Source organism: Artemia sp. Qi Xiang Cuo, chromosome 11 (assembly GCF_049724085.1).
Source record: "Artemia sp. Qi Xiang Cuo chromosome 11, ASM4972408v1, whole genome shotgun sequence".
Taxonomy (NCBI): domain Eukaryota; kingdom Metazoa; phylum Arthropoda; class Branchiopoda; order Anostraca; family Artemiidae; genus Artemia; species Artemia sp. Qi Xiang Cuo.
In genome coordinates, this window is record NC_142804.1 from 19,495,254 (window position 1) to 19,567,342 (window position 72,089).

The 72,089-nt window shown below is 34.8% G+C and overlaps 1 non-coding gene and 1 pseudogene across 1 annotated transcript; both read right to left on the reverse strand.

Annotated features, from left to right (window-relative positions):
* Positions 1–21,040: 21,040 nt before the first annotated feature.
* LOC148946733 (E3 ubiquitin-protein ligase MIB2-like) lies at positions 21,041–58,267 on the reverse strand (annotated as a pseudogene).
* Positions 58,268–67,586: 9,319 nt separating this feature from the next.
* TRNAM-CAU (transfer RNA methionine (anticodon CAU)) lies at positions 67,587–67,658 on the reverse strand. The gene has a single exon. It is a non-coding gene; the product is annotated as a tRNA-Met (tRNA).
* Positions 67,659–72,089: the final 4,431 nt, after the last annotated feature.

Below are 72,089 nucleotides of genomic sequence, written 5' to 3' on the forward strand. Positions count from 1 at the left end.
ATGATGGTATCAAAGAGCAATCAAAGATATTGACACCCCCCACCAAATGCAATAGGCAACGACCGCGTAACCTTCCCTTTGACTTGGTTCATCTCTGATTGGCCAACGGATTTCGATGTCTAGTGGCAATTACGTCCTTGACTAAGTTTTCCAATGCTTTGCGCAAGTGGCAAAGTGAGCCAGTTGATCTCCCGTTGCGTTACGTTACGTCGATAGCAAATCCAGCCTTAATTCATTTATTTTAAACAAAATTGTAGAGAGGGAGGTGTTACACTTTCTCCTTTTCGCACTGCTGCACCCCCCAAATTAGGGCTCTGGAACCGTGCTTTCTAGCAAACTTGTTTTTTAACTGTGAAAGAAACATCTTGAGCCTTTCCTATTCTACTTTTAACATCTTCACTGCTCCCACTGTCTTTACTAATAATACTACCAAGGTAAGTGAAGCTGTCCATCTGATCAGTCTTTTCATTGCCCAACGTCACCTTTTCATCTTTATTCCTAGCCTTAGCGTTTTTAGTCTTCTTCACATTAATTTTTAAACCTATTTTAGTACCCTAAACTCACAAAACCTCTAACATTTCAACATTTTGCTCAAACTTTCATCTAGGATGCTGAAATCATCAGCATAATCTAAGTCCAGGAAATTCTATCTAAGTCCAGGATCCATAAAAAGGGGTATAGAACACAACCCTTCTTAACTCCTGTTTTAATGTGAAACCAGCTGCTAAACCTCATTTCGGTGGTTTCCAAGGCTGAAAATAGCAGCAGCTGAGATTAACCGATACTCTGCAGTTCCACAATTGAATTACAAAGGAAACGACGTAGTTTTTCAACGATAATATACGAGAACCTCCAGCAAATCTCAAATTTTGATCATTATCGTGAGTTTCACCTGTTGTGAATTGCTTCTTGATATCTCCACGACCTGCTTGGGATGAGTCGACCTGCTTGGGATAAGTCATGTTTGTATAATTACAAAAGGTTTCTGTATACAGCAATTTCCTTTAAAATGAGCCATTACACAGCTCTTTATTATGACCACGAACTGTTTGATTTAATACTTCAGTTACTATGGTTCAAAGTTCGTTCCTTAACGTAATTTTAATGTGATTGTGGAAAAATAAGCACGTTTAAATATTGCATTCACTTATTACTTCATATATGGCTACTACCTAAGATTATGAAGTCATTCATCAAGATTGGCAAAAAAAAAATGCAGTTTTTAGTGGAAAAATTGATTCTATAACAGATTTTTCAATACAAATGGCACTATATCTAGTAATATCCTTTAAAATGAGCCCTTGAACAATTCTCTACGATGCTCCAATGCCAAGCTATCTGTGGAAAAGAGAAAAAAATTCTGTTTAAGCATAATGCTTTAGTAGCTGCCACTTTCCTTGATTTTCAAACCGATATAAATCCCTTGCTTTTAAAGCCAAAGGACAGAAAGTTCTTGTATAGGGGTTTCGGACATGGTGGTTCTAATGGTGAGGTTTTTGTTTTGATCCGACTCTATCTATACGAGTTATGGGTTATTATATGTCTTAACATTGGACGAGGTCGTCTCTTACTAGGTTGTTAGCTACCGCTGCAACCCGAATTTTCTCAGTCTTGTAACTTTTAATGGCTAATACTATACTTGTTGAAACTTAAATATTTAAAATCATCATAAAAATCCGCTTCTTTTGATAAATCGTTTGGTATCAAAATTCGGTTTTTTAGAGTTTCCTTAACTATTGAGACGAGTCGCCTTACTATACAGTTCGTTACCACGAACTGTTTGATTGCTTCAAAAATCAAATATCTTTGAAAAGACTGCAGTATGAAAAAACATCAGACGTGCAGTTTTTTGTAAAATCTATTTTAGGAATTAAAAAGGCACTAGAACTTTTAATTTCCGAAAAAAACAAAATAAACATGCATCTGCGATCTTTCTTTTGGCAAAAAAAAATACAAAATCCCACATTTTTGCAGATAGGAGCTTGAAACCTCTACAGTATGGTTTTCTGATACGCTAAATCTGATGTGATTTTCATTAAGATTCTATGAATTTTTGGGGGTATTTTCCCCTTTTTTCGAAAATAAGGCAAATTTTACCAGGCTTGTAACTTTTGATGGGTAATATGAAACTTATATATTTAAAATCAGCATAAAAATCCGATTCCTTTAATGTATCTATTGACATTAAAATTCCGTTTTTTTTAGAGTTTCGGTTACTATTGAGACGAGTCGCTCTAACTATACAGTTCTTACCACGAACTGTTTGAAACATAAGCTATTTTCAAATTGTGTCCATCAAAGCCTGCTTGGTGTGGTGGATAGTGGGTTGGAAATCTGTTCCGAGAGTCGCAGGCTCAATTTCTATCGGAGGCAATTTTTACATGTTTGGGTTTTTAAAGTCTAAACAGAACTTCTATTAATAACTTTTAGATGATATCTTCTTGCCTGACACAGTTTATGATAAACTATATTGATCCCTTATGTAAGAACATAAACTACAATTGCTCCTTCCAACATTAATATATGAATTTTCTAAAAAGTACGCCTCAGTATATTCACAGTGCAGTCTAATATTTTCCATTGCATTTGTTAACTGTTTAACAGTTGCCAATCCATAACTTGGCAGATTTTCATTTAAATATACAACGTTTGTTTTGGATATTCGCTAGAGCATTTCTAGCCGACTTCTCAACAACAACATCAGCTCTTTCGAAGAGAATTTTAGTCAGCAATTTGGAATATTTTATGTAATCCAGATAGTACATTCATAAAATGTTTCTCAGTTTATCCAGTATGCATGTTTTCCATTTTATTGGACTTCTGGATGTACTTTTTAACTGTATCTTCATTTTTTTTCATATAGAGCCTCACACGTATCTTCACTTTTTTCATGTAGCTTTCGTCACCCCAGCATTTAATCATGTTCCTGGTTTTATATTCGTTTCGATAATCATCGTCATTGTAATGATTTTGGTTGGCTATCTCAAGTTTTGCTTTTCGATACCCTTGGTCTTTTAAATACCTCTGTTTTCAGTCCAATTCAATTCAATTTATTCAAATAAAAATGAAGCATAACACCAATAATAATAAGGATCCTGGAAGCGAACTTGTTGAGGACCATAACAACAAAAAATTGAAAATGAAGAAGAGAGAAAAAAAATAAGGAGAAAACAAGAGTAAATTAAAACAAATTGATTAAAAATTTAGAGATTTATAATATCAAAGTTTAGTAACATTGTTATACAGCGTGCGAAAACTCCCCCCAGGGGATCGCTGGGCGGAACTAGAGACACACTTGGAGACAACGAAGGAGCGGTTGGATGAACGGAGACAGAGACCTTCAGAATTATTACTATTAAAATAAGATAATAATTGGGGAGGAAGATTTTTATGGTAAGCGGAGTATGCAAGGGATGGATTTAATTTTTTGGTGATTTGTTCAAAAGAGATAATACCAAAATCAGAGTACAAGTCCTGGGTGGGATATAGTTGGGGCAGCCGAAAAACTGTTTTGATGGCACAGTTTTGGGCAGATTTTAATTTATTGGTAACTGAAGGATAAGTGTTGCCCCAAACAGATCCGCAGTATGAGATATATGGGTAAATAAAAGAGTAATAAAGGGTGACAAGGATATCAGGAGGAAGAAAATTATTCACACGATTAATCATACTTACCTGTCGCAAGATTATGGCTCTGATGTAGGAAACATGTGTTGCAAATGAAAGGGAGGAGTCTATGTGGACACCAAGAAACTTGGCAACTTCGACTTGCGGGAGGAGATTGGTGGAATATTTTAGGCCAAGTGCTTGCTGAGCTTCAATTTTTTGGAAGGGGTTCGAAATAATACAACCTGACTTTTCTTGCTGTTAATGGTCATGCAGTTAACGAGACACCACTCCTATACTCTATTCAGAAGGATTTGGGTAGAGGTGGCGACGGATGGTAAATTAGGGCCGGTGATGAAAAAGTTGCTATCATCAGCAAAAATTACTGGGTTCACTGATGGACCTAGGTCCGTAACCAAATCATTAATATAAAGCAGAAAAATTACTGGATCAAGAACAGAGCCCTGCGGGACGCCCCTCCGGACAGGTAGGGGATGCGAAGTCATGCCGTCCAGACTCACACTCTGTACTCTACCAGAGAGAAAAGAGCCGAACCATGGGAAAGGAATTCCACGACAAGGATTTAAAAAAAAGTGCTACGAACAATCTCATGTCCAGTGTGCGAACCCTTGGTAAGAAATTAAAACCAAATGGAAAAGGTTTAAAAGGTATAGAAACGATGCATCACTCATCAATCTTCACTCAGGTTAGAAACGAAAGACAACATCCCTTTTGTCAAAGACAAGAAGGGAAAAGCCGACACGTAGTGTAAACAGAAGAAGGAGCCCCAAGAAGAAAATCGCTAGATCAAAACTGGATTTCTTCTCTTAAGATGTCCTACCTACCGCATAAGGATTCTCAACCTTCAATCACCGCCTCATTGAATCTATTCAATGCTAAAAATATTGATATTAGTGTCAAGCATGGATACTGTGAACAGTTTTATTCTCAACAATAACTCTCTGATAATATCCACTTTCAAATTTATTCCCATGAAGACTACTTCATAGACATGTCTTCAACATTTATAGATTTACAAATGAAAGTTCAGAAATCCTATAATCCAATGCCAATTCGGGCCGATGGAATATCCTATGAAAATTGTATATTACATAATCTATTTCGTCAAATTAGTGTCTACATCAATGGCACGCTGGTGAGCACAAGCAACAATCTCTCAAATTATACTAGCTATATGCAATTCATGTTGATGACACCCAAGTCATACAGAGAATTGAGAGGCGCCTCCAATGGATATGAATATATTACTAATACTGATAGTACATATGCACTTAAAAATGCTACAACTAGTGAATTACATCTAGTTGGAAAAATATATCATGAAATATTTAATATACCCCAATGGCTGCCACCCAATGTTAAGGTGGATATAAAATTAACTCTTACACCATCCAATTTCATAACGAGAAAAGAACTTGCTGTCAATCCTGATGTAAGTCTCTCCCTCACCTCGGCAATACTTCATGTACGCAAACAACAGGTTATGAGCTCTGTTGCTTTGGCAGTGGAAAAACTGAGAGCCAATGGAAATAATATTAAACTACTTGTTCCTCATACAATCACCAATCAACGTCATATTGCTATGGGCTCACGCACCTTCACCGATTCATCCTTTATCAATGGTGAAATTCCGTCAAAACTCGCTTTGGCATTTGTAAAAAGCGCCAGTGCAATAGGATCGTGCACTGAATGCCCACATAAATTCGAGAAGTTTGGACTTTCATCTCTTGTGTGCAAAGTAAACGGCATCCCACTCTACAATCTATTGATAAATCCTATAGAACATTGTATGAGTTGACCATGCAAACCCTAAATTATGACTCTTAACTATTTGAAAATGGTATAACCGAAGATATGTTTGCCAAAACACATGGTATCATTGTTCTGGATTTGTCTGGCACACAGGATATGAGTATAGTACGTACGGGGAGTGTGAGTTTGGAGTGTACATTTGCCGACCCATTAGCAGAGACTAGGTACAGACTTACAATAAACCAATATGAAATCTATTAAGAAGTCATTCCCGAAGGCAGTATTCTGCTAGACTTGACGCCAAGAACACCAGTCAAATAATAAATGAATTTAATATGGACCCCTAAATGTCCTAGCAAAAATCTTTTCGTCTACCCTCGGACTACCTTGGAAAAATTCAAAGTGTCAACAATACCTTAATTATTGTTAATAGCAGTCCGTCGACTGTGCTGACGGGTCATTGGCTGTGCATCTTTCAAACAATGAAGACGATTGAATTTTTTTATCCTCTTGGTCTACCCTGTACATTCTACACACCCCACATCAGCAACTATATTGAGAGCAGTGGGAAAACTATTATTCAAAATCGGAAGAGGGTGCAGGATCTAACGACTAAAAGCTGTGGCTTCCATGCACTACTATATTTTGTGTTCCGATGTCGCGGCTATATTAGTAGCATTTTTAAGTGCATATGTACTATCAGTATTAGTAATATATTAATATCCATTGGAGGTGCCTCTCATTTCCCTGTATGACTTGGGTGTCATCAGCATGAATTGCATATAGCTAGTATAATTTGAGAGATTGTTGCTTGTGCTCACCAGTGTGCCAATGATGTAGACACTAATTTGACGAAATAGATTATGTAATATACAATTTTCATAGGATATTCCATCGGCCTGAACTGGCATTTTATTATCGGATATTTCTGAACATTCATTTGTAAATCTATAAATGATGAAGACATGTCCATAAAGTAGTCTTCATTGGAATAAATTTGAAAGTGAATATTATCAGAGAGGGGTTGTTGAGGATAAAATTGTTCATAGTATCCATGCTTGACACTCACATCAACATTTTCAGCATTGAATAGATTCAATGAGGCGGTGATTGAAGGTTGAGAATCCTTATGTAGTAGGAAGGAAATCTTAAGAGAAGAAATCCAGTTTTGATCTAATAATTTTCTTCCTGGGGCTCCTTCTTCTGTTTACAGCACGTGTCGGCTTTTCCCTTCTTTTCTTTGACAAGAGGGATGTTGTCTTTCGTTTCCGACCTGAGTGGAGATTGATGAGTGATGCAGCGTTTCTCGACCTTTTTAAGCCTTTACCATTTTGTTTTAATTTCTTGCCAAGGGTTCGCGCACTGGACCTAAGATTTTCCGAAGCACTTTTTTTAAAATCTTTGTCGTGGAATTCCTTTCCCATGGTTCGGCTCTTTTGTCTCTGGTAGAGTACAGAGTGTGAGTCTGGATGGCATGACTTCGCATCCCCTACCTGTCCGGAGGGGTGTCCCGCAGGGCTCTGTTCTTGATCCAGTAATTTTTCTGCTTTATATTAATGATTTGGTTACGGACCTGGGTCCATCAGTGAACCCAGTAATTTTTGCTGATGATAGTAACTTTTTCATCACCGGCCCTAATTTACCATCCGTCGCCACCTCTACCCAAATCCTTCTGAATAGAGTATAGGAATGGTGTCTCGTTAACTGCATGACCATTAACAGCAAGAAAAGTCAGGTTGTATTATTTCGAACCCCTTCCAAAAAATTGAAGCTCAGCAAGCACTTGGCCTCAAATATTCCACCATTCTCCTCCCGCAGGTCGAAGTTGCCAAGTTTCTTGGTGTCCACATAGACTCCTCCCTTTCATTTGCAACACATGTTTCCTACATCAGAGCTATAATCTTGCGACAGGTAAGTATGATTAATCTTATTAATAATTTTCTTCCTCCTGATATCCCTTGTAACCCATTATTTCTCTTTTATTTATCCATATATCTCATACTACGGATCTGTCTGGGGCAACATTTATTCTTCAGTTACGAACAAATTAAAATCTGCCCAAAACTGTGCCATCAAAACAGTTTTTCGGCTGCCCCGACTATATCCCATCCAGGACTTGTACTCTGATTTTGGTATTATCTCTTTTGAACAAATCACCAAAAAATTAAATCCATCCCTTGCATACTCCGCTTACCATAAAAATCTTCCTCCCCAATTATTATCTTATTTTAATAGTAATAATTCTGAAGGTCTCTGTCTCCGTTCATCCAGCCATTCCTGCATTGTCCCCAAGTGTGTCTCTAGTTCCGCCCAGTGATCCCCTGGGGGGAGTTTTCGCACGCTGTATAACAATGTTACTAAACTTTTATATTATAAATCTCTAAATTTTTAATCAATTTGTTTTAATTTACTCTTGTTTTCTCCTTATTTTTTTTTCTCTCTTCTTCATTTTCAATTTTTCGTTGTTATGGTCCTCAACAAGTTCGCTTCTAGGATCCTTATTATTATTGGTGTTATGCTTCATTGTTATTTGAATAAATTGAATTGAATTGGACTGAAAACAGAGGTATTTAAAAGACCAAGGGTATCGAAAAGCAAAACTTGAGATAGCCAACCAAAATCATCACAATGACGATGATTATCGAAACGAATATAAAACCAGGAAAATGATTAAATGCTGGGGTGACGAAAGCTACATGAAAAAAGTGAAGATACGTGTGAGGCTCTATATGAAAAAAAATGAAGATACAGTTAAAAAGTACATCCAGAAGTCCAATAAAATGGAAAACATGCATATTGGATAAACTGAGAAACATTTTACGAATGTACTATCTGGATTACATAAAATATTCCAAATTGCTGACTAAAATTCTCTTCGAAAGAGCTGGTGTTGTTGTTGAGAAGTCGGCTAGAAATGCTCTAGCGAATATCCAAAACAAACGTTGTATATTTAAATGAAAATCTGCCAAGTTTTTGACTGGCAACTGTTAAACAGTTTACAAATGCAATGGAAAATATTAGACAGCACTGTGAATATACAGTGGCGTACTTCTTTGAAAATTCATATATTAATTTTGGAATGAGCAATTGCAGTTTATGTTCTTACATAAGGGATCAATATAGTTTATCATAAACTGTGTCAGGCAAGAAGATATCATCTAAAAGTTATTAATAGAAGTTCTGTTTAGACTTTAAAAACCCAAACATGTAAAAATTGCCTCCTATAGCAATTGAGCCTGCGAACTTGCAAGAGTGTACATGCACAATGGAAATGTATAGAACATTTTTTTTGGTTTCCGATGTCAACTCTCTCACAGCTAAAACGAAACTGATCGTCCTCGCTCGATAAATTCAGTGAGGGGAAAGGGAAGAGGAGTAACTCTGTGACGTTACCTCTTTTAAATTGCGTGAGTGCCCTCTACATTGAATGCATTGCCAATACTTTCAAAAGAATATCTACGATATAATTCTGCTTTGTTTCATTTAATATATCAATAAATTGACTATAAGCATTTGAATCAAATTTTAAAAGTTTCATACAATAGTCCAATGGGGGAGAATCAGTCCTCATTATATTGTAAAGTGTTCCCTGATGAGAGAATATCCTGCGTTGTAGAGATAATTCGAGAAAATCGTCATCCAAAATCAAATGTTTTTCCATAAACACTAGATTTGATCTAATTCTCTCTTTCTCAAATTTATTCATTTTTCAATCCTTTCACTCTGACTGCTGACGTTAGACTGACCCTGATTCGTTAGCCCTAACCTAACCTAACCAGAAAGGGAACATTTTTGAAAGAAGAGGTCATTGACTCCGGTACCCGTTAGACTCAAAAATCCAGAAAACATCCATCAAAGTGAGAAAGTTCCTGTTTGTCCATTCTTACTGACAAAAACCATAAAACAGACATAAATTACTGTTGACATTCGTGAAAAACATCAAATAAATTGACCGACACACATAATCGTCCAAGAAACAACCATAAATGTGAGAAAATTCTTGTTTTTTCATTCTTACTGACAAAAACCATAAACCACGTGGTACGTACGGGAGTATAAGATAGGTATCTACTAATTATCTTCGCCACTTGTTTTACTTTTTTTAGAATAACAACTTCACTCTTTTCAACATTCAGCCTTAATTTTTTCATCTGCAAATATTCTTCTCTAAGACTCGAAAGCGTCTGCAGATCTTGCGGCGTACTAGCCACCAAAGCAGTAACATCTGCAAATAATAGTAGTGATAGTTTATGGGTCCCTAGACTAACTTTCGGAGTCCATCTATTCTCTAGAAAATCAACAACATAATTTATAAAAATATTAAACAATTTAGGTGAAAGAGTGCTGCCTTGTTTTACTCTCAGCTTAATATTAAAAAGCATAGAAAACCTGATACCAACTAACACGATTCCACTCACACAAATATACATACTCACTATCAACCTCACAAACAAATGAGGGAGGCCAATTCTAAACAGGGCATCCTTCAATAGCTCTCTGTCGACACTGTCGAACGCATTATGAAGGTCCGGAAATTCCACATGAAGACAAGTTTTTCCCTTTCCATACTTATCAATCAATGCCTTTAAAGTAAATACTGCATCTACCGTCCCATACCATGTCCTAAAACCTTCTTGTTCTTCATGTATGATTTTATTTTTGTTTAACCATTTAGAAAGCCTGGTATCTAATATTTTCTCCATTACCTTACTTAAAGCAGGGACAAAAGCTATTAAACGATAATTCATGTGCACCTTAGGGTTTCCTCTCTTAAAAAGCGGCATAAGCAATGATCTTTTCCACTCATTTGGCCATTGTCCTGAAGTTAACACCTTATTACAAAGAAAAACAATTATCGGCATAAAAATTGAAAGAAAATTCTTAAATAACTTTATTGGTACACCATCAACACCCGCAGCCGAACCTCCTTTTAAATTCTTGAATACAAACTTAATCTCATCATTACTCACTTCCCCTACTAAATCATAATCATGTTCCTTCATAGGATAAACAACCGTCTCTGTGGTATGTGCTACCTCTTGTATTTCTGCACAATAACCTTCCAAGCTTTCCAGGTAATCAGGTCATGAATTGGCGTCTGGAGCCGCCTGTGTTTTTCCTTTTTCATTTCCAATATCATTCCTTATATAGCCCCAAAACTTCTTAAAATCTTTATTTCTAAAATCATCTGCAATATCCAGTTTCTTCTTAATCTCAAATTCTTTTTTCCTTTTAATTAACCTTTTATAATCTCTTCTTTAATCTTTATATTCGGCTAATCTTAAACTTTGATTTTCATATCTATAACATTTTTTTAAATGACTCAATAAATATCTCAGCTGTTATTTCTTTATATTAAATTCCAAATCTCAATATAACTAATTTTTTTTTTTTTTCAGATTAAACGATACTTCACAACAATAAACTATTTAATTGAACTCCATAATTATACCATGTATATCTTTTCCATCTTCTTCTAACACTTTCAACTTATTTGTTACACGCAACTTCATAAGCTCCCTTTTAAATGTTTCAAAATCATTATCGGTTAAATCATATATAATTCGTTTTCCTAAGCCCTCTAATCTAAGCTCCCCATTACATAAATTTCTAACTCGAGGGACATCATCCTGAAGCTTCCCAGTCTTCAGCTCAAGCTTAATAGCTCTATGATCGGATCCAACTAAATCTAGTACATCAATATCAATCGATTCAGGTACAAATTTCGTATTAATATAAGGTTTTTATAGAACGCGTTGTCGTAGAAACTTCAAAAAATGCTCATTCGATTAGAAATTGAGATGGCTATTGCCCTTTTTAATAGTCGAAAGTAATTGGAAGGCAACTAACACCCCTTCCACGCCCATCATTCCCCCAAACACATCCAATCAAAATTTTGAGATAGCCATTTTGTTCCACGCAGTTTAAAGTTCAGACAATTATACTTTCGAGCAGGACACTCTCCCCACAGTCTTCAAGCCAAGGGTTATAAGTTATGCCCTTGGGGCATATAAGTTCTTATTGAAATCTTCGCCGTAGAAATTTGAAAAAGAGCTCATTCGATTGGAAATTCAAAGGCCTAGTGCCCTTTTTAATAGTAGAAAGTGATTTGAGGGCAACTAACACCCCTCTCTCGTCCACTTTTTCCTCAAACACATCCAATCAAAATTTTTATATAGCCATTTTGTTCAGCGTTGTTGATTTCCAGATAGAAATTATATTTTCGAGGGGTACACTCCCCCACAGTCCTCATGGCAAGGGTTATAAGTTATGCCCTGGGGGCATTTAAGACGCGTTGTCGTAGAAACTTCAAAAAGGGCTCATTTGATTGGAAATTAAAATGGCTAGTGCCCTTTTTAATTGTCGAAAGTAATTAGAATGTAAATAACACTCCTCCCACGCCCACCATTTCCCCAAACACATCCAAGCTAAATTTCAAGATAGCCATTTTGTTCCACGCAGTTTAAAGTTCAGGAAATTATAGCTTTGAGCAGGACACTCCCCCTACAGTCTTCAGGGCAAGGGTTACAAGTTATGCCCTGGGTGCATATAAGGTTTTTATTGAAATCTTTGTTGTAGAAATTTGAAGGGCTCATTCGATTGGAAATTCAAAGGACTAATGCCCTTTTTAATAGTCGAAAGTGATTTCAGGGCAACTAACCCCCCTCTCACGCCTACCTTTTCCCCAAACACATCCAATTAAAATTTTTAGATAGCCATTTTATTCAGTGTAGTTGAAAGTTTTGGAAATTAGGTCTTTAAGGAGGACAACCCATCCTCCCACAACCCTCAGGGCAAGGGCTGTAAATTATGCCCTGGGAGTATGTAAGGTTTTTATAGAAAGCGATGTTGTAAAAACATCAAAAAGGGCTCATTAAATTGAAGATTGTAAGGGCTAGTACCCAGTTAAGAGTCGAATGTTATTGAAGGCCATGCAACCCCCCTCTCACGCCCACCATTTCAACAAACACATCCTATCAAAATTTTGAGATATCCATTTTGTTCAACGTAGTCGAAAGTTCTGGAAATTAGGTCTTTTAGGATGATAACCCCCTCAGAGCCCTTAGTGCAAGGGTTGTAAGGCTCATTTTCTAGGAAATTGAAATTGCCCCTTTTAATAGTCGAAAGTGATTTGACCCCCCTCTCACGCCCGCATTTTCCCTAAGCACATCCAATCAATATTTTTAGATTCCCATTTTTTTCAGCATAGTTGAAAGTTTTGGAACTTAGATCTTTAATGATGACAACCCCTCCCCCCCCAGAGTCCTCAGGGCAAGGGTTGTAAGTTATGCCTTGGGGGCATCTAATGTTTTTATTGAAAGCGTTGTCGTAGAAACTTCAAAAGGGCTCATTCAATTGGAAATTGAAAGGGCTAGTGCCTTTTTTAATATTTCAAAGTGATTGGAGAGTGACTAACGCCCCTCTCACGCCCACCATTATCCGAGACACATCCAATCAAAATTTTTAGATATCTATTCTGTTCAACGTAGTTGAAAGTTCTTGAAATTGCACAGCCCTCAGTGCAAGGGTTGTACGTTAAGCCCTGGGGTATACAAAGTTTATATAGAAAGTTGTTGTAGAAATTTCAAAAAGGGCTCATTTGATTGGAACTTGAAATTGCCCTTTTCAATAAAAGTTTAGAGATAGTCATTTTGTTCAACGTAGTTGAAAGTTCTGGAAATTATGTATTTAAGGATGACAAACCCCCCAGAGCCCCAAGGGCAAAGGTTTTTAGTTATGCCCTGGGGGCATATAAGGTTTTTATAGATAGAGTTGTCATAAAACTTCAAAAAGGGCTCATTCAATTGGAAATTTAGAGGGCTAGTGCTCTTTCTAATAGTCGAAAGGTATTGGAGGGTAAATCATCCCCCTCTCACTCCCACCATTCCTCCAAAGGCATCCAATCAAATTTTAGATAGCCATTTTGTTCAACTTAGTAGAAAGTCCTGGAAATTGGGTCTTTGAGAATGACACCCCCCGCAGCCCTCAGGGTAAGGGTTGTAAGTTACTCCCTGGGGGCATACAAGATTTTTATTGAACGTGTTGTCGTAGAAACTTCATAAGGGCTCATTTGATTGGAAAATGAAAGGGCTAGTTCTATTTTTAATAGTTGAAAGTGATTGGAGAGCGACTACCGCCCTTTGAGCAGGGCGCTCACCATTTCCCCAAACACATCCAATCAAAATTTTGAGATAGATATTTTGTTTAACTTAGTTGAAAGTTCTGGAAATTCGGGGTAAGGGTTGAAATTTATTCCCTGGGGGCATATAAGTTGTTTATAGAAAGCGTTGTCGTTTCAAAAAGGGCTCATTCGATTGGAAATCGAAAGGCCTAGTGCCGTTTTTAATAGTCAAAAGTGATTGGAAGGCTTGACATTTTTATAGATCGATGTGGGTATAATGCATTATTTTTTTTGTTGTTGTTGTTTAGACCAGGGCACTTCGTATCGAGGGAGTTGTCGTGGGAACTTCGAAATGGGCTCATTCCATTGAAAATAGAAAGGGATGATGCTCTTTTTAATAGTAGAAAGTGGTTGGAGGGCAATTAATCCCCCTTCCACTCCCAGCCACCTATTTTCACATTATGTTTAAAACTAAATGTTGCCTTAAGATTAAATCAAAATACACTGTGTTAATGCTAATTCCCAATAAGGCATCTCAGTAGTATCCCAAGAACAACTGAGGGTATTATGTTCAGACTTTCGGGGCTATTTCTGCTCTTAAAATTCAACCAAATCAAAATAGCGTAAGTGTATCCAAGTTATCAAAGAAAGTAAAGAGATTTTTTTGCGAATGGTATCAAGTTTTCCATTTCAGGTCAACTAGAGGAGGTATGAAACTAAATTAAACACTACTATTTGTGTCTAGATTTTTAAAAGGGTGTATGTTATTAAAAATTGCTGAAAGTTTTTCACCAGCATTCAAATAGCCGGTCAAACTATAAAGTCTTAAAAAAAAAATTAAATCATTATTTTCTTTTTTCCTGAATGGACTGTGTCAATATAAAACGAACAGAAATTAATTTAAAAAAAACTTTTTTCACAAAAAAAATTTTCAAGGAAAAGTAAAGAACTCCATTAAACTAAAAATGACCAAAACTAGAATCAAATAATCTACCAAGCGTAAACTACCACAAATCAGCATTAATAAATAAATGGAACCCAAAACGAACAGAAATTACAATAAATAACCGAGTCAAACTCAAAACGAACAGAAATTAACATAATTTGGGCTTGAAACCCCTATACCTTCCCAAGGCCAGAACAAAATTTGCACTTTACTGAAAAAAATACAAATGAATGTGCATTATCAGTTTGCAATACCGGATGCTTTTAATAATTATTTCACCAATATTACAAACGCTAACTCCTCTTCCCCCTCCCAGTCAGTATACGCTAACAAAAATCTCAGATTCATGTTTTTCCCTCCAAATGAAAGAGATGAAGTACTTCAAGTTATCAAGTCTCTCTCTAATAGTAGTACACCTGACTGCTTTGGCTTAAGTAATAAGCTTCTTAGGACCACATCTTTCTATGTTTGTGAACGCATTGTGCACATAACACACCTGTCTTTGACCAGTGGAACCTTCCTATAAAAATTAAATAAGTAATTGTTGTCCCGATTCATAAAATAGGCGATCCGTTTGAGACAAGTAAGTCTCGTCCTGTCTCACTTCTCCCAGTTACATCCAAAGTGTTCGAGAGAATTATCTTCCGACGTCTTTCTCCCTTTTTATTTGGGATTCATCCTTCAAATTCGTTGGTTTCTTCTCATCAATATGGCTTTCGTTCCAAATTTTCAACTGCTCATGCACTAATCGACGCCACACAGTTTATACGTTCCCAACTTGACCTTAAAAATACTGTATTGGGCTTATTTCTGGATTTTTCTATGGTCTTTGACAACGTTGACCACATTGTTTTATTAAGTAGACTCAAGAACATAAGGATTCGTGGAATTCCTTTCCCATGGTTCGGCTCTTTTCTCTCTGGTAGAGTACAGAGTGTGAGTCTGGGCGGCATGACTTCGCATCCCCTACCTGTCCGGAGGGGCGTCCCGCAGGGCTCTGTTCTTGATCCAGTACTTTTTCTGCTTTATATTAATGATTTGGTTACGGACCTGGGTCCATCAGTGAACCCAGTAATTTTTGCTGATGCTAGCATCTTTTTCATCACCGGCCCTAATTTACCATCCGTCGCCACCTCTACCCAAATCCTTCTGAATAGAGTATAGGAGTGGTGTATCGTTAACTGCATGACCATTAACAGCAAGAAAAGTCAGGTTGTATTATTTCGAACCCCTTCCAAAAAGTTGAAGCTCAGCAAGCACTTGGCCTAAAATATTCCACCAATCTCCTCCCGCAAGTCGAAGTTGCCAAGTTTCTTGGTGTCCACATAGACTCTTTCCTTTCATTTGCAACACATGTTTCCTACATCGGAGCCATAATCTTGCGACAGGTAAGTATGATTAATCGTGTGAATAATTTTCTTCCTCCTGATATCCTTGTCACCCTTTATTACTCTTTTATTTACCCATATATCTCATACTGCAGATCTGTTTGGGGCAGCACTTATCCTTCAATTACCAATAAATTAAAATATGCCTAAAACTGTGCCATCAAAACAGTTTTTCGGCTGCCCCAACTATATCCCACCCAGGACTTGTACTCTGATTTTGGTATTATCTCTTTTGAACAAATCACCAAAAAATTAAATCCATCCCTTGCATACTCCGCTTACCATAAAAATCTTCCTCCCCAATTATTATCTTATTTTAATTGTAATAATTCTGAAGGCCTTTGTCTCCGTTCATCCAGCCGTTCCTGTCTTGTCCCCAAGTGTGTCTCTAGCTCCGCCCAGCGATCCCCTGGGGGGAGTTTTCGCACGCTGTATAACAATGTTACTAAACTTTGATATTATAAATCTCTAAATTTTTAATCAATTTGTTTTAATTTACTCTTGTTTTCTCCTTATTTTTTTCTCTCTTCTTCATTTTCAATTTTTTGTTGTTATGGTCCTCAACAAGTTCGCTTCCAGGATCCTTATTATTATTGGTGTTATGTTTCATTTTTATTTGAATAAATTGAATTGAATTGGACTGAAAACAGAGGTATTTAAAAGACCAAGGGTATCGAAAAGCAAAACTTGAGATAGCCAACCAAAATCATCACAATGACGATGATTATCGAAACGAATATAAAACCAGGAAAATGATTAAATGCTGGGGTGACGAAAGCTACATGAAAAAAGTGAAGATACGTGTGAGGCTCTATATGAAAAAAAATGAAGATACAGTTAAAAAGTACATCCAGAAGTCCAATAAAATGGAAAACATGCATACTGGATAAACTGAGAAACATTTTACGAATGTACTATCAGGATTACATAAAATATTCCAAATTGCTGACTAAAATTCTCTTCGAAAGAGCTGGTGTTGTTGTTGAAAAGTCGGCTAGAAATGCTCTAGCGAATATCCAAAAGAAACGTTGTATATTTAAATGAAAATCTGCCAAGTTATTGACTGGCAAAGTTAAACAGTTTACAAATGCAATGGAAAATATTAGACAGCACTGTGAATATACGGAGGCGTACTTCTTAGAAAATTCATATATTAATGTTGGAAGGGGCAATTGCAGTTTATGTTCTTACATAAGGGATCAATATAGTTTATCATAAACTGTGTCAGGCAAGAAGATATCATCTAAAAGTTATTAATAGAAGTTCTGTTTAGACTTTAAAAACCCAAACATATAAAAATTGCCTCCTATAGCAATTGAGCCTGCGAACTTGCAAGAGTGTACATGCACAATGGACATGTATAGAACATTTATTTTTTGGTTTCCGATGTCAACTCTCTCACAGCTAAAACGAAACTGATCTTTCTCGCTCCATAAATTCAGTGAGGGGAATGGGGAGAGGAGTAACTCTGTGACGTTACCTCTTTCGAATGGCGGGGGAGTCATCTATATTGAATCCATTGGCAATGCTTTCAAAAGTATATCCACGATATGATTCTGCTTTGTTCCAATTAATATATCAATAAATTGACTATAAGCACTTGAGTTACATTTTAAAAGTTTCATACAATAGTCCAATGGGGGAGAATCACTCCTCATTATATTGTAAAGTGTTCCCTGATGAAAGAATATCCTGCGTTGAAGTGTTAACTTTAGCAAATCGGCATCCAAAAATCAATTGTTTTTCCATTTACACTAGATATGATCGAAGCCTCTCTTTCTCAAATTTGTTCGTTTTTCAATCCATTCACTCCGATTGTTAGCTCTAGGCCGGTCACTATTCGTTATCTCTAACCTAGCATTACCTGAAAGGCACCGTTTTCGAAAGAAGAGGTCATTGACTCCGGTACCCGTTAGACTCAATAATCCAGAAAACATCCATCAAAGTGAGAAAATTCCTGTTTGTCCATTCTCACTGACAAAAACCATAAAACAGACATAAATTACTGTTGACATCCGAGAAAAACAACAAATAAATTGACCGACACACATAATCGTCCAAGAAACAACCATAAATGTGAGAAAATTCCTGTTTTTTCAAGTGAGAAAAATTCAGTTTTTTCATTCTCACTGACAAAAACCATAAACCACGTGGTACGTACGGGAGTATAAGATAGGTATCTACTATAATTATAGATTTAAATTTAATAATAAGGAACTGAAAGTAAGTAAAAGAATAAAATATTTAGGATTTGTTTTATCGGAAAATGGAAGTTTAAGGAGTCATGTTGATGAACTAATTAATAGAGGTAAAGTGGCATGTCTGCAATTTTTAGAAATTCGACGATAATGGGAATTAAAAACCTAAAAATGCATAAAAGAATATTTAATACAAAATTTTTACCAGTAATAGAATATGGAGCAGAGATTTGGGGCGGAGAAGCGCCACAGAAGTTGGAGTCCCTCCAGCTCCATTATTATAAAAGACAGTTTGGATTACCTCAGACAACTCATTCACAGATTCTGAAAGGTAATATGAGCCTCTTTTCGTTGAAACTACGTAGGTCTATTCTCATGCTTAGATGTTGGTTGAAGCTCATTAGGTGTAATGAAGAGGTAGACTAGTAAGAGCTGTTTATTATCAGATGTTGAGTTAGGGTTCGAAAATGTCGTGGCCATCCCAAAATAGGTCATTATTAGAAAGAGTGGGAATGCCTTACTTATGGAATGACGGTCTTGGTTCCCGGGATCTACCAACAAATTTAGTAAGCCAGGTACGATTTATCTTAAAGGGTCAAAAAATTCAGTATTGGCAGGGGCTGGTTTTAAATTCTGCTACAGTCAATCATTATAATCAGGTTAAACCTAGCTTTGGAGAGGAAATTTATTTTGAATTCAATTTACCGGCTATGATTTTATGTCGATGGATTCAGCTTAGGGCGAATTGCCTTCCAATCCAGAGCAGACAAATGGTGTTCGACAGGGGGATAGTACATCCTGATGGTCGGTATGAGTGTCCTCTTTGCAGGGATGAGACGAAGATTTGGACCATTTTCTCTGAAAGTGCCCGGGGCTCTCTGATTTAAGGGAAAATTACTTACATGGGATTGTTTTGCTGCTTCCTAAAATTTTACAAAGTAGTAATCCAACCACAAGATTTCGTATTGGTGCGTACATAGAGAAGGGATTAGAAAGAAGGAAAAGTTTTCACAATTAATTATTATTAATTATATGGAATTACACTTATTTTCTCGATAATTTACCATGAGGTATTTTTCGCTATGTACGATGTTAATGTGTGTTTCGTAATTTGTTCTGTTGTGATTTCTTTATTTTTCATAAATTTTTGTGTGTATATGGCTCTTGAGCTTTTGAAATACACGATCTATCTATGCCCCCGGGTCCTCTTTGCAGGGATGAGACGAAGATTTGGACCATTTTCTCTGAAAGTGCCCGGTGCTCTCTAATTTAAGGGAAAATTACTTACATGGGATTGTTTTGCTGCTTCCTAAAATTTTACAAAGTAGTAATCCAACCACAAGATTTCGTAGTGGTGCGTACATAGAGAAGGGATTAGAAAGAAGGAAAAGTTTTCACAATTAATTATTATTAATTATATGGAATTACACTTATTTTCTCGATAATTTACCATGAGGTATTTTTCGCTATGTATGATGTTAATGTGTGTTTCGTAATTTGTTCTGTTGTGATTTCTTTATTTTTCATAAATTTTTGTGTGTATATGGCTCTTGAGCTTTTGAAATACACGATCTATCTATGCCCCCGGGGCATAACTTACAACCCTTGCCCTGAGGGCTGTGAGGGGGTTGTCACCCTCATAGACCTAATTTACAGAACTTAAAACTACGTTGAATAAAATGGCTATCTCAAAATTTTGATTAGATGTGTTTGGGAAAAAGCTGGGCGGGAGAGGGGGGTTAGTTGCCCTCCAATCACTTTTGACTATTAAAGAAAGCTCCAGCTCTTTGAATTTCCAATCGAATGAGCCTTTTTTGAAGGCTCTACGACAACGCCTTCGATAAAAAAAAACCTTATATGCCCTCAGGGCATAACTTAGAACCCTTGCCCTGAAGGCTGTGGGGGAGTGTCCTCGCCAAAAACATAATTTCTATCTGGAAATCAACTACGCTGAACTAAATGGCTATCTCAAAATTTTGATTGGATGTGTTTCAGACAACAGTGGGCCTGAAAGGGGTGTTAGTTGCCTTACATTCCCTTTTGAATACTAAAAAGGGAACAAGCCACTCCAATTTCCAATTGAATGAGCCCTTTTTGAAGTTTCTACGACAACTCCTTCGATACGAAGTGCCCGGGTATGGAAACAAAAAATAAATAAACAAATAATACGTTATGCCAACATCGTTCATTACTTAATTGAAATTATAACCCTTGCGCTGAAGACTGTGGGGGGAGTGTCCTGCTCAAAGGTATAATTTCGTGAACTTTAAACTGCGTGGAACAAAATGGCTATCTTAAAATGTTGATTTTATATGTTTGGGGAAATGGTGGGCGTGGAAAGGGTGTTAGGTGCCTTCAAATCACTTTCGACTATTAAAAGGGCACTAGCCATTTCAATTTCCAATCGAATGAACCCTTTTTCAAGTTGCTACGACAACGCGTTCTATAAAAACCTTATACGCCCCCAGGGTATATGGCTGTGGGAGAGTGTCCTCCGCAGAAACATAATTTCTATTTGGAAATCAACAACGCTGAACAAAATGCCTATCTCAAAATTTTGATTGAATGTGTTTGGGGAAAAGGTGGTGAGAGAGGGGGATTAGTTGCCCTCAAATAGCTTTCGACTATTAAAAAGGGCACTAGACCTTTGAATTTCCAATCGAATGAGCCTTTTTTGAAGTTTCCACGACAAAGATTTTAATAAAAACTTATATGCTCCCAGGGCATAACTTATAACCCTTATCCTGAAAACTGTAGGGGGAGTGTCCTGCTCAAATGAATAATTTCCTGAACTTTAATCTGTTTCAAACAGAATGGCTATCTCAAAATTTTGATTGGATGTGTTTGGGGAAATGGTGGGCGTGGAAGGGGTGTTAGTTGCCTTCCAATTACTTTCGACTATTAAAAAAAAGCCTTTCAAGAAATGAGATAAATGAGACTGGCACCTTACCGCGGGTAAGCCAATTTTACCGAGATACAGAATTCGAATTTCTTCACCTGCCATAGCCTAGTAGAGGCTTGTCCGTTTAAGAATCGGTTTCCGGCACATATGACACGTTTCAAGGGTTTGTGCACAGCTTTCACAAGTTCCATGGCCGCAAGAAAATACGACATTTTTTTCTGTTTTCTAAACAAATTGGACACCTAGTGGCCTCTTCCATCTCAGCAACACGTTTTTCCAGGTACTGTAAAAGTTCCACAGCCCGAGAGCTACTTCCAACATTAAATGAAATGCCATCTTTTTTTAATTTATGCCGAATAACCTCTTTACACGTCAAAAATTTTTTCATCCTAATTGCACAATCTAAGCAAGCTATTACGTCCACATGGAATAAGCTGTACTTGATCACGAATTTCACAACAAACTATACATTCTGAGGGTTCTTCCACTGCCTCTTCCAAGTTCAAACCAGACATCAATTTCGCAGCAGCATCAGGAGCATAGGATGTTGATGGCTTGCATTTTTTAGCCTCTAATAAGGGAGATTGCTTTTTCGTCATGAATGACCAAAGAATGATTTTGACTTCGTTTTCAAGAACAAAATCCAGAGGCAACTTCTTGGCTTTGTTTGGTTTTGATGAATCGGCTCCTTTCTCAATTAGATAGCAAGCAATTGCAAGGCCAATAGCATCTAATCGACCTTGCTCAGCTAAATCTTATTTTATCCAATAGATCAAAGGAGATTCTTCTTCTGAAACGGCACCAGTCGTCGTGGCATGTTTCTTTAGAACATAGTGCAATGGGGTGTTGCCTTCTTCATCTTGAACGTTTAGATTGGCCCCATAGGACACCAACAGTTGAACTATAGATGGATGCAACCGAGACACTGCCAGATAAAGAGGAGTCTGACCTTTAGTATTCGTAATGTTAGGATCGGCTAAACCCCGGACTAGAAGAAGTTCGGCAACTGGACGGTGATTATTCAGTGTTGCCAAGTGCAATGGCCCAAATCCATCGTCTTTAAACACATCAACCAATTGACGGGATTTTAAAATAATTTTATCAGCTGCGAAATGGTTCCCCTCAAAGAAGCGTGATGGAGGCTATTAAAGCCACGAGCATTTTTCATAAAGAGATCAATACCAGGACATGCCAATAATAACTCAACTAATTCATCGTTCTTTCGACAGATGGCGTCATGTAAGGGGTGTCGCCAAAAAAATCCTGCATATTTAGACTACAATTAAACTTGATCAGAAATTTGACGCATGCTAAGTGTTGTTTATTAACTGCTATATGAAGCGGCGTACATTTCCCTTTGTTGATTGCGTCAGTTTTGGCACCTTTCATCAAAAGCATTTCCGTTAGCACCTCCTTATTTCGAAAAACTTTATAATGCAAAGCTGTATCTCCTTCGTCGTCTTGAATTTTCATTGAAGCATTAGCTTGTAAGAGCGCTTTAACAACCTCGACATGCCCTTCATGGGCTGTAACTTGCAACGCTGTATTTCCGTCACATTTTTCATCAATCTTCTCCATATTTTTTGCCAGGATTTCCTTAACTTTATCAACTTTCCCTTTAGCAGCTTCATGAACCAGCAAATCATTTTCGTTCGACTGGACTTCAGGTACCCTTCCTACCAAATCCATTTCAGGATGAAGGCTTTCCCTATTTTGAGTCTTCCCGGCGAAATTGTGAGATTTCGCATTGCCAGAGACATTGATAAGGCACAAAGAATTTAATGTCCATGATTGAACACGACTGTGTTCACGCAAATACGTTTGAACACAAACATCACCATCCATATAAATATGCATCACTTTCCCTACTTTTCCAAGAGTCGTTTCCATAGTTTCAATCCATTCACACTGTCCACGTTGAAGCTCTTGAACCTTATTATTTTCCTTAATAATAATAACATCCTCTCCTATTGAGAACACGGTAACTCGGGAAAGTGCTTTAGGATTTATAGTCCAGAGATTGCCGCTGTAATCATATGCCACTCTTATGTCTCCAAATTCTATGATGCGGTGAAAAACTCCCAGTCTCCCGATCAATTTAGTCATACTTTGACTCCAACCTCCGTGGTTTTCTTGTAGCCTTTTCAACTATGTAATATCAACATCGACCTCTACATGGTCACCCACAGAAAATGTATTTGTTTCCTCTGCTGCCTCTCGAGAGCTTTCAGGGGCTTCTAATGACCTTGGTATTACGGGACCAACTAGTTCTGTTTTCCCGAGTATTGCTAAATGGTAAATATAGCAATAAGCTCCAATTGCTTAAGATACACACGTAACATCCACTTTTGCTTCGGAAACCGATTCTTAAACGGACAAGCCTCTACTAGGCTATGGCAGGTGAAGAAATTCGAATTCTATATCTCGGTAAAATTGGCTTACCTGCGGTAAGGTGCGAGTCTCATTTATCTCATTTCTTGAAAGGCTTTTTTTCAAAGGAGTAAAATGGAAAGTATTTCCCAAGATATTTTATTGCATATTTGGATTGAAAAAGTTAATATGGATCGATTCTTGCTTAATTTTTTTTTGTGTCAGTTTCGTTAGTTTTCACTTTTTGTTGTAAGTGCGTGTCTGTTTACTAGAGGACTCAATGCTTTAATAATAAAATATCTTTTAAAAGGTAAAAATTTGTCTGTGGTTATAAAACAAGCGACAATAAGAATCAAGCAGTTCGTGGTAAAGAACTGTATAGTAAGAGTGACACGGCTCAATAGTACTCGAAACTCTAAAAAAAACTGAATTTTGATATCAATAGATACATCAGAAGAATCGGATTTTTATGCTGATTTTAAATATTTGAGTTTCACCGAGTTTAATCTAACCCATCAAAAGTTACGATCGTGAGTAAATTTGCCTTGAAAAAAAGGAGAAAAAACCCCTAAGGGTCACATGATCTTATTGAAAATCATTACAGTAAAGAACATGACCATGCTAACTGAAATAATCTATTTTACATTAAAAGACGATCATTAGAATAATAAACCATTGCATACATTCGACTTAGTTAGTTACTTGATTATTTGAGGTTCGTCTCTTACTATTTCAAATAAGAAAAAGCCGTAGGGTTTTTCCTGTTTGTAATCAGGTTTATTTTGTTAATTATAGTAAATCCTATAAAGGGGTTTTGGACTAGGGTTTTCTAATAGTGGACTTTTTGTTTTGATCAAACTATTTTTGGGAGCTATGGACTATTATAGTTTTCACTATATTATGGTAAAGAACGATTCGGGTTGCAGCGGCAGCTAGCAACCTAGTAAGAGACGATCACGTCCAATATTAAGAAATATAATAACCCATAATTCCTAAAATAGAGTCGGATCAAAACAAAAAGTATCCGGGTTGCAGCGGTATCTAGCAATCCGGGTGAAGTGGTAGCTAGCAACCTAGTAAGAGACGACCACACCCCATAGTAAAATTCCTAAGACCCATACCTCCTAAAAATAGAGTCAGATCAAAACAAGAAGTACACTATTAGAACCGCCTTATCCAAAATCTTTATATAGGAAACTTACCATCACTTGGCTTGAACGACAGAGGAAACAGTGCCGTTTGTAATTAAAAATAAAATAGTTTTTAAAATAGAATCAATTTTTACAAAAAAAAGACTGCATTTTGTGTGCAAGCTTGATGAATGACATTATAATCATGTAATAACCGTATATGACGTAATAAATAAATGTAATATTTATACACGTTAATCTTCCGACAAGATAATTTTATTTATTTTAGTTCTAAGTTCAGGATCACTTGCGTGTCTGTTTTTAATTTTTTTAATTTTGAATTTAAATTTTAATTTATAAGCAATAATTTTAATTTTTAATTAAAGCTAGAAAAATAGCTGAAAACTTTTAAATTATTTTTATTTGTTGTTAGTTCCTAACTACCTGACGTGTCATTCAATGTTTACATTAAAAGATAACCATATGTGATGTAATTATAGTAAAGAACGAATATAAAGTTATTTAACAGTAAGGTACATTAAAGAACAAACTGTAGCCCATAGTAACTGGAGTAATTATAGGAATCATTATGTATATGATAATTTTAATTATTATATTTATAGTAAAGAGTGAACTCTGTATATGAAAAATTTACGATTGTTACAACTGGTAAAAGAAAAAGTATTTGCATAAATTCTGCATACATTCTTTATTTTATTTTTCAAGTTCAAAATCGCTCAAGTTATTTTATAAAGTCTAACAAGTTATTTACATAAAATATCTATGCCTTACTGAGGCTCGTTTCTTACTATTCCAAGTAAGAAAAAGCTATAGGCTTTTTCCTGTTTGTAATTTTTTTAAATTAAGGATTATCTTGTCCATGTTTAAAATCATTCCCATAAAATCACGTGTCGAGTTAGAACCTAGCAAAAAACAAAACAAATTTAAAAGTTTTCAGATAATTTTCTAGTTTTAATTAAAAAATTAAAACTAATGCTCAGACATCATAAATATTTTGCAGTTTATATAATAAATAATAACTTTAGCAATCCTGAAAATAAAGCTGAAATAAAAAAAATAGAATTTTTTTTTATGGAAATACACATGAAACCACACGTCGGGTTGTTAGTACCTAACAAAAATTAAAACTAATATTAAAATTCTCAGGTATTTTTCTAGTTTTATTTACAGCAAGGAACGAACTTCAGCCCATAGAAACGAAAACAAGATCTAACAGCTCGTGGTAATTACATTAAAAGACGATCATTGGAATAACATTTCATTATAAATGGGGAATATGTAAGTTTTAACGAATATCCAGGTTGCAGCGGTAGCTAGCAACCTAGTAAGAGACGATCACGCCCCCCATAACTCCTGAAAAAAAGATTCAGATCAAAACAAGAAGTACACTATTAGAACCGCCTCGTCCGAAACTTCTATATAGTAAACTTACTGTCCTTTGGCTTGAATAACAAAGAAAATATATTGGCTTGAAAATCAAGAAAATTGACTTTAACCACGATATTTTCCACAAACGGCTTTTTTTTTCTTTCCACTTTTTCTTTCTCCTCAGATAGCTGGGCACTAGAAAATCATAGATAGCTATATAATAGCTCATTGTAAAAGAAATTGCTACGTCTAGTGTCTTTTGTAATTAAAAATAAAATAGTTTTTAAAGTAGAATCAATTTTGTCAAAAAACTACATTTTTGATGTATTTTCATACTGCAGTCTTTTCAAAGATATTTGATTATAATAAAGAACGACCTCTTGTCTATACTATCTTTTACAGGCCACTTAACTACAGTATTGGCTAGTACAGATATATTTAAATTACATTAAAATCCGCAAAAAGGCTCCATTATAGTAAAGAACAAACTTTCAGTCCATAGTAACTAAAGTAAGATTATAATTTAAGACTCAAACAAGTAATTTGTTTGCTTTGGTATAAAATACTACTAACGGTAAGATTTGAACCCACACCTCCGAAGAGACTGATAGCTAACACCAGAGCCGTGGACCACTCGGCCACACTGCCTCTCATAACTATGTGAATCCGGGTTGCAGCAGTAGCTAGCAACTTAGTAAGAGACGATCACGTCCAATGCTAAGAAATATAAATACCCGGAACTCTTAAAAATAGAGTCAGATCAAAACAAAAGTAACATCAAGGAGTGAATTGTACTACATTAAAAGACGATTATTGGAATAACAAACCATTGCATACATTGTTACATAAAGGACCGATATAGTTCATCAAAAATGGTACTAGTCAATTATTACATTAAAAGTAACTGATCGCCTCTTACTATTCCAAAGAAGAAAAAGTCGTAGGTTTTTCCTGTTTTCACATTAAGGTTACATTAAAGAACGAACTTTAGTCCAGAGTAGCTGAAGTATTATAAGGAATCATTATATAGATGATCATAGGCAGCGCACTAGCGCTGCCTAAGTAAAGAAAAATGTGGGCAAAATGTGTTGTTTTTTTTCCATACCCGGGTACTTCGTATCGAAGACGTTGTCGTAGAAACTTCGAAAAGGGCTCATTCGATTGGAAATTGGAGTGGCTAGTGCCGTTTTTAATAGTCGAAAGTGATTGGAGGGCAACTAGCCCCCCCCCCACGCCCGTCATTCCCCAAACACGGTCCATCAAAATTTTGAGATAGCCATTTTGTTCAGCGTAGTTGATTTCCAGATAGAAAATATCTTTTTGAGGAGGACACTCCCCCACAACCCTCAGGGCAAGGGTTTTAAGTTATGCCCTGAGGGCATTTAAGATCAATGTTGACAATATACAGTTAATTAAATTTTTTTCTTTAAAGCAGGGCACTTCATATAGAATTGATCATTGATCGTCGTAGAGACTTCAAAAGGGGCTCATTCGATTAGAAATCGAGAGTTCTAGTGCTCTTTTTCATAATCAAAGGTGATAGGAGGGCAACTAGCCTCCCCCCTCTCAAGGCAATCAGTCTCTCAAACACATCTAATCCATACTGTGAGATAGGGATTTTGTTCAGCGCAGTTGATTTCCAGATAGAAAATATGTTTTTGAGGAGGACACTCCCCCACAACCCTCAGGGCAAGGGTTTTAAGTTATGCCCTGGGGGCATGTAAGGTTTTTTATAGAAGGCGTTGTCGTAGAAACTTCAAAACATGCTCATTCAATTGGAAATTCAAAGGGCTAGTACACTTTTTAATAGTCGAAAGTGATTGGAGGGCAACTAGTCCCCCCCACGCCCATCCTTACCCCAAACACATCCAATCAAAATTGTGAGATAGCCGTTTTGTTCAGCGTAGTTGATTTCCAGATAGAAAATATGTTTTTGAGGAGGACACTCCCCCACAGCTTAAAATCTTCTATGAAGTATTTTGGAACCGCTGAATTCAGCGGCTGGACAGAAAATGTTCAACTAATGTAGATTTTGCGCTTTCTGTCAGCTTCTGAAGGATTGCAGCTTCCGATATTTCAGGTAAATTATCAACACCAACCGTTTTTTAGCAAGACGCGTTTCAAGTATTTTATTTAAATCTTCTAGGGTGTATGCACGTATTTTTTTCATAGAGACTGTTGTTCTCTCTTAACCACAACAGTGCTTCATGAACTTTTCTCAAATCTATTAGTGCAGTCCAAACATTCTTGTTATAAGTAGGCTGACCATTGACAATGACTACAAAACTATCAATGTTAAGAAGTTTTTCAGGCTGAATTTCTACATTTGCTTGCATATCAACAGGTAGATATACTATTCTACCCTTAAGAGCGTCAACAAGTTCTCTTCTAGGTCTCTTCAACGCAATTACTTGCCCTAATCTGACGATCGTAAGGCAAAGCATTACAAATTGAATCATTGCCATTTCAAAATTATTTAGACACTTTATACATTCCGGTGTACAGTCGATATGAAGGTTATTTAATCTGATGTTAGCTACCTTATCAAGGCTCTCACCAAATAAGTTTATTATTGTATTTTCTTCTACAGAAACTCTAATATTGCTATCACCGTAGATGACGTCTTGACTATTACAATTGAGTCTACTTGACACTTCTTCTAAATAATCACTTAGCTCCTTGTACGAACCCTCGACTTTTAGTAGATTAATATGTTGTATAATCTTAGATTTTAATACTGCCTTATATACGCTATTAATGAAACAGGTCAAGAGAGGAAAATGTGGAGTTAGTGCCCTTAGAGAACGCAAATAGCTCTGACACCCCTCATTTGGGCTGCAGTACAACGAATGCCCATGCTTTCTTGTGTCCCTGTAATTGATTTCACAATAATCCAAGCCGTCAAGGTAGAAATTAACCATTTTATTAGTTGAAAATTTTAATGCTAGGCTATATTATTGTCAAACATTTCAAAAAGAATTTGACATAATGCAATATCCATCGGATAGAGCTCGCACATATCAGGATGACATTGCCAAGTAACCTGCTGCCCATTTTTTTTTGTTTTTTGAATGTTTAATTAGATTGTTATAGGTGAGTTCAGTCATCATAATTTCCTTGTCAGATCTAGTTTCAGAGCATTTTTCAATAGTTGTCTTGTACTTTTCAGGACAGCTTGTTCTACAACACAGAGCATTTTTTGCCAAATATTCAGTAGAACTAACAGAACTGTTTAAAATACAGTTAGAAATACTTTTTTCTTGAGGAGGAATCTTACAAAGACATATACTAATAACCCTAACAGGCTCGTTTCCGCCATAATTGATTAACATTGCTTTTCCTTTGCTGTTCATGGGTATGCTTGTATATACATTTTTATTACTGCTACACTAACTGCAATTGCTCCTTCCAAAATTAATTTACGAATTTTCTAAGAAGTACGCCCCCGTATATTCACTGTGTTGTCTAGAATTTTCCATTGCATCTATAAACTGATCCAATGTTCCCAGTCCATAGCTTGGAAGCTTTTCATTAAACTGACAACATTTCTTTTGGATATTACTATGAAGTTTTGCCAGAGCGTTTCTATCCAGTGTTTCAATAGCATCCGCTCTTTCAAAAAGAATTTTAATCTGTTATTTTGAATACTTTTCGTAATCTTGGTAAAACATTCGTAAAATGTTTCTCAATTTACGAAGATCAATATGCATTTTTGCCATCTTCTTGGACTTCTGAATGTAATTTTTCACTTTGTCCTTATGCGTTCTTTGGTAAAGCCTCGCAGAGGTTTTAATTTTTACATTATAGCTTTTGTCACCCCAGTATCTACCCATTATTCTGGTAGCAACTTTTTTCTTATGTTTGTTTCGGTAATCTTTATCATTATCATACCGTTCCTTGCTCTTTTGTTTGGCTGTCTCAGTTTTTGCATGTCTACAAACTTCATTATTATAATAACGCTAATTGTCACTATCAATTTTTGCATGTCTATAAACTTCATCATTATAATAACGCTGTTTGTCACTGTCAATTTTTGCATGTCTATAATCTTCAACATTGTGATAACACTTCTTGTTGTTTTGTTTGGCTCTCTCAATTTTTACTTCTCGATACGCCTGGTCGGTTGAATACCTTTGCTTTTCTTTTTTCAAGATGCTATCTCTGTTCTTTGTGTAGTACTGTTTTTTTTAATTACGTATAAGTCGCTTAGAAGGCATCTTATTACTATAAATAAACAATCAATAATTTTCTTATCTAATTATCATTTCTTAAGTCTCGTATCAAGTACCCATAACCTAACAAAAAATAAAACAATTTTTAAATTTTTCAGGTATTTTGTTAGTTTGAATGAAAAGATTAAAATTATTGCTGAGATATCATAAAAAAATTTTCAGTTTACATAATAACTTTAGCGATTCTAAACTGAAAAATAAGATATATAAAAAATTGCAAAAATTAAACAAGAAAAACGGGTTTTAATTTCTGTAAAGCAGTGAATACAAAAAACTTAATTAAACAAAAATACTACGAATATTTCGGCCCCACATCCGGGAGCCTTTCTCAAAGGAAAAACAAAAAAATTTCTTACATCAACATAAAAAACATACTAAACAAACAAAGAAAAAATATAAATAAATAGGAAAAGAAAACTCACACTCACAAAGAAAACTTCCTATTTATTTATATTTTTTGTTTTGTTTGTTTAGTATGTTTTTTATGTTGATGTAAGAAATTTTTTTGCTTTTCCGTTGAGAAAGGCTCCCGGATGTGGGGCCGAAATATTCGGAGTATTTTTGTTTAATTAAGTATTTTGTATTCACTGTTTTATAGAAATTAAAACCCGTTTTTCTTGTTTAATTTTTTGTAAATGGAAAAGCAGTGTGGTCTAAGAAATTATTTATAAAAAAATTGAATTTATTGGTCTGGAAATACATATTAAATTCTACGTCGGGTAGTTAGAACCTAACCAAAAATAAAACTAATTTTAAAATTTTAAGGTATTTTTCTAGCTTGAATTGAAAGATTTAAATTATTGCTCGGATACCATGGATATTTTTGCAGTTTACACAAGCTGCAAAGAACGCATGAGGACAAAATTAAAAATTATATCCAGAAGTCCAAAAAGATGGCAACAATGCAGGCTGATCTTCGTAAATTGAGAAACATTTTACGAATGTTTTACCGGGATTACGAAAAATATTCAAAATTACAGATCAAATTCTCTCTGAAAGAGCGGATTTTGTTGAAAAGTCGGCTAGAAATGCTTTCGCAAAACTTCATAGTAATATCCAAAAGAAATGTTGCATGTTTAATGAAAAGCTTCCAAGGTATGGACCGGCAACTGTGGAACAGTTTACAGATGTAATGGGAAATTTTAGACATAACTGTGAATATATGGAGGCATAATTGTCCTTTACTTAGTTTCAGCTTTATTTGATGATCGAGCCTTTATGTACTAACTACATCCAATACTAACTACATCCTACGACTATGACGTCATTGATCAATATAGCACATAAAAAGTTAAGTTTTCCGTAAAAAAGTGATTCTATTAAAAAAAAATTAAGTACAAATGGCACTAGATCTAGAGATTTCCTTTAAAATGAGCCATTGAACAACTCTCTACAATGTTCCAGTTCCAAGCTATCTGTGGAAAAGAAAGAAGAAGAAAGAAAAAAAGATGCCGTTTAGGCAGAAGGCTGTAGTAGCTGCGACTCTTCTTGATTTTCAAGCCAATATATTTCCCTTGCTGTTCAAGCCAAATGACAGAAGGTTTCCTATATAGGGATTTCAGACATGGTGGTTGTAATGGTGTACTTTTTGTTTTGATCTGACTTTTTTTTGTAGGAGTTATGGGTTTTTATATTTCTTAACATTGGACGTGATCGTCTCTTACTAGGTTGCTAGCCACCGCTGCAACCCGGATTAAATATAATGGGCAAATGGGATGGTGGGCGAGCGAGGAGGATTAGTTGCCCTCTAATCATATTACTGAAAACTGCATTTTCATATACTAGATAATCAATGTCGTCATAGTTTCATTAGAAGTATGACGTAAATAGAAAAACGCTATATTATGAAGTTACTTGAGATGCAACGGTTAATGTGTCATGACTCTGACTTCATAATACAAGGAGTAATGACATCTCCTTATAATATACTCCCAAGGCTGCAGGTTCAAATCCTGCCAGAGACAAATTTTACACATTTATCTATTTAAAGTCTAAATAAAACTTCTATTAATTAGTACTACATTAGATCTTCTTGGCAGACATCGATTTTTTATGTAAATGTTCTTTACTAGGTTTCAGTGTAAAAATAATAACCTTGTTACAAACAGGAAAAAGCCTATGGCTTTTTCTTCTTTGAAATAGCAAGAGACGAACCTCAAACAATCAAGTGGCTAACTAATTCTAATGTATGAAATGGTGTGGTTTTCCAATTATAGTCTTAATATCTTTTCAACACTTTGTAAACAGTAACCTTTGAGTACTGTAAGCCTCATCTATATAATGGTTCCTAATAAAACTTCAGTTACTATGGACTGAACATCGTTCTTTAATGTAATTGGTTGTCTCAATTTTTGCATGTCTATAAACTACATCATTGTGATAACACATCTTGCTGTTTTGTTTTGCTCTCTCAATTATTACTTCTCGATACGCCTGGTCGGTTGAATACCTTTGTTTTGCTCTCTCAATTATTACTTCTTGATACGCCTGGTCGGTTGAATACCTTTGCTTTTTTCTTTTCAAGTTACTATCTCTGTTGTTTGTGTAGGACTGTTTTTTCAACTTGCGTATAGCTTGCTTTGATCTAATCATTATCTAATCCAGAATGAGAGAATTTACAGTTTTGACTTTTCTTATATACTAATTATGACGTCACGGCGTAATGATTTTATTTCATGATGTCATGGCGCAATGGTATTATTTCATGACGTCTTCAGAAACAACAATATAATTTCGTGTTTTTCTATTCACGTCATAGCTCTAATATAAAACTATGATGACATTTATTATTCATCTATTAGGGTTTCAGACAAGGTAATTCTAATGATGTACTTTTGTTTTGATCTGACTCTATTTTTAGGAGTTTTGGGTTTTTATATTTCTTAGCATTGGACTGATCGTCTCTTACTAGGTTGCTAGCTACTGCTGCAACCCAAATTCATATATATATTTATTTATGAGAGGCAGCCTGGCCGAGTGGTCCAAGGCACTGGTGTTAGCCACGAGTCTCTTCGGAGGCGTGGGTTCAAATCTTACCGCTGGTATACGATTATGTTTGAAAGACTGCAGTGTTAAAAGACATCAAAAATGCAGTTTTTGTTGTAAAAATTTATTCTCTTTTAGAAATAATTGATTTTAGTTACTATAGATTTTTAACCTAATTAATTTCCTTTAAAATGAGCTATTGAACAACCCTCTACGATGTTCCAGTGCCAAGCTATCTCTGGATACAAAAAAAAGAAAAAAAGAAAAAAATATCCCGTTTATGGAGAATAACGTGGTTAAAGTCAATTTTCTTGATTTTCAAGCCAATATATTTCCCTTGCTGTTCCAGCCAAGGGACAGAAAGTTTCCTATACAGGGGTTTCGGACAAGGCGGTTCTAATGGTGTACTTTTTGTTTTGATCTGACTCCTTTGTTAGGAACTATGGGTTTTTATATTTCTTAACATTGGACGTGATCGTCTCTTACTAGGTTGCTAGCTACCACTGCAACCCGGATCTAATGGTTTACTTTTTGTTTTGATCTGACTCCTTTGTTAGGAACTATGGGTTTTTATATTTCTTAACATTGGACGTGATCGTCTCTTACTAGGTTGCTAGCTACCGCTGCAACCCGGACCCGGATTAAAAAATTATTATCATATCTTATATGTAACTTTTATTTTATAAGTCTTCGATAGTCTAATGGTAAGTATGCCCACTTGTTACCTGGGAGAAGGGGGTTCGATTCCCGGTCGGGGAGAACTTTTAATATGTTGAATTAAAAGCACTATCTTTTCAATTTAAAATTTAAAAAAGAATCTTGTTTATTTACATTCTAGCTAAAATAATGAAGATAATATGAATGAACCACAGTGTTCAGTTTCTTTGGACTTGAGTTCGTTTTTTAACTATAAATACAAACAGGAAAAAGCCTACGGCTTTTTCTTCTTTTAAATAGTAAGAGACGAAACTCAAACAATCAAGTAGCTAACTAAGTCCAATGTATGCAATTGTTTGTTATTCCAATGATCGTCTTTTAATGTAATCTCAATTTTCGCATGTCTATAAACTACATCATTATAATAACGCTGTTTGTCACTATCAATTTTCGCATCTCGATACGCCTGGTCGGTTGAATACCTTTGCTTTTCTCTTTTCAAGATGCTATCTCTGTTTTATTGGTAGTACTGTTTTTTTAATTTGCGTGTAGCTTGCTTGATTGAAACCATTATGTAACCATTAGTTGAATGTTTATCTCACGTATCAAGTATCAAGAACCTAACAAAAAATTAAACTAATTTTTAAATTTTCAGGTATTTTTCTAGTCTAAATTAAAAGATTATAACTATTGTTCAGACACCATAAATATTTTTGCAGTTTATAACTTTAGCGATTCTGAACTGAAAATGAAAATAAAATAAAAATTCATTTTTTCAATTTTTACGTCATGTCGCTCATTACGTCATATATGGTTATTAGTACACAATAGGTTTTAGATATTACGTCATGTCACTTATTACGTATTATATGGTTATTAGTAGACAATCGGTAGAATATTCGTTCTTTATTATAAGTCGATGATCGAGCCTTAATGTAATTTATTGACGTCATGGCGCAATGATATTATTTAATGACGTCTTCAGAAACAACAATATATTTTCGTGTTTTTCTATTCACGTCATAGCTCTAATATAAAACTATGATGACATTCATTATTTATCTAGTAGGGTTTCAGACAAGGTAGTTCTAATGATATACTTTTGTTTTGATCTGACTCTATTTTTAGGAGTTTTGGGTTTTTATATTTCTTAGCATGGGACTAATCGTCTCTTACTAGGTTGCTAGCTACTGCTGCAACCCAAATTATAAGAGGCAGCCTGGCCGAGTGGTCCAAGGCACTGGTGTTAGCCACCAGTCTCTTCGGAGGCGTGGGTTCAAATCTTACCGCTGGTATGCGATTATGTTTGAAAGACTGCAGTGTGAAAAGACATCGAAAATGCAGTTTTTGGTGGAAAAATTTATTCTCTTTTAGAAATAATTTATTTTAGTTACTATAGATATTTAACCCAATTAATTTCCTTTAAAATGAGCTATTGAACAACCCTCTACGATGTTCCAGTGCCAAGCTATCTCTGGATACAAAAGAAAAGAGAAAAAAGAAAAATATATCCCGTTTAGGCAGAATGTTGTAATAGCTGCCACTTTTCTTGATTTTCAAGCCAATATATTTCCCTTGCTGTTCAAGCCAAGGGACAGAAAGTTTCCTATACAGAGGTTTGGGACAAGGCGGTTTTAATGGTGTACTTTTGTTTTGATCTGACTCCTTTTTTAGGAATTCTGGGTTTTTATATTTCTTAACATTGGACGTGATCGTCTCTTACTAGGTTGCTAGCTACCGCTGCAACCAGGAAATTCGATGATCGAGCCTTTATGTAACCCGGATTAAAAAATTATTATCATATCTTATATGTAACTTTTATTTTATAAGTCTTCGATAGTCTAATGGTAAGTATGCCCACTTGTTACCTGGGAGAAGGGGGTTCGATTCCCCGTCGGGGAGAACTTTTAATATGTTGAATTAAAAGCACTATCTTTTCAATTTAAAATTTAAAAAAGAAACTTGTTTATGTACATTCTAGCTAAAATAATGAAGATAATATGAATGAACCACAGTGTTCAGTTTCTTTGGACTTGAGTTCGTTTTTTAACTATAAATACAAACAGGAAAAGGCCTACGGCTTTTTCTTCTTTTAAATAGTAAGAGACGAAACTCAAACAATCAAGTAGCTAACTAAGTCCAATGTATGGAATAGTTTGTTATTTCAGTGATCGTCTTTTAATGTAATCAAGCCAAGGGACAGAAAGTTTCCTATACAGGGATTTCGGACAAGGCGGTTCTAATGGTGTACTTTTTGTTTTGATCTGACTCCTCTGTTAGGAACTATAGGTTTTTATATTTCTTAACATTGGACGTGATCGTCTCTTACTAGGTTGCTAGCTACCGCTGCATTTAGTATAGCCAAGAGGTAGTTCTTTATTATAGGAAAAAAACATATTGTGCCCACATCGTTCTTTACTCAGGCAGTGCTAGCGCGCTGCCTATGATAATCAACTGATTACACACAGGAAAAAGCCTACGGCTTTTTCTTCTTTTAAATAGTAAGAGACGAGTCTCAAATAATCAAGTAGTCAGCTAATTCCAAAGGTATGCAATTTTTGTTATTCCAATGATCGTTTTTTATTGTAACTAGGTTTCAGCCATCTCTACAGCCATGATACTATTGGAAATTACATAATCCCTATTTATGTTTAAGTTAACATGGGCAAGGTGTCGTTCTTTATTGTATATGGACTAAGGTTCGTTCTTTCATGTAAAACTAGCAAAACATTTTTTAACTTTCACTTAACAGGCTCGGGTTCGATTCCCGGGGTGGGAAAATTTTTAACTCTATAATCTTCGAACATTTGAACCTTTTATAATTTATAATGATGCATAATATAAATACTGTAATCTTAACTATAGTGAAGTTGCGTATGCAAGTTAGTATAGGGAAGAGTTCGATCTTTATTATAAATTTATGAGAGGCAGCCTGGCAGAGTGGTCCAAGGCACTGGTGTTAGCCACCAGTCTCTTCAGAGGCGTGGGTTCAATTCTTACCGCTGGTATACGATTATGTTTGAAAGACTGCAGTGTGAAAAGACATCAAAATGCAGTTTTTGGTGGAAAAATTTATTCTCTTTTAGAAATAATTTATTTTAGTTACTATAGATTTTTAACCCAATTAATTTCCTTTAAAATGAGCTATTGAACAACCCTCTACGATGTTCCAGTGCCAAACTATCTCTGGATACAAAAAAAGAAAAAAAAAGAAAAAAAAAAGAAAAAAATATCCCGTTTAGGCAGAATGTTGTAGTAGCTGCCACTTTTCTTGATTTTCAAGCCAATATATTTCCCTTGCTGTTCAAGCCAAGGGACAGAAATTTTACTATGCAGAAGTTTCGGACAAGGCGGTTCTAATGGTGTACTTTTTGTTTTGATCTGACTCTTTTTTTAAGAACTATGGGTTTTTATATTTCTTAACATTGGACGTGATCGTCTCTTACTAGGTTGCTAGCTACCGCTGCAACCCGGACTAATTCTTCTCCGAAATAGTAAGAGACGAACCTCAAACAATCAAGCAGCTAACTAAGTCGAATGTATGCAATGGTTTATTATTCTAATGATCGTCTTTTAATGTAAAATGGATTATTTCACTTAGCATGGTCATGTCGTTCTTTACTGTAATACTAATGGTGTACTTTTTGTTTGGAGCTGACTCTTTTTTTAGGAGTTAGGGATTTTTATATTTCTTAACATTGGACGTGATCGTCTCTTACTAGGTTGCTAGCTACCGTTGCAACCCGGATATTTTTAACCCCATTAATTTGTTTTTAAATGAGCCATTGAACAACTCCCTACGATGTTCCAGTGTGTAGCTATCTGTGGAATTACTAACCTATACTATAATTAAGTGGTGCATAAAAATTAGTATAGGCAAGAGGTCGTTCTTTATTATACCAGTCTCTTCAGAGGCGTGGGTTCAATTCTTACCGCTGGTATACGATTATGTTTGAAAGACTGCAGTGTGAAAAGACATCAAAATGCAGTTTTTGGTGGAAAAATTTATTCTCTTTTAGAAATAATTTATTTTAGTTACTATAGATTTTTAACCCAATTAATTTCCTTTAAAATGAGCTATTGAACAACCCTCTACGATGTTCCAGTGCCAAGCTATCTCTGGATACAAAAAAAGAAAAAAAAGAAAAAAAAAAAGAAAAAAATATCCCGTTTAGGCAGAATGTTGTAGTAGCTGCCACTTTTCTTGATTTTCAAGCCAATATATTTCCCTTGCTGTTCAAGCCAAGGGACAGAAATTTTACTATGCAGGGGTTTCGGACAAGGCGGTTCTAATGGTGTACTTTTTGATTTGATCTGACTCTTTTTTTTAAGAACTATGGGTTTTTATATTTCTTAACATTGGACGTGATCGTCTCTTACTAGGTTGCTAGCTACCGCTGCAACCCGGAGGTTGCTAGCTACCGCTGCAACCCGGATACCCCTAGAGCCACCATATATCAGTTACTATGGGCGAGAGATCGTTCTTTACTGTATTTTGATCTGACTCTATTTTTAGGAGTTTTGGGTTTTTATATTTCTTAGCATTGGACTGATCGTCTATTACTAGGTTGCTAGCTACTGCTGCAACCCAAATTCACATATATATTTATTTATGAGAGGCAGCCTGGCCGAGTGGTCCAAGGCACTGGTGTTAGCCACCAGTCTCTTCAGAGGCGTGGGTTCAATTCTTACCGCTGGTATACGATTATGTTTGAAAGACTGCAGTGTGAAAAGACATCAAAATGCAGTTTTTGGTGGAAAAATTTATTCTCTTTTAGAAATAATTTATTTTAGTTACTATAGATTTTTAACCCAATTAATTTCCTTTAAAATGAGCTATTGAACAACCCTCTACGATGTTCCAGTGCCCAGCTATCTCTGGATACAAAAAAAGAAAAAAAAAGAAAAAAGAAAAAAATATCCCGTTTAGGCAGAATGTTGTAGTAGCTGCCACTTTTCTTGATTTTCAAGCTAATATATTTCCCTTGCTGTTCAAGCCAAGGGACAGAAATTTTACTATGCAGGGGTTTCGGACAAGGCGGTTCTAATGGTGTACTTTTTGTTTTGATCTGACTCTTTTTTAAGAACTATGGGTTTTTATATTTCTTAACATTGGACGTGATCGTCTCTTATTAAGTGGCAATGGCATTTAGTATAGGCAAGAGGTCGTTCTTTATTGTAATAAACTCGTTACGACGAGCTATTTGATAAATGACACCATTTATGATTGATCATTTATGTAATGATTATAATAACTTTATATTCGTTCTTTATTATAATACTATGGGTTACAGTTCGTTCCTTATTATAATGACTCTTTTTTTAAGAACTATGGGTTTTTATATTTCTTAACATTGGACGTGATCGTCTCTTATTAAGTGGCAATGGCATTTAGTATAGGCAAGAGGTCGTTCTTTATTGTAAAAAAGCCTACGGCTTTTTCTTCTTTTAAATAGTAAGAGACGAAACTCAAACAATCAAGTAGCTAACTAAGTCCAATGTATTGAATGGTTTGTTATTTCAGTGATTTACTAACTTATACTATAGTTAAGTGGCCTATATAATTTAGTATAGGCAAGAGGTCGTTCTTTATTATATAATTAGCTAATTTGACAAGACATAGGTAACTAAGGGCAAGAGTTCGTTCTTTACTATAAAACAGGCTCGGGTTCGATTCCCGGTGTGGGAAAATTTTTAACTCTATAATCTTTGAATATTTGAACCTTTTATAATTTATAATGATGTATAATATAAATACTGTAATCTTAACTATATTTACAGTTTTGACGTTTCTTATATAGTAATTATGACGTCACTGCATCAAAAATACAGTTTTTATTGGAAAAATTTATTCTCTGTTATAAATAATTTATTTTATTTACTATATATTTTTAACCCAATTAATTTCCTTTAAAATGAGCTATTGAACAACCCTCTACGATGTTCCAGTGCCAAGCTATCTCTGGATAAAAAAGAAAAAAAAAAGAAAAAAAAAAGAAAAAAATATACCGTTTGGGGAGAATAACGTGGTTAAAGTCAATTTTCTTGATTTTCAAGCCAATATATTTCCCTTGCTGTTCAAGCCAAGGGACAGAAAGTTTCCTATACAGGGGTTTCGGACAAGGCGGTTCTAATGGTGTACTTTTTGTTTTGATCTGACTCCTTTTTTAGGAGCTATGGGTTTTTATATTTCTTAACATTGGACGTGATCGTTTCTTAAGGTTGCTAGCTACCGCTGCAACCCGGAAGGTTGCTAGCTACCGCTGCAACCCGGATAAACTCGTTACCACGAGCTATTTGATAAATGACACCATTTATGATTGATCATTTATGTAATGATTATAATAACTTTATATTCGTTCTTTATTATAATACTATGGGTTACAGTTCGTTCCTTATTATAAACAGTTCAAGACAGGAAAATGTGGAGCTAGTGCCCTTAGAGAACGCAAATAGCTCTGACATCCCTCATTTGGGCTACAGTATAACGAATGCCCATGCTTTCTTGTGTCCCTGTAATTAATTTCACAATAATCCAAGCCGCCAAGGTAGAAATTAACCACTTTGTCAGTTGAAAATTTTAATGCTATATTATTTTCAAGGATATCAAAAAGAATTTGACATAATTCAATATCCGTCGGATAGAGCTTGCAGATATCAGGGTGACATTGCCAAGTAACCTGCTGCCCAATTTTTGGTTTTGAATGTTTACTCAGATTGTTATAGGTAACTTCAGCTATCATAATTTCCTTGTCAGATCTAGTTTTAGAGCATTTTTCAATAGTTTTCTCGTACTTTTCAGGACAGTTTGATCTACTACACAGAGAATTTTTTGCCAAATATTCAGTAGAACTAAACGAACTGTTTAAAACACAGTTAGAAATGCTTTTTTCTTGAGTCGGTGTTCCAGGAATTTGTTCTAAATCATTAGTCTTACAAACACATTTACTAATAACCCTAACAGGCTCGTTTTCGCCATAATTGAAAATTATTGCTTTTCCTTCGCTGTTGATAGGTATGCTTGTATATATATTTTTATTGCTGCTACATAAACTGCTACATAAACAAACAACAGAGATAGTATCTTGAAAAGAGAAAAGCAAAGGTATTCAACCGACCAGGCGCATCGAGAAGTAAAAATTGAGAGAGCAAATACAGAAGGTATTCGAACCGACAACATGGCGTATCGAGAAGTAATAATTGAGAGAGCAAAACAAAGGTATTCAACCGACCAGGCGTATCGAGAAGTAACTAATTGAGAGAGCAAAACAAAACAGCAAGATGTGTTATCACAATGATGAAGATTATAGACATGCAAAAATTGAGACAGCCAATTTACAAAAGATCAAGGAGCGTTACTGTGGTGACAAAATCTATAATGAAAAAATTAAATTATCTGCGAGGTTGTACCGAAGAACGCATAAGTACAAAGGGCAGAAATTACATTCAGAAATACAAGAAGATGGCAAAAATGCAGGCTGATCTTTGTAAATTGAGAAACATTTTACGCATGTTTTATCGGGATCACAAAAAGTATTCAAAATTACAGATTAAAATTCTCTTTGAAAGAGCGGATGCTGTTGAAAAGTCGGCTAGAAATTCCTTGGCAAAGCTTCATAGTAATATCCAAAAGAAATGTTGTCAGTTTAACGAAAAGCTTCCAAAGTATGGATTGGCAACTGCGGAACAGTTTATAGATGCAATGGAAAATGTTCGACAACCCAGTGAATATACGGAGGCGTACTTCTTAGAAAATTCGTATATTAATTTTGGAAGGAGCAATTGCAGTTTATGTAGCAGCAATAAAAATATATATACAAGCATACCTATCAACAGCGAAGGAAAAGCAATAATTTTCAATTATGGCGAAAACGAGCCTGTTAGGGTTATTAGTAAATGTGTTTGTAAGACTAATGATTTAGAACAAATTCCTGGAACACCGACTCAAGAAAAAAGCATTTCTAACTGTGTTTTAAACAGTTCGTTTAGTTCTACTGAATATTTGGCAAAAAATTTCTCTGTGTAGTAGAACAAACTGTCCTGAAAAGTACGAGAAAACTATTGAAAAATGCTCTAAAACTAGATCTGACAAGGAAATTATGATAGCTGAAGTCACCTATAACAATCTGAGTAAACATTCAAAACCAAAAATTGGGCAGCAGGTTACTTGGCAATGTCACCCTGATATCTGCAAGCTCTATCCGACGGATATTGAATTATGTCAAATTCTTTTTGATATCCTTGAAAATAATATAGCATTAAAATTTTCAACTGACAAAGTGGTTAATTTCTAACTTGGCGGCTTGGATTATTGTGAAATCAATTACAGGGACACAAGAAAGCATGGGCATTCGTTATACTGTAGCCCAAATGAGGGATGTCAGAGCTATTTGCGTTCTCTAAGGGCACTAGCTCCACATTTTCCTGTCTTGAACTGTTTATAATAAGGAACGAACTGTAACCCATAGTATTATAATAAAGAACGAATATAAAGTTATTATAATCATTACATAAATGATCAATCATAAATGGTGTCATTTATCAAATAGCTCGTGGTAACGAGTTTATCCGGGTTGCAGCGGTAGCTAGCTACCGCTGCAACCTAGTAAGAGACGATCACGTCCAATGTTAAGAAATATAAAAACCCATAGCTCCTAAAAAAGGAGTCAGATCAAAACAAAAAGTACACCATTAGAACCGCCTTGTCCGAAACCCCTGTATAGGAAACTTTCTGTCCCTTGGCTTGAACAGCAAGGGAAATATATTGGGTTGAAAATCAAGAAAATTGACTTTAACCACGTTATTGTCCCCAAACGGTATATTTTTTTCTTTTTTTTTTCTTTTTTTTTTATTTTTTATACAGATATAGCTTGGCACTGGAACATCGTAGAGGGTTGTTCAATAGCTCATTTTAAAGGAAATTAATTGGGTTAAAAATCTATAGTAACTAAAATAAATTATTTCTAACAGAGAATAAATTTTTCCAATAAAAACTGTATTTTTGATGCAGTGACGTCATAATTACTATATAAGAAACGCCAAAACTGTAAATATAGTTAAGATTACAGTATTTATATTATACATCATTATAAATTATAAAAGGTTCAAATATTCAAAGATTATAGAGTTAAAAATTTTCCCACACCGGGAATCGAACCCGAGCCTGTTTTATAGTAAAGAACGAACTCTTGCCCTTAGTTACCTATGTCTTGTCAAATTAGCTAATTATATAATAAAGAACGACCTCTTGCCTATACTAAATTATATAGGCCACTTAACTATAGTATAAGTTAGTAAATCACTGAAATAACAAACCATTCAATACATTGGACTTAGTTAGCTACTTGATTGTTTGAGTTTCGTCTCTTACTATTTAAAAGAAGAAAAAGCCGTAGGCTTTTTTACAATAAAGAACGACCTCTTGCCTATACTAAATGCCATTGCCACTTAATAAGAGACGATCACGTCCAATGTTAAGAAATATAAAAACCCATAGTTCTTAAAAAAAGAGTCATTATAATAAGGAACGAACTGTAACCCATAGTATTATAATAAAGAACGAATATAAAGTTATTATAATCATTACATAAATGATCAATCATAAATGGTGTCATTTATCAAATAGCTCGTCGTAACGAGTTTTTTACAATAAAGAACGACCTCTTGCCTATACTAAATGCTATTGCCACTTAATAAGAGACGATCACGTCCAATGTTAAGAAATATAAAAGCCCATAGTTCTTAAAAAAAGAGTCAGATCAAAACAAAAAGTACACCATTAGAACCACCTTGTCCGAAAGCCCTGCATAGTAAAATTTCTGTCCCTTGGCTTGAACAGCAAGGGAAATATATTGGCTTGAAAATCAAGAAAAGTGGCAGCTACTACAACATTCTGCCTAAACGGGATATTTTTTTCTTTTTTTCTTTTTTTTTCTTTTTTGTATCCAGAGATAGCTGGGCACTGGAACATCGTAGAGGGTTGTTCAATAGCTCATTTTAAAGGAAATTAATTGGGTTAAAAATCTATAGTAACTAAAATAAATTATTTCTAAAAGAGAATAAATTTTTCCACCAAAAACTGCATTTTGATGTCTTTTCACACTGCAGTCTTTCAAACATAATCGTATACCAGCGGTAAGAATTGAACCCACGCCTCTGAAGAGACTGGTGGCTAACACCAGTGCCTTGGACCACTCGGCCAGGCTGCCTCTCATAAATAAATATATATGTGAATTTGGGTTGCAGCAGTAGCTAGCAACCTAGTAATAGACGATCAGTCCAATGCTAAGAAATATAAAAACCCAAAACTCCTAAAAATAGAGTCAGATCAAAATACAGTAAAGAACGATCTCTCGCCCATAGTAACTGATATATGGTGGCTCTAGGGGTATCCGGGTTGCAGCGGTAGCTAGCAACCTCCGGGTTGCAGCGGTAGCTAGCAACCTAGTAAGAGACGATCACGTCCAATGTTAAGAAATATAAAAACCCATAGTTCTTAAAAAAAGAGTCAGATCAAAACAAAAAGTACACCATTAGAACCGCTTTGTCCGAAACCCCTGCATAGTAAAATTTCTGTCCCTTGGCTTGAACAGCAAGGGAAATATATTGGCTTGAAAATCAAGAAAAGTAGCAGCTACTACAACATTCTGCCAAAACGGGTTATTTTTTTCTTTTTTTTTTTCTTTTTTTTTTTTTTTTGTATCCAGAGATAGCTTGGCACTGGAACATCGTAGAGGGTTGTTCAATAGCTCATCTTAAAGGAAATTAATTGGGTTAAAAATCTATAGTAACTAAAATAAATTATTTCTAAAAGAGAATAAATTTTTCCACCAAAAACTGCATTTTGATGTCTTTTCACACTGCAGTCTTTCAAACATAATCGTATACCAGCGGTAAGAATTGAACCCACGCCTCTGAAGAGACTGGTATAATAAAGAACGACCTCTTGCCTATACTAATTTTTATGCACCACTTAATTATAGTATAGGTTAGTAATTCCACAGATAGCTACACACTGGAACATCGTAGGGAGTTGTTCAATGGCTCATTTAAAAACAAATTAATGGGGTTAAAAATATCCGGGTTGCAACGGTAGCTAGCAACCTAGTAAGAGACGATCACGTCCAATGTTAAGAAATATAAAAATCCCTAACTCCTAAAAAAAGAGTCAGCTCCAAACAAAAAGTACACCATTAGTATTACAGTAAAGAACGACATGACCATGCTAAGTGAAATAATCTATTTTACATTAAAAGACGATCATTAGAATAATAAACCATTGCATACATTTGACTTAGTTAGCTACTTGATTTTTTGAGGTTCGTCTCTTACTATTTCGGAGAAGAATTAGTCCGGGTTGCAGCGGTAGCTAGCAACCTAGTAAGAGACGATCACGTCCAATGTTAAGAAATATAAAAACCCATAGTTCTTAAAAAAAGAGTCAGATCAAAACAAAAAGTACACCATTAGAACCGCCTTGTCCGAAACTTCTGCATAGTAAAATTTCTGTCCCTTGGCTTGAACAGCAAGGGAAATATATTGGCTTGAAAATCAAGAAAAGTGGCAGCTACTACAACATTCTGCCTAAACGGGATATTTTTTTCTTTTTTTTCTTTTTTTTTTCTTTTTTTGTATCCAGAGATAGTTTGGCACTGGAACATCGTAGAGGGTTGTTCAATAGCTCATTTTAAAGGAAATTAATTGGGTTAAAAATCTATAGTAACTAAAATAAATTATTTCTAAAAGAGAATAAATTTTTCCACCAAAAACTGCATTTTGATGTCTTTTCACACTGCAGTCTTTCAAACATAATCGTATACCAGCGGTAAGAATTGAACCCACGCCTCTGAAGAGACTGGTGGCTAACACCAGTGCCTTGGACCACTCGGCCAGGCTGCCTCTCATAAATTTATAATAAAGATCGAACTCTTCCCTATACTAACTTGCATACGCAACTTCACTATAGTTAAGATTACAGTATTTATATTATGCATCATTATAAATTATAAAAGGTTCAAATGTTCGAAGATTATAGAGTTAAAAATTTTCCCACCCCGGGAATCGAACCCGAGCCTGTTAAGTGAAATTTAAAAAATGTTTTGCTAGTTTTACATGAAAGAACGAACCTTAGTCCATATACAATAAAGAACGAGACCTTGCCCATGTTAACTTAAACATAAATAGGGATTATGTAATTTCCAATAGTATCATGGCTGTAGAGATGGCTGAAACCTAGTTACAATAAAAAACGATCATTGGAATTACAAAAATTGCATACCTTTGGAATTAGCTGACTACTTGATTATTTGAGACTCGTCTCTTACTATTTAAAAGAAGAAAAAGCCGTAGGCTTTTTCCTGTGTGTAATCAGTTGATTATCATAGGCAGCGCGCTAGCACTGCCTGAGTAAAGAACGATGTGGGCACAATGTGTTTTTTTCCTATAATAAAGAACGACCTCTTGGCTATACTAAATGCAGCGGTAGCTAGCAACCTAGTAAGAGACGATCACGTCCAATGTTAAGATATATAAAAACCTATAGTTCCTAACAGAGGAGTCAGATCAAAACAAAAAGTGCACCATTAGAACCGCCTTGTCCGAAACCCCTGTATAGGAAACTTTCTGTCCCTTGGCTTGATTACATTAAAAGACGATCACTGAAATAACAAACTATTCCATACATTGGACTTAGTTAGCTACTTGATTGTTTGAGTTTCGTCTCTTACTATTTAAAAGAAGAAAAAGCCGTAGGCCTTTTCCTGTTTGTATTTATAGTTAAAAAACGAACTCAAGTCCAAAGAAACTGAACACTGTGGTTCATTCATATTATCTTCATTATTTTAGCTAGAATGTAAATAAACAAGTTTCTTTTTTAAATTTTAAATTGAAAAGATAGTGCTTTTAATTCAAAATATTAAAAGTTCTCCCCGACGGGGAATCGAACCCCCTTCTCCCAGGTAACAAGTGGGCATACTTACCATTAGACTATCGAAGGCTTATAAAATAAAAGTTACATATAAGATATGATAATAATTTTTTAATCCGGGTTACATAAAGGCTCTATCATCGAATTTCCGGGTTGCAGCGGTAGCTAGCAACCTAGTAAGAGACGATCACGTCCAATGTTAAGAAATATAAAAACCCATAGTTCCAAAAAAAGAGTCAGATCAAAACAAAAAGTACACCATTAGAACCGCCTTGTCCGAAACCCCTGTATAGGAAACTTTCTGTCCCTTGGCTTGAACAGCAAGGAAAATATATTGGCTTGAAAATCAAGAAAAGTGGCAGCTACTACAACATTCTGCCTAAACGGGATATATTTTTCTTTTTTTCTCTTTTCTTTTGTATCCAGAGATAGCTTGGCACTGGAACATCGTAGAGGGTTGTTTAATAGCTCATTTTAAAGGAAATTAATTGGGTTAAAAATCTATAGTAACTAAAATAAATTTTTTCTAAAAGAGAATAAATTTTTCCACCAAAAACTGCATTTTCGATGTCTTTTCACACTGCAGTCTTTCAAACATAATCGCATACCAGCGGTAAGATTTGAACCCACGCCTCCGAAGAGACTGGTGGCTAACACCAGTGCCTTGGACCCCTCGGCCAGGCTGCCTCTTATAATTTGGGTTGCAGCAGTAGCTAGCAACCTAGTAAGAGACGATTAGTCCCATGCTAAGAAATATAAAAACCCAAAACTCCTAAAAATAGAGTCAGATCAAAACAAAAGTATATCATTAGAACTACCTTGTCTGAAACCCTACTAGATAAATAATGAATGTCATCATAGTTTTATATTAGAGCTATGACGTGAATAGAAAAACACGAAAATATATTGACGTTTCTGAAGACGTCATGAAATAATATCATTGCGCCATGACGTCAATAAATTACATTAAGGCTCGATCATCGAATTATAATAAAGAACGAATATTTTACCGATTATCTACTAATAACCATATAATACGTAATAAGTGACATGACGTAATATCTAAAACCTATTGTGTACTAATAACCATATATGACTTAATGAGTGACATGACGTAAAAATTGAAAAAATTAATTTTTATTTTATTTTCGTTTTTAGTTCAGAACCGCTAAAGTTATAAACTGCAAAAATATTTATGGTGTCTGAACAATAGTTTTAATCTTTTAATTTAGACTAGAAAAATACCTGAAAATTTAAAAATTAGTTTAATTTTTTGTTAGGTTCTTGATACTTGATACGTGAGATAAACATTCAACTAATGGTTACATAATGGTTTCAATCAAGCAAGCTACACGCAAATTAAAAAAACAGTACTACCAATAAAACAGAGATAGCATCTTGAAAAGAGAAAAGCAAAGGTATTCAACCGACCAGGCGTATCGAGATGCGAAAATTGATAGTGACAAACAGCGTTATTATAATGATGTAGTTTATAGACATGCGAAAATTGAGACAGCCAAACAAAAGAGCAAGGAACGGTATGATAATTACATTAAAAGACGATCACTGAAATAACAAGCTATTCCATACATTGGACTTAGTTAGCTACTTGATTGTTTGAGTTTCGTCTCTTACTATTTAAAAGAAGAAAAAGCCGTATGCTTTTTCCTGTTTGTATTTAAAGTTAAAAAACGAACTCAAGTCCAAAGAAACTGAACACTGTGGTTCATTCATATTATCTTCATTATTTTAGCTAGAATGTAAATAAACAAGATTCTTTTTTAAATTTTAAATTGAAAAGATAGTGCTTTTAATTCAACATATTAAAAGTTCTCCCCGACGGGGAATCGAACCCCCTTCTCCCAGGTAACAAGTGGGCATACTTACCATTAGACTATCGAAGACTTATAAAATAAAAGTTACATATAAGATATGGTCTCAATTTTTGCATGTCTATAATCTTCATCATTGTGATAACACATCTTGCTGTTTTGTTTTGCTCTCTCAATTATTACTTCTCGATACGCCTGGTCGGTTGAATACCTTTGTTTTGCTCTCTCAATTATTACTTCTCGATACGCCTGGTCGGTTGAATACCTTTGTTTTGCTCTCTCAATTTTTACTTCTCGATGCGCCTGGTCGGTTGAATACCTTTGCTTTTCTCTTTTCAAGATACTATCTCTGTTGTTTGTGTAGTACTGTTTTTTCAAATTGCGTATAGCTTGCTTCGATCTAACCATTATTCTAATCAAGAAGGAGAGAATTTACATCTGTGTCGTTCTTAAGTAGTAACTATATAGAAGTTTTGGACGGGGCGGTTCCAATAGTATACTTCTTGTTTTTATCTGAATCTTTTTTCAGGAGTTATGGGTTACTTTAGTTTTTACTATGGGGCGTGATCGTCTCTTACTAGGTTGCTAGCTGCCGCTGCAACCTGGATAATTTATTACAAACAGGAAAAAGTCTACGGCTTTTTCTTCTTTGAAATAGTAAGAGACTAGCCTCAAACAATCAAGTAGCTAACTAAATCAAATATATGTAATGTGTTTTTATTCCATTGATCATCTTTTAATTGAAAATTTTAATATATTGACCTTAAATATAACTGTACTAGCCTATACTATAGTTAAGTGGCCTATAAGATTCATTATAGACAAGAGGTCGTTCTTTATTATAACCCGGATGCTAGCTACCGCTGCAACCCGGATTCTATGCTATATGATTACAAACAGTAAAAATCCTACGGCTTTTTCTTCTTTGAAATAGTAAGAGACGAACCTCAAACAATCAAGTAGCTAACTAAGTCCAAAGTCTGCAATGGTTTGTTTTTGCAATGATCGTCCCTTAATGTACTACCTCTACGATGTTCCAGTGCCAAGCTATCTGTGGAAAAGAAAGAAAAGAGAAAAAAAGAAAAAAATATCCCGTTTAGGCAGAATATTGTAGTAGCTGCCACTTTTCTTGATTTTCAAGCCAATATATTTCCCTTGCTGTTCAAGCCAAGAGACAGAAATTTTTCTATACAGGGGTTTCGGACAAGGCGGTTCTAATGGTGTACTTTTTGTTTTGATCTGACTCCTCTGTTAGGAACTATGGGTTTTTATATTTCTTAACATTGGACGTGATCGTCTCTTACTAGGTTGCTAGCTACCGCTGCAGCCCGGATTATGATGAGCTATATTTGTCCTTATATATGATGAGCTATATTCATATGGGTTGCATAGCTATATGCAACCCGGATGGCGTATAAAATTTAGTATAGGCAAGAGGTCGTTCTTTATTGTAAGCTAGCTACCGCTGCAACCCAGATAATAAACTGATTACAAACAGGAAAAAACCTACGGCTTTTTCTTCTGTGAAATAGTAAGAGACGAACCTTAAACAATCAAGAAGCTAACTAATTCCAATGTATACAATTGTTTCTTATTCCAATGATCGTCTTTTAATGTAAACTTGTTTGAGTCATAAACTAGGAAAGAGACTCCGGGTTACAGCTGCCGCTGCAACCCGGTTATCGCTGCAATCTGGATAGCTTGCAGCTATCCCTGGAACCACCATATATCATTTACTATGGGCAAGAGATCGTTCTTTACTGTAACCAGTATCTACCCATTATTCTGGTAGCAACTTTTTTCTTATGTTTGTTTCGGTAATCTATATCGTTATCATACCGTTCCTTGCTCTTTTGTTTCGCTGTCTCAATTTTCCCTTCTCGATACCCCTGATCCGTAAGATACCTCTGTTTTGCTCTGTCATATTTCATTTTCTTAAATCCTGGATCACAAGACATCTTAGTAGCAATCCTTACGCGTGCTCGAGCTTTATTGCGTTTGGTGGCATTTTTATCTCTTTTAAATAAACTTTTCTTATATTTCAGGATGTTAGCTTTATTTTTTGTGTAGTAAAGTTTTCTATTAGTAGAAATTTGGATTGTTCTATTTTGATATTGTTTTTGGTTATTCTTTCTTTTTTTCCACTCGCGTGAGACCATATTTTTTCAAGATTTAAAATTATTAAGCACACAAAATCCCGTGTCGAGTATCTAAAACCTAGCATAAAACAAAACTAATTTTAAAATTTTCAGGTATTTATCTTGTTTGAATTACAAAATTAGTATTATTGGTTAGACACCATAAATATTTTTGCAGTTTAAATAATAAGTTTAGTGATTCTGGACTGAAAACTAAAATAATTGCAATTATGAGACAATAATATGGAGATATGTACTTTACGGGTTACAGGATACAATAATAAATTTGAACTGAGATGAAAAAAAATTTCTTCCAGGAGACAAAAAGCAAAACTAATTTTAGAATTTTCATGTATTTTTGTTGTTTAAATTAAAAAATTACTATTACTGATTAGGCATCATAAATATTTTTGCAGTTTACATAATAATTTTAGCGATTAAGCCAAAAAAGAAAATTTTGGTTCCAGGAGTTTCGGTTACTATTGAGACAAGTAGCTATTATTACTATAGAGTTCATTACATGGACTGTTTTATTGCTTCAAAATTCAAATATCTTTGAAAAGACTGCAGTATGAAAATACATCAAAAATGCAATTTTTTTGACAAAATTGATTCTACTTTAAAAAGTATTTTATTTTTAAATACAAAAGTGACTAGATGTTGCAATTTCCTTTAAAATGAGCTATTATACAGCTCTCTATGATTTTCCAGTGCCCAGCTAGCTGAGCAGAAAGAAAAAGCGGAAAGAAAAAAATATCCCGTTTGTGGAGAATAACGTGGTAAAAGTCAATTTTCTTGATTTTCAAGCCAATATATTTTCTTTGTTATTCAAGCCAAAGGGAGGTAAGTTTCCTTTATAGAGGATTCGGACAAGGCGGTTCTAATGGTGTACTTTTTGTTTTGATCTGACTCTTTTTTTAGGAGTTGGGGGGTTTTATATTTCTTGACATTGGAGGTGATCGTCTCTTACTAGGTTGCTAGCTACCGCTGCAACCCGGATTAGTATTATTGGTTAGACACCATAAATATTTTTGCAGTTTAAATAATAAGTTTAGTGATTCTGGACTGAAAACTAAAATAATTGCAATTATTATAAATTAATATTTATATATTTAAATTACTTTTTACATTATACAATAATAAATTTGAACTGATATTAAAAAAAAAGTTCTTCCAGGAGACAAAAAGCAAAACTAATTTTAGAATTTTCATGTATTTTTGTTGTTTAAATTAAAAAATTACTATTACTGATTAGGCATCATAAATATTTTTGCAGTTTACATAATAATTTTAGCGATTAAGCCAAAAAAGAAAATTTTGGTTCCAGGAGTTTCGGTTACTATTGAGACAAGTAGCTATTATTACTATAGAGTTCATTACATGGACTGTTTTATTGCTTCAAAATTCAAATATCTTTGAAAAGACTGCAGTATGAAAATACATCAAAAATGCAATTTTTTTGACAAAATTGATTCTACTTTAAAAAGTATTTTATTTTTAAATACAAAAGTGACTAGATGTTGCAATTTCCTTTAAAATGAGCTATTATACAGCTCTCTATGATTTTCCAGTGCCCAGCTAGCTGAGCAGAAAGAAAAAGCGGAAAGAAAAAATATCCCGTTTGTGGAGAATAACGTGGTAAAAGTCAATTTTCTTGATTTTCAAGCCAATATATTTTCTTTGTTATTCAAGCCAAAGGGAGGTAAGTTTCCTTTATAGAGGATTCGGACAAGGCGGTTCTAATGGTGTACTTTTTGTTTTGATCTGACTCTTTTTTTAGGAGTTGGGGGGTTTTATATTTCTTGACATTGGAGGTGATCGTCTCTTACTAGGTTGCTAGCTACCGCTGCAACCCGGATTTATGAGAGGCAGCCTGGCCGAGTGGTCCAAGGCACTGGTGTTAGCCACCAGTCTCTTCAGAGGCGTGGGTTCAATTCTTACCGCTGGTATACGATTATGTTTGAAAGACTGCAGTGTGAAAAGACATCAAAATGCAGTTTTTGGTGGAAAAATTTATTCTCTTTTAGAAATAATTTATTTTAGTTACTATAGATTTTTAACCCAATTAATTTCCTTTAAAATGAGCTATTGAACAACCCTCTACGATGTTCCAGTGCCAAACTATCTCTGGATACAAAAAAAGAAAAAAAAAAGAAAAAAAAAGAAAAAAATATCCCGTTTAGGCAGAATGTTGTAGTAGCTGCCACATTTCTTGATTTTCAAGCCAATATATTTCCCTTGCTGTTCAAGCCAAGGGACAGAAATTTTACTATGCAGAAGTTTCGGACAAGGCGGTTCTAATGGTGTACTTTTTGTTTTGATCTGACTCTTTTTTTAAGAACTATGGGTTTTTATATTTCTTAACATTGGACGTGATCGTCTCTTACTAGGTTGCTAGCTACCGCTGCAACCCGGATTGCTAGCTACCGCTGCAACCCGGATTGATAGCTACCGCTGCAACCCGGATTATCATACCGTTCCTTGCTCTTTTGTTTGGCTGTCTCAATTTTCGCATGTCTATAAACTACATCATTATAATAACGCTGTTTGTCACTATTAATTTTTGCATCTCGATACGCCTGGTCGGTTGAATACCTTTGCTTTTCTCTTTTCAAGGTGCTAGCTCTGTTTTTTTTGGTAGTGCTGTTTTTTTTAACTTGCGTGTAGCTTGCTTGATTAAAACCCTTTTATAAACATTAGTTGATTGTTTATGTCACGTATCAAGTATCAAGAACCTAACAAAAAATTAAACTAATTTTTAAATTTTCAGGCATTTTTCTATTCTAAATTAAAAGATTAAAAATATTGTTCAGACACCATAAATATTTTTGTAGTTTATAACTTTAGCGATTCTCAACTAAAAACGAAAATAAAATAAAAATTAATGTTTTCAATTTTTACGTCTTGTCGCTAATTAAGTCATATATGGTTATTAGTACACAATAGGTTTTAGATATTACGTCATATCACTTATTACGTATTATATGGCTATTAGTAGATAATCGGTAAAATATTCGTTCTTTATTATAATTCTCCAAACGATTGAAAGAATTCAATTTTGTCGCACAATTTTTGTCGTAGAAACTTGAAAGAGGGGTCATTAGATTGGAAATTCAAGGCCTAGTGCCCTGTTTAATAGTCGATTAGAGGACAACAAACCCCCCTCTCACGCCGACCTTTTCCCAAAAGCATCCAATCAAAATTTTTAGATAGCCATTTTTTTTCAACGTAGTTCAAAGTTTTAGAAATTAGGTCTTTGAGGATGATAACCCCTTCAGGGTCCTTGGGGAAAGGGTTGTAAGTAATGTCATGGGGGCTTTTAAGGTTTTTATAGATAGTGATACTAAAGAAATTTCGAAAAAGGCTCATTGAAATCGAAACTTGAAGGGCTTTTACGCCTTTTAATTTTCGAAAGTGATTAGAGGATAACTAACACCCCTCTCATACCCACCATTCCCCCAAACACATCCAGTCAAAATTTTGAGATTGCCATTTTGTTCAACATAGTTAAAAAAGTCCGGAAATTATGTTTTTGAGGATGACGTTCTCCCCACAGCCCTCAGGGCAAGGGTTGTAAGCTATGCCCTGGGGGCATATAAGGTTTTTCTTATAGAAAGCTTTGTAGTTGAAAATTTGAAATTTAATCCTTCGATTGGAAGTTGAAACGGTTAGTGTTATTTTAATAGTCTAGCCGAAAGTGATTGGATGGCAAGCAGCCAACCTCTCACACCCACTATTTCCCAAAGCACATCCAATCAAAATTTTGAGATAAACATTTTGTTCAACGTAGTTGAAAGTCCGGAAATTACGTCATAGAGGATGACAACCCCCTCACACCCCACAGGGCAAGGGTTGTAAGCTATGCCCTGGGGCATATAAGGTTTTTACAGAAAGCGTTGTCGTAGAAACTTCAAAGAAGGCTCATTCGATTGGAAATTGAAACGACTTGTTCCTTTCTCAATAGACGGAATTGATTGGGCGGCATCTAATCTCCCTCTCGCACCCACAATTTCCCTAAACACATCCAATCAAAATCTCGAAATAGCTAGTTTCTTCCATATAGTTGAAGGTTCTCGAATTAGATTTTTAAGGATGACAACCCCCCCCCAACCCTCAGGGCAAGGGTTGTAAGTTAAAAACCTTTTATATAAGGTTTTTATTGAAAGTGTTGTCGTAGAAATTTCAAAAGGGTTCATTCAGTAACACTGGGTTTATAGACATTCGATTGGAAATTGAAAGGGCTAGGGCCCTTTTTAATAGTTGAGTGATTGGAGAGCAACTAATGCCCCTCTCACACCTACCATTTCCCCAAGCACATCCAATCAAATCTTTGAGATAGCAATTTTGTTTAACGTAGTTTAAAGTTCTGGAAATTAGGTTTTTGAGGATGACAACCCCCTCGGTTGTAATTTATGCCCTGGTTGCATATAAGGTGTTTATTGAAAGCGTTGTCGTAGAAACTCAAAAAGTGCTCATTCGATTGAAAATTGAAAGGGGTAGTGCTCTTTTAATAGTCAAAAGTGATTGGAAGGCTTGACATTTTTATAGTAAAGATCGATGTGTGTACAATGTATTGTTATTTTTATTTTTTTATTTTGTTAAGACCTGGGCACTTCGTATCGAAGGAGTTGTCGTTGGAACTTTGAAAAGGGCTTATTCGGTTGAAAATAGAAAGGATTAAACATTTTGTTCAACGTAGTTGAAAGTCCGGAAATTACGTCATAGAGGATGACAACCCCCTCACACCCCATAGGGCAAGGGTTATAAGCTATACCCTGGGGCAGATAAGGTTTTTATAAAAAGCGTTGTCGTAGAAACTTCAAAAAGGGCTCACTTGATTGGAAATTGAAAGGGCTAGTGCCCTTTTTAATAGTCGGAAGTGATTGGGGGGCAACTAATCCCCCTTTCACGCCCACCAATTCCCTAAACACATCCAATCAAAATTTTGAGATAGCAATTTTGTTCAACGTTGTTGAAATTTCTGTAAATTAGGTATTTGAGGATGACAACCCCCCCCCCCCCAACCCTCAGGGCAAGGGTTGTAAGTTAAAAACCTTTTATATAAGGTTTTTATTGAAAGTGTTGTCGTAGAAATTTCAAAAGGGTTCATTCAGTAACACTGGGTTTATAGACATTCGATTGGAAATTGAAAGGGCTAGGGCCCTTTTTAATAGTTGAGTGATTGGAGAGCAACTAATGCCCCTCTCACACCTACCATTTCCCCAAGCACATCCAATCAAATCTTTGAGATAGCAATTTTGTTTAACGTAGTTTAAAGTTCTGGAAATTAGGTTTTTGAGGATGACAACCCCCTCGGTTGTAATTTATGCCCTGGTTGCATATAAGGTGTTTATTGAAAGCGTTGTCGTAGAAACTCAAAAAGTGCTCATTCGATTGAAAATTGAAAGGGGTAGTGCTCTTTTAATAGTCAAAAGTGATTGGAAGGCTTGACATTTTTATAGTAAAGATCGATGTGTGTACAATGTATTGTTATTTTTATTTTTTTATTTTGTTTAGACCTGGGCACTTCGTATCGAAGGAGTTGTCGTTGGAACTTTGAAAAGGGCTTATTCGGTTGAAAATAGAAAGGATTAAGGCCCTTTTAATAGTTAAAAGTTATTGGAGGGAAACTAATCCCCCTCCCACCCCCACCCACCCATTTGCCAAATATGTTTAAAAACAAAATGTTGCCAAAAGATTAAATCAAAATGCACTGTGTTAATGCTAATTCCCAATAAGGTGTCTCAGCAGTATCCCAAGAACGACTGAGGGTATTACGTTCAAACTTTCGGGGCTACTTCTGCTCTTAAAATTCAACCAAATCATAATAGCGTGTATCCAAGCTATCAAAGAAAGTAAACAGATTTTTTGCGAATGGTATCAAGTTTTCTATTTCAGGTCAACTAGACGAGGTATGAAACTAAATTAAACGCTACTACTTGTGTCCAGGTTCTTAAAAGGGTGTATGTATTTAAAAATCGCTGAAAAATTTTCTCCTGCATACAAATAGCAGGCCAAACTATAAAGTTTAAAAAAAACGGAAAGATTTAAAGTATTATTTTCTTTTTCCCTGAAAAGACTATGTCAATATAAAACGAACAGAAATTAATTAAAAAATTTTTACACAACATAAGTCTTTCAAAAAAAAAGTAAAAAACTCCATTAAACCAAAAAGGAGCAAAAATAAAATTCAATAATTTACCAAGCGTGAAACTAACCCAAATCAGCATCGATAAATAAACGAAACCCAAAAAGAACAGAAATTACAGTAAATAACCAAGTCAAACTCAAAACAAACAGAAACTAATATGATTAGGGCTCAAAACCCCTATGCTTCCCAAGGCCAGAACATAATTTGCGCTTTACTGAAAAAATACAAATGAACAGACCTCTCATAAATTGGATATTTTATTAACATTGTCAAACCAGTAAGCTTTTTCATTGAATTATAATCCCAGCGAAGTTAGTTAGATTTCGCAATATTTCCAAGGATTATAGTTCCTGACCTATATATGAAACCTTTGCTTAATCTTTTAAACTAGTTTCTGGATATTTACATAAGTTTTTATGGCTTATGATTTACGGACATGATTAATCAAAGCAATTTGGTTTCATAAGTGGAATAAGGGATTACGATTTATGGACTATATTACTGTAAGTGAAAATGATTGATCCTGGAATTTGGGCGAAAGATAAACTTTTTTATAATCCAGGGTTGAATTTCATATAGAAAAATCCCGAACAAGGGATTTCCCACGATTCGATTAAAGATCATGCTTTGGATTATTTTTTGGCTACTGATGTGTTAGATGCGAGAAAGCTTTTCCTCCAGAAAGCGTTTCCGAGGGAAGTTCCACCCAGGCGAGTTGGTTACAACGCCCAACAAAATAGTATTGCCGATATTATTGCAGCGTTCGAAATATGCGACTCTGAAGATAAATACAAACAGGAAAAAGCCTACGGCTTTTTCTTCTTTTAAATAGTAAGAGACGAAACTCAAACAATCAAGTAGCTAACTAAGTCCAATATATGGAATGGTTTGTTATTTCAGTGCTCGTCTTTTAATGTAAAAATATAAATACTGTAATTTTAACTATAGTGAAGTTGTGTATGCAAGTTAGGATAGGGAAAAGTTCGATCTTTATTATATTCAGTCCCACTTACTAGGGCTATAATGAGATAAAGTATGCGATGGCTAGGACACGTGTTGCGGTTGAAGGATTGCCAAAGATTGTCCTTGTTTACCAACCATCTAGGACCAAACGAGGTTCTTGTCCATTATTCAGTAAATACCACGAATTTGGATCTGCAAGATTAGACAATATCTGGTTTATAGCTGTCTGTATTTGGAGTTTAAAAAAAAAGACTAGAAATGTCAGGGGATTATCCGTCTCTTCTGTCTCTGTTGATGCTATCAAAATTTAGTTACCGACTACAATAATGTGTAAAGTACTGGAAACGACTCTGCTTTATAAAACGTCTCCTACCTTTTAAGTTTGAAAGAGATGTTGACTGAGCCTTTCGCACAGGACTTTCTTCTATTACTTTGCTCTCAAGCTCTAAACTTTGAATTGGAACAGGATGACTTGACGTAACTTCCCAATCTGTGGGTATTTCTATTTTAAGTTTGTCATCAAATCCATTTGCTAGCTTGTTGCTAGTATCCTCAGTCATTACGCTGGACATACGAATTGTATTCTGTCTCTCATGCTTGTATCTATATATATCAGGTTCCAATTTGGAAAGTCTAGTAGAATCAGAGACATTCTTTTTCTTCACTTCTGTGCTCTTCTCTTCAACAGGCAACCTTATATATCTTTTCTTCCCAAAATTTGTCGTTTTTTTATTAAGTTCAGTTGACATGATATCTTGTTTGCTTTGTGGTATATAAAATACTAATAGTACAAATTACCTGAAACCATTGCTTATATGCATTAAGTGACGTCATTTATGTGCATGAGATGACGTCATTAGACATGCCTGGTTTGCAGACAGAATAGACTCGTTTGTCATGACGTCATTCGGCATCTTGTTTCTCTTAGTCTTTCCAATTAGATAAATAATTCGTAATAGTGCCATATAGAAATAAAAACTTTTTAATTTCATAGCAATAATAGGCGTTATGCTTACGAAATCACCTAATGAAAATACCATATTTCTACTTGAAATCCCGCCTACATATCGCGTTGACGTATTCTGCCTTTTTACTTACCTATTGTCCAATAAATAATTACATATATGTATATATATTTTATCATTTTTATCAAACATAAATCCGGGCCCTAATTATCACCATTAATTCAGCTCGCTTGTAGTATTTAGTGTTTTGGAATATTTTTATAAAATAAAAAAGTTAGATATAAAATGTATCCAAGGCCCAATAATGCCTCTTGGGTATAATTTGTCTCAGTTCTAAATAAGGGAAACAACATGCAGTAGCATTTATATTATAGTCTTTGTGACTTTTCTTTGAAAAACTTATTTTGTGGAAAGTTTTTTTTAATTAATCTTTGAAAAGACAACAAACTGTCTACCGTTGGGCCAGCGACGAAGCCGCCCGGCTCCTGGTTCTATATATATATATTTATTCATTTTATATTCGTTATTATGAATCTGAAAAATATTTTGGGGGAGGGGGGGGGGTTCAAACCAACTAAACCCTTTGGATACGTCCTTGAATGTTAGCTAGCTACCGCTGCAACCCGGATAAAAAATTATTATCATATCTTATATGTAACTTCTATTTTATCAATCTTCGATAATCTAATGGTAAGCATGCTCACTTACTACTCGGGAGAAGGGGGTTCGAGTCTCCGTAGGGGAGAACTTTTAACATATTGAATGAAAAGCACTACCTTTTCAATTTAAAATTTAAAAAAGAAACTTGTTTATTTATATTCTAGTTGAAATAATGAAGATAATATGAATGAACCACACGGAACAGTTTCTTTGGACTTGAGTTCGTTTTTTCACTATAAATACAAACAGGAAAAAGCCTACGGCTTTTTCCTATTTTAAATAGTAAGAGACGAAACTCAAACAATCAAGTAGCTAACTAAGTCCAATGTAAGGAAAGGTTTGTTATTTCAGTGATCGTCTTTTAATATAAATTTAGGCAGAATGTTGTAGTAGCTGCCACTTTTCTTGATTTTCAAGCCCCCATTAATTTCCTTCAAAATGAGCCATTGAACAACTCTCTACAATGTTCCAGTGCCATGGTATCTGTTGAATTACTAATCTATACTATAATTAAGTGGCGTATAAAATTTAGTATAGGTAAGAGGTTGCTCTTTATTATACTTTGTAAACTGAGAAAAATTTTACGAATGTTTTACCGGGATTACGAAAAATATTCAAAATTAAAGATTAAAATTATCTCTGAAAAAATAGATTTTGTTGAAAAGTCAGCTAGAGATGCTTTCGCAAAACTTCATAGTAATATCCAAAAGAAATGTTGCATGTTTAGTGAAAAGCTTCCAAGGCATGGACAGGCAACTGTGGAACAGTTTACAGATGTAATGGGAAATCTTATACATCACTGTGAATATATGGAGGCATAATTGTCTTTTACTTCGTTTCAGCTTAAATTCGATGATCGAGCCTTTATGTACTACATCCAACGACTATGACGTCATTGATCAATATTGTATATACAAAATTAAGTTTTTCGTGAAAAATAATTAATAAAAAAAATTAAGTGCAAAAGGCGCTAGATCTAGAGATTTCCTTTAAAATGAGCCATTGAACAACTCTCTACGATGTTCCAGTGCCAAGCTATCTCTGGAAACAAAAGAAAGAAAAAAATATCCCGTTTGTACAGAATAACGTGGTTAAAGTCAATTTTCTTGATTTTCAAGCCAATATATTTTCTTTGTTATTCAAGCCAAAGGGTGGTAAGTTTCCTTTATAGGGGTTTCGGACAAGGCGGTTCTAATGGTGTACTTTTTGTTTTGATCTGACTATTTTTCTAGGAGTTAGGGGTTTTTATATTTCTTAACATTGGACGTGATCGTCTCTTACTAGGTTGCTAGCTACCGCTGCAACCCGGATTCGATGATCGAGCCTTAATGTAATTTATTGACGTCATGGCGCAATGATATTATTTCATGACGTCTTCAGAAACAACAATATATTTTCGTGTTTTTCTATTCACGTCATAGCTCTAATATAAAACTATGATGACATTCATTATATATCTAGTAGGGTTTCAGACAAGGTAGTTCTAATGATATACTTTTTTTTGATCTGACTCTATTTTTAGGAGTTTTGGGTTTTTATATTTCTTAGCATGGGACTGATCGTCTCTTACTAGGTTGCTAGCTACTGCTGCAACCCAAATTATAAGAGGCAGCCTGGCCAAGTGGTCCAAGGCACTGGTGTTAGCCACCAGTCTCTTCGGAGGCGTGGGTTCAAATCTTACCGCTGGTATGCGATTATGTTTGAAAGACTGCAGTCTGAAAAGACATCGAAAATGCAGTTTTTGGTGGAAAAATTTATTCTCTTTTTGAAATAATTTATTTTAGTTACTATAGATATTTAACCCAATTAATTTCCTTTAAAATGAGCTATTGAACAACCCTCTACGATGTTCCAGTGCCAAGCTATCTCTGGATACAAAAGAAAAGAGAAAAAAAAGAAAAATATATCCCGTTTAGGCAGAATGTTGTAATAGCTGCCACTTTTCTTGATTTTCAAGCCAATATATGTCCCTTGCTGTTCAAGCCAAGGGACAGAAAGTTTCCTATACAGGGGTTTCGGACAAGGCGGCTCTAATGGTGTACTTTTTGATTTGATCTGACTCCTTTTTTAGGAACTATGGGTTTTTATATTTCTTAACATTGGACGTGATCGTCTCTTACTAGGTTGCTAGCTACCGCTGCAACCCGGAAATTCGATGATCGAGCCTTTATGTAACCCGGATTAAAAAATTATTATCATATTTTATAAGTAACTTTTATTTTACAAGTCTTAAATAGTCTAATGGTAAGTATAGCCACTTGTTACCTGGGAGAAGGGGGTTCGATTCCCCGTCAGGGAGAACTTTTAATATGTTGAATTAAAAGCACTATCTTTTCAATTTAAAATTTAAAAAAGAAACTTGTTTATTTACATTCTAGCTAAAATAATGAAGATAATATGAATGAACCACAGTGTTCAGTTTCTTTGGACTTGAGTTCGTTTTTTAACTATAAATACAAACAGGAAAAAGCCTACGGCTTTTTCTTCTTTTCCGGGTTGCAGCGGTAGCTAGCAACCTAGTAAGAGACGATCACCTCCAATGTTAAGAAATATAAAACCCCCCCCACTCCTAAAAAAAGAGTCAGATCAAAACAAAAAGTACACCATTAGAACCGCCTTGTCCGAATCCTCTATAAAGGAAACTTACCGCCCTTTGGCTTGAATAACAAAGAAAATATATTGGCTTGAAAATCAAGAAAATAGACTTTTACCACGTTATTCTCCACAAACGGGATATTTTTTCTTTCCGCTTTTTTTTTCCTGCTCAGCTAGCTGGGCACTGGAAAATCATAGAGAGTTGTATAATAGCTCATTTTAAAGGCAATTGCAACATCTAGTCACTTTTGTAATTAAAAATAAAATACTTTTTAAAGTAGAATCAATTTTGTCAAAAAAATTGCCTTTTTGATGTATTTTCATACTGCAGTCTTTTCAAAGATATTTGAATTTTGAAGCAATAAAACAGTTCATGGTAATGAACTCTATAGTAATAATAGCTACTTGTCTCAATAGTAACCGAAACTCCTGGAACCAAAATTTTCTTTTTTGGCTTAATCGCTAAAATTATTATGTAAACTGCAAAAATATTTATGATGCATAATAAATAATAGTAATTTTTTAATTTAAACAAAAAAAATACATTAAAATTATAAAATTAGTTTTGCTTTTTGTCTCCTGGAAGAAAAATTTTACAATAAAGAACGACACCTAGCCCATGTTAACTGAAACATAAATAGGGATTATGTAATTCCCATCAGTATCATGGCTGTTCACATTAAAAGACGATCATTGGAATAACATACCACTGCATACATTGGACTTAGTTAGCTACTTGATTGCTTGAGGCTCGTCTCTTACTATTTCAAAGAAGAAAAAGCCATAGGTTTTTTCCTGTTTGTAATAATATAGCATGAAATTACATTAAAGGACGATCATTTGAAGATCCGGGTTGCAGCGGTAGCTAGCAACCTAGTAAGAGACGATCACCTCCAATGTTAATCCGGGTTGCAGCGGTAGCTAGCAACCTAGTAAGAGACGATCACGCCCCTTAGTAAATACTAAAGTAACCCATAACTCCTGAAAAAAGATTCAGATCAAAACAAAAAGTATACTATTAAAACCCCCTGGTCCAAAACTTCTATATAGCAAACTTACCATTCTTTGTCCTGAATAACAAAGAAAATATATTGGCTTGAAAATCAAGAAAATTTACTTTAACACGATATTTTCCACAAACGGGATATTTTTTTCTATCCGCTTTTTCTTCCTCCTCAGCTAGCGGGGCACTGGAAAATCATAGAGAGCTATATAATAGCTCATTTTAAAGGAAATTGCTACATCTAGTCACTTTTGTAATTAAAAATAAAATACTTTTTAAAGTAGAATCAATTTTGTCAAAAAATTGCATTTTTGATGTATTTTCGTACTGCAGTCTTTACAAAGATATTTGAATTTTAAAGCAATCAAACAGTTCATGGTAATGAACTCTATAGTAATAATAGCTACATGTCTCAATAGTAACCGAATCTCTAAATAACGAAATTTTGATACCAATAGATACATCAAAGCAAACAGTTCGTGATAACGAACTGTATGTTGTACAGTAGGAGCGACTCGTCTCAATAGTAAAACTTGTTACATCTAGTTCCTACTGTAATTGAAGATAAAATATTTTTTTAATAGTTCCGGTTTGCAGCGGTAGCTAGGAACCTAATTAAAAGAGATCATTCGAAGAACATACCATTGTATATATTGGACTTAGTTAGCTGTTCGAATCCTTGAAAAAAAATCTTATTTGTCAACTGAAACTAGAATAATTCCTGAAAATTTTTATAATAAAGAACGACTTCTTGCCTATACTAATCCGGGTTGCAGCGGTAGCTAGCAACCTAGTAAGAGACGATCACCTCCAATGTTAAGAAATATAAAACACCCCAACTCCTAAAAAAAGAGTCAGATCAAAACAAAAAGTACACCATTAGAACCGCCTTGTCCGAAACCCCTATAAAGGAAACTTACCGCCCTCTTTGGCTTGAATAACAAAGATTATAGTATAGGTTAGTAATTCAACAGATACCATGGCACTGGAACATTGTAGAGAGTTGTTCAATGGCTCATTTTTAATAAAATTAATGGGGTTAAAAACTTTTTGTAATTAAAACAATTTTTTTTATTACATTAAGAAATTTTATATGTTCCTTAAGAAATCATCATAAGAAAAAATTTCCCATACAGAAATTGAACTTACAGTAAAAAACGAACTTCAGCCCATAGTAACTAAATTATAATAAGGAACAAATTCTAGCCTATAGTAGTATATAGTAACTAAAATATTAAAATAAATAATTACATAGAAGCTTGATTTAGGTCATTAAAACTGGGGATTATATAAGTTTCGTCGGTATCATGGTTGTAGAAATAGCCGAAACAAGTCAAGAACAAACCATGGCATATTAACTAGAAACTTTACCAAGGGTTGTGGTTCTTCCTTTATTGTAGTTTTCTTGATTTTTTAAAATAAAGAACGAATTCAAGCCCAAAGGAACTGAATCTTGTGGTTCATTCATATAATCTTCATTATTTTAGCTAGGAGATAACTAAAATGAGTTTCTTTTTAATTTTAAATTTAAAAGATGTTGCTTTAAAATCAATATATGAAAAGTTCTCCCCGACGGTAAATCGGACCCCGTTCTTTCGCGTGACAAGTGGGTATGCGTATCATTGTACCATTGGAGACTTTTGAAATATAAGTTACATATAAGATATGATAATTAACTCGTTAATATATCCGGGTTGCAGCGGTATCTAGCAACCTAGTTAGAGACGATCACGTCCCATAGTAAAAAACAAAATAGCCCATAACTCCTAAAACTAGAGTCACATAAAAAAAAGAGTACACTATTAGAACCGCCTTGTCCAATACACCTGTATAGGGCACTAACTGTCCCTTGGCTTCAATAACAAGGAAAATATATTGGTTTGAAAATCAAGAAAAGTGGCTGAAACTAGGATATTTTGTATAGACGGCATCTTTTTTTCCGTTTTTCCGGGTTGCAGCGGTAGCTAGCAACCTAGTAAGAGACGATCACGTCCAATGTTAAGAAATACAAAACCCATAGTTCCTAAAAAAAGAGCCAAATCAAAACAAAAAGTACACCATTAGAACCGCCTTGTCCGAAACCCTTGTATAGAAAACTTTGTGTCCCTTGGCTTGAACAGCAAAGGAAATATATTGGTATATATTACATATATATATTGGTATATATATCCGGGTTGCAGCGGTAGCTAGCAACCTAGTAAGAGACGATCACGTCCAATGTTAAGAAATATAAAACCCCATAGCTCCTAAAAAAGGAGTCATATCAAAACAAAAAGTACACCATTAGAAACACCTTGTCCGAAACCCCTGTATAGGAAACTTTCTGTAATTTGGCTTGAAAAGCAAGGGAAATATATTGGCTTGAAAATCAAGAAAATTGAATTTAACCACGTTATTCTCCACAAACGGGATATTTTTTTCTTTCCGCTTTTTTTTCCTCCTCAGCTAGCTGGGCACTGGAAAGTCATAGAGAGCTGTATAATAGCTCATTTTAAAGGAAATTGTTACATCTAGTCACTTTTGTAATTAAAAATAAAATACTTTTTAAAGTAGAATCAATTTTGTCAAAAAAAATTGCATTTTTGATGTACTTTCATGCTGCAGTCTTTTCAAAGATATTTGAATTTTGAAGAAATCAAACAGTTTATTGTAATGAACCCTATAGTAATAATAGCTACTTGTCTCAATAGTAACCGAAAATCTAAAGAACTAAATTTTGATACCAATAGACACATAAAAGCAAACAGTTCGTTATAACTATGTTTATGTTCTTTTTATAATAAGAGCGACTCGTCTCAAAGTAAAACTTTCTACATCTAGTTCCTTCTGTAATTAAAGATAAAATATTTTTTTAATAGTTCCGTTTTGCAGCGGTAGCTAGGAACCTAATTAAAAGAGATCATTCGAAGAACATACCATTGTATTTATATTCAAGAACGAACTTTAGCCCATAGTAATCCGGGTTAATCCAGGTAAACCTAATAAGAGACGATCACGTCCAATGTTAAGAAATATAAGAACTCATACCTCCTAAAAAAAGAAGCAAATGTAAACAAAAAGTACACCATTAGAACCACGTTGTCCGAAACTCCTATATATGAAACTTTTTGTCCCTTGGCGTGAACAGCAAGGGAAATATATTGGCTTGAAAATCAAGAAAAGTGGCAGCTACTACAGCATTCTGCCTAAACGGCATCTATTCTTCCTTTTTTCTTTATTTTCTTCCAAAGATAGCTTGATACTGGAACATCGTAGAGAGTTGTTCAATGGCTAATTTTAAAGGAAATTAATGGGGTTAAAAACCTTTTGTAATTAAAACAAATAATTTTTAAAATATAATTAATTTTTCTATAAAAAAAACTCCCTATTTCATGTTAAAGATTGGTCAATGACGTCATAATCAGAGGTTGTAGCAAGGTCGTCTCTTACTTATTCCAATAATGAAAAAGCCATAGGTTTTTTCCTGTTTATAATTTCATATCAAACAAAGAGCATCTATATTAGAGAGCAACAAGCTTAAGTTCATTACATTTTTTGTCTTTCTGTCTTTACAAAAAAGATCGATATATTTCATCCTAAATTTTGTCAGTCAAGAGAATCTCATGTAGTAGTTATTAATAGAAGTTTTTTTAACGGCTCATTTTATTATTAGACTTTATTTGAAAAATGTGTAAAAATTGCCCGCAGCAGGAATTGGATTTGCAACCTTCGGAATAGAATTCCAACAGGCTATCCACGTAGGCTCTTAAAGACCCAATGTTAAAATACTTTATGTTATACTTGCTACAGTGGTAGCTAGCAATCCAGGTTGCAGCGGTAGCTAGCAGCTTAGTAGAAGATGATCATCATAGGCAGTGCATTAGCGCTGCCTAAGTAAAGAACGATGTTGGCACAATGTATTATTTATTTTTCCATACCAGGGCACTTGGTATCGAAGGAGTTGTCGTAGAAACTTTGAAAAGGGCTCATTCGATTAAAAATTGTAATGACTAGTGCCCTTCTTAATAGTCGACAGTTACATAAAAGATCGATAACGTTTATGATAAATGGGGCCTAAGCTACTTTCAGTGAATATAGCTGAAACCGAGTAAAGAACAAACCATGGCACATAGTAACTAAACGTTAAGATAATAAATTCAACTTTTAAATGGAAGTTTGGTACGTGACTCTTTCAATGTTGTCTCTTACTATTCCAAATAAGAAAAAGCCATGGGCTTTTTCCTGTTTGTCACAGTCAGAACCGAAGTCTATCTCATAGTAAGTGATCCAACAGGGAAAAGAAAAGATATAATTCAAGATCGATCGTTACCACAGAGTGTGTTGAACTCAAATCCTTCGGAATCATGTTGAAAGATGATTATTACATAAAGGACCGATATAGTTCATCATAAATGGTATTTGTCAATTAGTTTTTATTTACACTAAAAGACGATCACTGGAATAACATTACATTATAGAATAAACTATAGCCTATAGTAATTGAATATTTGACAATTACCCTACAATTTAATGTCTTGATTCTTTTATTTTATTTTCCTTTTCTTCGTCAAATCTAATTTAGTTTTTGGAATTATTTTCCTCATTATTTCCAACTTTTCTGCAGAGGCTTTATTGCGAAGCTACCGCTACAGCCCGGATAAAGTAAATATAAAAATTTAGCAGCTAGTGGTTTTGATCCACCGACCTCTGGGTTATGAGCCCAACGCGCTTCCTCTGCGCCAAGCTGCTCTTATTTCAATCTATTATAAAACTTGTATATGATGTATCATAAGAATATCTAAGTAAAGAACGATGTTGGCACAAAGTATTATTTATTTTTTTCCGGGTTGCAGCGGTAGCTAGTAGCCTAGTAAGAGACGATCACGTCCAATGTTAAGAAATATAAAAACCCATAACTCCTAAAAAAAAGAGTCAGATCAAAACATTTTTATAGTAAGAAACTAACTCTTGCCCTTAGTAACCAAAGTCTTTTCAAATTACATAATCAATGTCTTCAGATTATGTTTTAAAAATAATTACCACATTTTATAATAAAGAACGAATATCAAGTTATTATAATCATATTGAAAAGGTTACCGTTTACAACTTGTTGAAAAGATACAAAGGGATTATTTTTTCTCGTATATCCATATTTGACGTAATAAGTGAATGCAATATTTATACACGTTTATCTTTTGACAAGAGATTTTTATTTTATTTTTGTTCTCAGTTCAGGATCGCTAAAGTTATTATGTAAACTGCAAAAATATTTATCGAATCTGAGCAATAACTTGAATCTTTTATTTCAAACTACAAAAATGCCTTATTACATTAAAAGACGATCATTGGAATAACAAACAATTGCATACATTGAAATTAGTTAGATACTTGATTGTTTGAGGTTCGTCTCTTACTAATTCAAGGAAGAAAAAACCGTAGGGTTTTTCCTGTTTGTAATCTGGGTTGCAGCGGTAGCTAGCAACCTAGTAAGAGACGATCACACCCCATAGTAAAAACTAAAGTAACACATAACTCCTGAATAAATATTCAGATAAAAACAAGAAGTACACTATTAGAACCGCCTTGTTCAAAACTTCTATTTTAGCAAACTTACCGTCCTTTGGCTTGAATAACAAAGAAAATATATTGGCTTGAAAATCAAGAAATTTGACTTTAACCACGATATTCTCCACAAACGGCATCTTTTTTTCTTTCCTCTTTTTCTTCCTCCTGAGCTAGATGGGCACTAGAAAATCATAAAGAGCTGTATAATAGCTCATATTAAAGGAAATTGCTACATTTACTGCCTTTTGTAATTAAAAATAAAATAGTTTTTAAAGTTGAATCAATTTTGTCAAAAAACTGCATTTTTGATGTATTTTCATACTGCAGTCTTTTCAAAGATATTTGAATTTTGAAGCAATAAAACAGTTCATGGTAATGAACTCTATAGTAATAATAGCTACTTGTCTCAATAGCAACCGAAACTCTAAAGAACGAAATTTTGGTACCAATAGATACATCAAAGCAAACATCGATTGGAAATTAAAGAGCTAGTGCCCTTTTTAATAGTCGAAAATGATTGGAGTGTAACTAGCCCCCCTCCCCCCCCTACGCCTATCATTTCCCCAAACACATCGAATCAAACTTTTCAGATAGCCATTTTGTTCAGCATAGTTGATTTCCAGATAGAAAAAATATTTTTGAGGAGGAAAGTCCCCCACAACCCTCAGGGCAATGGTTTTAAGTTATGCCCTGGGGGCATATAAGGTTTTTATAGAAGGCATTGTTGTAGAAACTTCAAAACAGGCTCATTCGGTTGGAAATTAATGGGCTAGTGCCCGTTTTATTAGTCAAAATTGATTGGAGGGCACCTAGCCCCCCCCTTCGCCAATCATTCCCCCAAACACATCCAATCAAAATTTTGAGTTAGCCATTTTGTTCAGCGTAGTGGATTACCAGATAGAAAATATATTTTGAGGAGGATATTCCCCCACAACCCTCAGGGCAAGGGTTTTAACTTTTGCCCTGGGGGCATATAAGGTTTTTATAGAAGGTGTTGTCGTAGAAACTTCAAAACAGGCCCATTCGATTGGAAATTAAAGGTCTAGTGCCCTTTTTAATAGTCGAAAGTGATTGGAGTGTAACTAGCCCCCCTCCCACCCCCCACGCCGATCATTTCCCCAAACACATCCAATCAAAATTTTGAGATAGCGATTTTGTTCAGCGTAGTTGATTTCCAGTTATAAAATATGTTTATGAGGAGGACACTCCCCCACAACCTTCAGGGCAAGGGTTTTAAGATATGACCTGGGGGCTTATAAGGTTTTTATTGAAGGTTTTTTCGTAGAAATTTCAAAAAAGGCTCATTTGATTTGAAATTAAAAGGGCTAGTGTCATTTTTAATAGTCGAAAATGATTGGAGGGGAATGCGCCCCCCCCACGCCCATCAGTCCCCCAAACACAACCAATCAAAAAAGGGCCCGGGGGTAGGCATTGTAAGTTATGCCGTGGGGCATAACTTATTAAAGGGGGTTTATAACTTATGGGAAGGGGTTTTGTATGGGAAGAACACATAGGAAATCTATTATAATTATCCAATTATAAGGTTAAAATACATACTCTGAGATAGATGTAAAATTGCTTTGGCACACAAAATCCTATTAAGGTTAATTCAAAACAGTCGTGATCCCTTTGTGTCGGCAAGTGAAATGGTCTAAACTCCCCTATTGGTGCTATTTTTCAATCCATTCATTGTCGTCAATCGCTGTCCACAAGTTATGCAAGCTGTCTATTGTTCATATATAAGGTTTTTATCAAAGAGGTAGACTTTGAAAAAAGCCTCATTTGATTTAAATTGAAAGTTCTAGATCCATTTTTTAAAGTCAAGAATAATCGGACAGTAAGCACCCCCCCCCCATCCCATAAAAACTTGAAACTTTTTGCAATCCAAAACGAACAAAAATTAATTATAAAAAAATTTCCGAAAAATTATTTTTTCAAAGAAAAGTAAAGGCCATTTTAAACTGAAGCTCAGGAGATACAAATACCTGTTAAAATTCAAACTCAAACTGACCAGAAATTACTATTAAAGAATAAATGAAACGAAAACGAACAGAAATTGAATAAACAATCATAGCAAAAAACATACAACAAGTAATAATATAAATGAATAAATAGATCTTAAAGCGAGTAATGCTTAGATTGAATATGAAAATCAATCTTAAAACGGAAACAAATATTTTTCTATTAAAGTATAAATGAAACTTGAAACGAACAGAAATTAAATAACAATCAATTCGAACAAACATACAATATATATTAATGTAAATGAATAAATAAATCTTAAAACGTGTGAAACTTAAATTGAATATGCAAATCAAGTTTGAATCGAATAAAAATAACTACAAACAAGAGTTTGGGTATCGCCTCATTGCAGAAGCCTAAAACCTACTGCGTCATTGGCACTTTACTAAAAACGAATTATATTACAAATGTTTTCTTTTGTAGTTAATATTGAAAATAAATATTAAAATTACAGTAAATTTTGAACCGATGAGCTTTTAGCAATTAATATCATTATGCATCAAATATTCAGTTTAACTTATTAGTTCTTTTCAATATTAGTCAAGACAAATATAGTTTCACTACAAACAAAATTTGGATGCTGCCCCCTTCTTTAACTGTAAAAACCTAAAGCCGTCTGCGTCATTGGCGCTTCACTGAAAACGAATTCTTGTATCTTACAAATTTATTATTTTCCAGTTCTTACAGCATTGAAAAGGAAAATAAAATTACAGTGAAAAAAAAAATCTTGAACTGATGGATCTTTCAACAATTAATATCATTATATATCTAATATTCAATTTGATTTTGTTTATACTTTCCAAGACTGTTCAAGACTCATATAGTTTTGCCATTTTTTTAACTCTGCCATTTTTTCTAACTAATCGTGTTGGTTTGTTATGAAAACATTCTATGGCTTCTAAGCATTTCTATTTGAGCGGAAAATTGCACCTCAAAGTTTGTGGAACATGCATTTTCTTGCATGAAACACCAAAACATAATAAAATGTCAAGTTTCGGAGTGTTCCACCACTCGTAAGCAAGTGCCATTGGTAGTTTTGAATCCGCATGGTCAATTTAAGGGGTGGAGGGTAGGCTAATTGTCGTAGCAGCCCCATTCCGTCGTGGTATGATTCACACTTTCAACACCTGGCGTCCGGACTATCATTTAATCTACCAAGCACACAACTACCCCAAATCAGTATCAGCAAATAAATGAAACCCAAAACGAACAAATATTAAAATAAATATTAGAGTCAAACTCAAAACGAGCATAAATTAATATGATTAGGGTTCAAAACCCCTATAAGTTTACTGAAAAAAAATGCGCATTGCCAATTTAATATACATATGCTGATATTTATTCCCTATAATCTTAATTAATGAAAGAATTGTTTTCAGTAAAGCGCCAATGAGGCAGTAGGTTTTAGGCTTTTGCAGTGAGGTGATATCCAAACTCTTGTTTGTAGTTATTTTTATTCGATTCAAACTTGATTTGCATATTCAATTTAAGTTTCACTCGTTTTAAGATTTATTTATTCATTTACATTAATATATATTGTATGTTTGTTCGCATTGATTGTTATTTAATTTCTGTTCGTTTTAAGTTTCATTT